The following is a 72,089-nucleotide window of genomic DNA, read 5'->3' as shown; positions in this document are numbered from 1 at the left end:
GGACAATAATGTCCACATTTTAAACAGAGGACAGGTGGTTTGTAAGGATGGAAGTTAGGATGCTACAGTACATAACAGAAGCTCACAGGCAGACACGTTTTTTCCAGCATAGTAACGCCGTGTTACGTGGTCTGCGGTCTCTGCTTTGCTCATTGTGGAGTCACATGTGCTGTATTGTACTGTTTGTGAAAAAAGAAGGATAGTGTTTTATTACAAACACCACTGAAGCCTCCATGAGGTTGTTCTTGTATAGTTCCTGTGATGTTTAGGTTACCATTGTAAGATCCAAACCAGGTGTGCAGTGTAAAAACAATACACTTCAGAGCTTCAGGGCATTTATTGTTCATTAAAAATATCTAAAGTTGGTTATCCATCAACAACAATGGAGAAATGACAGTGATGAATCAGCCTACAACTGAATTTACAGTAAGTTTGAATATTTGTAGGGGCATCGATCTTCAGTAATAACTGCTAATAATAATTATACAGAAGAAATGGTGCACTGGAGGAACAATAATACTTGATAAATACTGTACAGTGTGTGATGCACACACTGTCGCTGAGCTCCGATCATGTATAGCCAGAAACTATGCCAGGGACTTGTGCAGGACTAGTTGATAGCCCATCATTAGAGTTTAAATGGGGGTGAAACCTGCTAGGAAGGGATGAAAGGACAGAGTTGTAAACAGGTGAGAGCTGATGGTTTTTTCACATAGATGACTCTTTCCGCCATCTATGTGAAATTGAAAAAAACTCTTCATTTCAGTTGAGATGATGAAGCCCAGTGCTTGGATGCTGTCCATTGAAGGAGAGGTGGTGGTGGGACCACACAACAGTTTCAGAGGACAGGAGGGGTTCATATATCAGTGAGTTACAGAAGAATCGGAAGGAAAGGAAACAGTGATGACTGCAGGTTTGGAGCAAACAATCAGTCCTGGAGTCTGAGCTGCTCTGATCGTGGTTACTATGTCTGGCACAATAACAGAAAAAACACTCATCTCCTCCTCCTCTGGCTCTGACAGAGCAGCAGTGTATGTGGACTGTCCTGCTGGCACTCTGTCCTTCTACAGAGTCTCCTCACACTGATCCACCTCCACACCTTCAGCACCACATTCACTCAGCCTCTACATGCTGGGTTCAGGTTGGGTTCTGGTTCCTCAGTGAGTCTGTGCTGTGTGTAGAAGCAGAGTGTGTGGAAGTGACAGCAGCTTCAACTTTGTGCTTTAAATGTTGATGATGTTTCACTTTCATTTGAATCACTGACTGTGATTTCAGGTCAGAACATGTTTTTGTCAGGGTTTCAGGTTTGAGCCAGGGCTTTTGTGTTGTATTTGGTTTGTGTTACTTCCTGTTTTATTTTGGTATTTCCTGTTTAGTTCTGTATCACTGACTCTCCTCTCGTTTCAGGTGTCTTGACTCCCCCTCCTTGTGTTCTCCCTCCTCCTCCCGGTGATTACCTGATCCTCCCTCATGTGTCACACCTGTGTCTAGTTGTCTACCCTGCTCCCTGTGTATAAAGTCTACGTCCTCCCTGCACTCGGTGCCAGTTTGTCTCGTCTCCTCGGGGAATGTGTGTCCACATTACCAGCCTTGGCTTAGTGATCCTCTGGTAACCTTGCCTTGTCTTGTTTGCTTCTTAGAACTCTCGTCTTGAGATCCCGTTTTGCCTTTTGTATTTTGTTTGCCACTTTGAGTGTGATTTTGAGTTTTGGATTGTTCGCCCTCCTGGCCTTAAATTAAAGACTCTGCTCTTGTACTGCACTGCATTCTGCGCCTGTGTCCTCTCTCAAGCTGCGCCCTGACAGTACAAACTGGCCACCATGGACGCAGCAGATGCGGAGGCAGTACGCTCGGCGCTGGCCAGCCAGGGCCAAAGACTGGCGCAGCAGGAGGAACAGCTGGACCGCCTCCACCACTCCCTCGTGGAGGTCTCGGGCAGCTCCCAGCGCCAAGCCGCTGACCTGGGGAGCCAGCTCGACCGCCTCAGCCAGCAGTTCCAGCTGCTCCTTTCCACCCTCGCTCCTGCTGCCCCTCCCACTGACCGCGCCGAGGCAGCCCTGCCGGCTCTGGCTTCCTCGCCCGCCTCACCGTTCCAGATCCCGGTGCCCACGCCTGCTCGCTTCTCGGGCGACTCCGGAGACTGCCGACCCTTCCTCACTCAGTGCAACCTCCTGTTTGGGCGTCATCCCTCCGCCTTCGCCACGGATGAGGTCAAGATCTCCTTCCTCATCTCCTGCCTCTCTGGACGAGCCGAGGAGTGGGCCACCTCGGAGTGGAATCGCCGCACCCCTGTCTGTGCCACCTACGCAGATTTCACCGGGGCCCTTTCTCAGGCCTTCCAACGTGCCCGCCCGGGTAGGGAGGCAACCCGGGCTCTGTTTAGGATTCATCAAGGAGGAAGGAGCGCCCTCGATTACGCAATCGAGTTTCGATCCTTGGCCGCTGACAGCGGCTGGAACCAGTCCGCTCTGATCGGAGCCTTTCTGAACGGTTTGAGTGAGAAACTAAACGACAGAATAATTTCCTTAGAATTACCTGAGACTCTTGATGAGCTGATTAGCCTTGTAACCCGCATAGACATTAGACTACGTGACCGTACGAGGTCGGAACCATCACCCTGCTCCCGCTGCTGTAAAGGCACGGGGAAACACTCCCCCACCTCTCTAACCCGTCCTTCTTCTACCCCCACAGGTGACCTGCCAGCTGCTTCACGGGGAGAGGAGCCCATGCAGCTGGGTCGCAGCCGGCTATCCCCGGCTGAGCGGGAGCAACGGAGACGGTCAGGTGAGTGTTTCTACTGCGGTCAGGGGGGTCACGTGGTCGCAGACTGCTCTAAGCGCCCAAACGCCCCCCGCTCATCAGTAACGGTGGGCAGTCTGATGAGCGGGAGCAAGCAGCCCAAGAATCCTAGATCATGTCTCCTAAATTCCACACTTTTGTTTAAGGAGGGATCCACCTCCATTCAAGCCCTTGTTGACTCCGGCTCCGAACAAAATTTAATAGACCTTGAGCTGGCCAGGCAGGTGGGAGCTCACCTGGAGCCTTTAGTTTCCCCCATCTCTGTTACCTCACTTAACGGTCGCCTAGTCTCCACCGTTAAGTTTATTTCGGACCCTGTGCACCTTATTGTTTCTGGAAATCACCACGAGCACATTCGGTTTTATGTTTTCTCTTCCCCCCAAAACCCTGTAGTTCTTGGTTACCCCTGGTTAGTTCTGCACAACCCTGTAATTGATTGGCCCTCCAGCCGCCTCACCGGCTGGAGTGACCACTGCCACGCCACCTGCCTGCGCTCAGCTCAGCACCCGACCACGAACCCCTCGAGCCCGGCGGAAACGCCGCCCTCTTCTGATCTGTCTCTCGTCCCTCCCGAGTATCATGACCTGGCTGCAGTTTTTAATAAGGATCGGGCCCTCTCCCTTCCACCTCATCGGCCCTATGACTGCTCTATCGACCTCCTGCCCGGGGCCCCATTGCCCAAGGCCCGGCTGTATAGCCTGGCCAGGCCGGAGCGGGAGTCGATGGAGCAGTATATTTCTGACTCTCTGGCAGCCGGCATCATCCGTCCTTCCTCTTCACCTGTAGGGGCGGGGTTTTTCTTTGTAGGAAAGAAGGACGGAACCCTCAGACCCTGCATTGACTATAGGGAACTTAACCGTATTACAACACGTAACTCGTACTCTCTGCCTCTCATGAACTCTGCCTTTGAGTCCCTCCAGCAGGCCCGCTTCTTTACGAAGTTGGACCTGCGCAACGCTTACCACCTGGTGCGCATCAAGGAGGGAGATGAGTGGAAGACTGCCTTTAACACTCACCTGGGGCACTTCGAATACCTAGTGATGCCCTTTGGCCTCACTAATGCCCCCGCAGTCTTCCAACATCTCATTAATGATGTACTACGTGATTTTTTGTATCGCTTTGCCTTTGTTTACCTAGATGATATTTTGGTGTTCTCACGGAGCCTGGCCGAACACAGGCGGCACGTTCGGTTAGTGCTCCAGCGGTTGTTGGAGAACCGTCTCTTTGTCAAGGCTGGTAAATGTGAGTTTCACTCTCCTTCTGTCTCTTTTTTAGGTTTTGTTGTGGCGGAAGGAGAGGTGAGACCCGACCCAGGGAAGGTCAAAACCGTGCTAGAGTGGCCGACCCCATCCAGCCGTAAGCAGCTACAGAAGTTCCTTGGCTTTGCTAACTTCCTCCGGAGGTTCATCAGAGGCTACAGCACGGTGGCGGCCCCCCTCACGGGTCTCACGTCTCCTTCCGCCCCCTTTGTTTGGTCAGCCGACGTAGACGCCGCTTTCCGTCGGCTGAGGGTTTTGTTCACCTCCGCGCCTGTCCTGATCCAGCCGGACCCCTCCAACCAGTTCATTGTAGAAGTTGACGCCTCAGATTTTGGGGTGGGGGCGGTCCTTTCGCAACGATCACCACAGGACAACAAGGTGCATCCATGCGCCTTCTTCTCTCGCCGGCTTACTCCGGCAGAGAGGAACTACGATGTAGGCAACAAGGAGCTCCTCGCCATAAAGCTGGCACTGGAGGAGTGGCGTCACTGGTTGGAGGGGGCGGAGCAGCCCTTCGTGGTCTGGACGGACCATAAGAATCTGTCCTACATCCGGACCGCGAAGCGGCTGAATTCCAGGCAGGCGCGGTGGGCCTTGTTTTTTGATAGATTTCAGTTCACCATTTCCTACCGCCCTGGCTCTAAAAACATCAAACCTGATGCTCTCTCCCGTTTATTTGAGCCACCTGAGACCCCCCAGGAACCAGAGACCATCGTGCCCCCCTCCTGTGTCCTGGGTGCACTGTCTTGGAATGTCACCAGAGAAATCCGGGAGGCCCAAGCAAGGGAACCGGATCCAGGTGGGGGCCCCCCTAACAGACTTTTTGTTCCTAGCAGCACCCGCTCAAGACTTCTGCAATGGGCTCACGCCTCCCGCCTGACCTGCCACCCCGGGGCCCGCCGGACCGAGTCCTTCCTCCGCCGCCGCTTCTGGTGGCCCGGCCTGGCTAGGGATGTCCGAGAGTTCGTGGCAGCCTGCTCAACATGTGCTCAAGCTAAGGTGAGCAACCAACCCCCAGCTGGAGAATTACACCCCCTTCCGGTGCCAGGCCGGCCATGGTCCCACATAGCCTTAGACTTTGTCACTGGACTTCCTCCCTCTAAGGGCAAAACAACAATCCTAACCATTGTAGATCGTTTTTCCAAGTCTGCTCATTTCATTGCCTTATCAAAGTTACCCACGGCCTCTGAGACTGCCCAGCTACTGATTAAACATGTGTTCCGCCTCCACGGCATCCCCGGTGACGTTGTTTCTGACCGCGGGCCCCAGTTTGTCTCTCAGGTCTGGCGGGCCTTCTGTGCTGCTTTTGGTCCTTCTGCTAGCCTCTCCTCAGGGTTCCACCCCCAGTCCAACGGCCAGACAGAAAGGACAAACCAGGACCTGGAAGCCGCCCTCCGCTGCATCTGCGCCCGCCATCAGGCCACCTGGAGCTCGGACCTCCCTTGGGTAGAGTACGCTCACAATTCACTCACCTCCTCTGCCTCTGGTCTCTCCCCCTTTGAAAGCTCCCTGGGATACCAGCCCCCCCTCTTCCCAGAGGAGGAAACAGACATCTCCGTCCCCTCCGTTCAACACCACTACCGGCGCTGCAGGCGCATCTGGAGGGAGGCCCGAGCTGCCCTGCTCCGTTCGTCTGCCCAGAACAAGAGGCTGGCTGACCGTCACCGCTCCAAGACCCCCGCCTACACCGTAGGACAGTCAGTCTACCTCTCCACTGCTCACATCAAGCTCCGCACGGAGTCCCGGAAACTTTCCCCCAAGTTCATCGGCCCCTTTGTAATCATCAAGATAATCAACCCTGTGTCCGTAAAACTTCAGTTACCACGCACCATGAGAATCCACCCGGTGTTCCACGTATCTCAGCTCAAGCCCCACATCTCCAGCCCTCTTCAGCCTCCTGCCACACCTCCTCCACCGCCCAGATTGGTCGACGGTCAGCCAGCCTACACCGTCCGGCGCCTACTGGACGTGAGACGACGGGGCAGAGGTCTCCAGTACCTGGTGGACTGGCAGGGCTATGGCCCTGAGGAGAGGTCGTGGGTCCCCACCTCCCGCATCCTGGATCCCTCCCTCGTCCGTGACTTCCACCGTCGCCACCCGGACAAGCCTGGAGGTGCACCTGGAGGCGCACGTTGAGGGGGGGGTACTGTCAGGGTTTCAGGTTTGAGCCAGGGCTTTTGTGTTGTATTTGGTTTGTGTTACTTCCTGTTTTATTTTGGTATTTCCTGTTTAGTTCTGTATCACTGACTCTCCTCTCGTTTCAGGTGTCTTGACTCCCCCTCCTTGTGTTCTCCCTCCTCCTCCCGGTGATTACCTGATCCTCCCTCATGTGTCACACCTGTGTCTAGTTGTCTACCCTGCTCCCTGTGTATAAAGTCTACGTCCTCCCTGCACTCGGTGCCAGTTTGTCTCGTCTCCTCGGGGAATGTGTGTCCACATTACCAGCCTTGGCTTAGTGATCCTCTGGTAACCTTGCCTTGTCTTGTTTGCTTCTTAGAACTCTCGTGTTGAGATCCCGTTTTGCCTTTTGTATTTTGTTTGCCACTTTGAGTGTGATTTTGAGTTTTGGATTGTTCGCCCTCCTGGCCTTAAATTAAAGACTCTGCTCTTGTACTGCACTGCATTCTGCGCCTGTGTCCTCTCTCAAGCTGCGCCCTGACAGTTTTTGTCTTAGAAGCAGTGAAATGAAGAATGTGAAGCTGAATTTATGATCATGAACTTCGACATGTCCTCACAAATGAAACCCTTACATTAAGAAATGCATGATTCCATGTTGTTATGGCTCTGATATTAAAATGTAGTATTATAATGGGAGTTAATGGACCTAAGTGGAAAACACCATTTAAAACTGCTGCAATACAAACACTAATAACTCCAACTCAATATTTTGGATAAACTTTGACATGACAGATATAAAATAATGCCTGAGCCTCCCAACTTGTAAAATAACTTGTTTTGTGCATTTTTACATGAAATATTTGCATCATGCAATCTACCTGGCATTTAAAGCGTTAAACTCCTCCAATGATGTCATGTTTGGTAGTTCTGAGCAGTCCTGAAGTTGTTTCACATATTTGTGCAGAAAAATATGAATCTGTTCAGTTTTTAGAGCAGTTTTTAGAAGCGGACATTTTTGTCCCTGATGACACAAAGGGTAGTAAATGTGTTTCCCAGTGTTCTGGTGATGGATTAGAAACATTTAAGTTTGAATTTTAAAATTTGTGTTGAACTGCCCGATTGCCCTTTTTTCCCTCAACCTGTGACGTCGGCGGAACTGCGATCACTCACCTGCTCCTGCCCGGGACGTTAAAAAGAAGCAAAGACACAAAGAAAGACTCGGAGAGACACTGCAGCGCTACCACGCAGCTGTGGACCTTTCAAAAGCAAAAGCATTGAAGGCATTCAGTGCCACAATGGAGAGATGTGGATCTTGAGGAGCTGCGTGAATTCCTGGGGCTGCTGATCCTGGGCGGCATGTACCGGTCCAGACACGAGTCCATGAAGAGCCTCTGGGATGAAACAACAGGGAGGGTCATTTTTGCAGCCAAGATGTCCCAAAAAAGGTTTTCCTCCATCAACCTCGCTATGTGATTTGATGATCGACTGTCCTGGCCAGAGCGCCACAGGTGAGACAAGCTGGCTCCTGTGCGAGATCTGTGGACCCAATGGACCACCTGCATCCCAAAAATGTATAACCCAGCGAGGGATGTATGTGTTAATGAACAGCTGGTCCCTTTCAGGGGCCGCTGTTCGTTCAAACAATACATTCGCTCCAAACCCGCCAAGTACGGGTTAAAAATCTGGGTGCTGAGTGATGTGCAGACCTCCTATGCATGGAGATTGGAGTTGTACACAGAGGTCTGCCGCATCAGCACCCAGAGAACGGAACCAGGGGATGCGGGTGGTCCTTCAGCTAAGAATTTCCTTCGGGATTAATAAAGTTTTATCTTATCTTATCTTATCTTAACTGAAAAGGGCTACACAGTGACTGCGGGCAATTTTTTACATCTTTCCCCCTGGCTGCAGAGCTCCAAAAGGGCAAGATGGCTCTGGTTGGGACAGTGCGAAAAAATAAGCCAGAGCTCCCCCAGCAGCTGCTCACCGTGAAGCAGAGACAGGTGCTGTCCTCTTGCTTTGCATTCACCCAGGACTGGACAGCAGTGTCGTATGTACCGAAGAATGTGGTCCTCCGCAGTACAAAAAACGGGGAGCCAGTATTCCAGGAGTCTGGTAAGTTAAAGCCCCAGATCATCCTGGACTACAGCAAAGCCAAAGGAGCTGTGGACCACCTGGACCAGGTAAGCAACATATCAATTATTACCCAAGTTATTTACTTATGTACATGTTAAGTAAATACATTTGTATGTAGTATTATTATGTATTATTGTGATTGTCTGATATAGCCATACTATTTATTCAATTGTATTCCATATTTTACATATTATTGGAAGATTTCAGACTCTTTTTCATAATAAGAAGGTTGTGTGTAAATGTATTCAAACCATCTGAGCATTTCTTTTTCAGATGTGTGGTACATACTCGTGCCGGCGCAAGACACCGAGAGGGCCAACGTGCATTTTATATCACATGCTGGACATGTCTTGCTTCAATGCTTTTGTACTCTTTGTGGCTGTCGATCCTGCATGGAACAGCCAGAAAACCTGGTCCTTCAGGAAGAAGGAAGAAGGAAAAGAAGAAGAAGAAGAAGAGGAAGAAAAAGAAGGGCCAGGGCCATCTAAAAGCCGCAAGCAGTGCACTTTGTGCTTCCAGCTGTTGGGACCTAATCTGGTCACCCCGGATTCCCAGACTCCGTCCCCGAAGCACAGAACATTGAATGAAAACCAGTACTGATCAGTTTCAGTTTCGCCTTTATAAAGGGAGAATGCACAGCTCAATACAGACCCCTCGATCTGCTCCTGCAGCTGACCATTTGCATTCTGTCCGTCCCATGCATTAGGCTCGTTTTATTAATCTTACAACAAGGTGTGGTTACATTTACATAGAAAGGCATAAAAGGTAATGTTTTTCAGTGAAACATGCATATTCAATAATCACAAGGTGGAAGGCGTATACGAAACTAAAAGACATTGAAGTTCTCCCACTCACATCTTTGATGTGAGTGTGTGTGTGTATTCTCACAGATCCTCCTGTTACGGCCTTGAGTATATCTTATCTCTTTGGCAAGCTTGTGTGGGTCAACTTAGGGGTTTGCAGTTCGAATTTCTAAACTAACCATTAAACATCAGAATGCTTTATGACCTCAGTCAGAGGTCACTATCTATGAGCAACCATACACTTTTACCATATGTGCAGACAAACATATATTTTGACCAAGTTTGACCATACATTTCCACACAGCGCAGACGTGTGTGGAGCCACTGTGCCATATGTGGGGCCCATGTCTGCAAAATGCGTCATGATGTCATCTGCAGTGATTGCCTTAAAATGTTAAAAAATATTTCAAAAGAAGAAAAAAAAATGTTCAATGTCTAATTACGTCTGAAGTTATTTAAAAAACAATTTGATGCAGTGAAATTAAAAAATATTTATATAAAAGTATTTATATATGACATTGTTTTTTTTTAAGTTTATGGGAGGACAAGGTTCCCATTGATGATCTGATAGTGAGAGAACTTGATGCTCTCCTTCATATCTGCATCCTTGACTCTTGGCAATGGCAGGTATATGGTTTCACACAAAATATGTGATACAAATTAGAGTCATTTTTAAATGTGTTTTGGTTCGGGCCGTGTGTTTTGTTCGGTTCTGTACATGCGCAGCAAGTAATGTCAAGTCCAGTCCAGTCCAACCGCCAGCTAAATACCTAAAAGAAGAAGAAGAAGCAGCAGCAAGTAATGCAGGGGGGCGTGTTTTCCACTGTCACACTGAGAGGCACTCTGGACTCTGACTCCAGCGATCTGAGTTCAAATCTCAGTGGAACATTTTGTTTGGACAGTAATCCTGGTGTCCTATCTACACAGATCAGTCTATGGAGAAGTCCACAGTCTGTTCATTGGTCCAGCTGTAGTCATTAATTACTGAAATAAATCAACCTTTTCATGATATTCTACTTTCAAGTGTTTATTTCTTTTAGTTTTGATGGTTATAACTGACAACCAATGAAAACCCACATTCAGTAGGTCAGGAAATGAGAATATGTGAAAAGGTTCAATATTGAAGACACCTGGAGCCACTCTAACCAGATAATGAACTCAAAACACCTGCAAAGGCCTTTAAATGGTCTCAGTCTAGTTCTGTAGGCTACACAACCACAGGAAGACTGCTGACTTGACAGTTGCCCAAAAGACGACCATTGACACCTTGCACAAGGAGGGCAAGACACAAAGAGGCTGGCTGTTCACAGAGCTCTGTCCAAGCACATTAACAGAGAGGGAAGGGGAGTACAAGCAAGAGGGAGTACAAAGTGTTCTGCCCGAACAGGGACTTGAACCCTGGACCCTCAGATCAAAAGTCTGATGCTTCCAATACTTCACTAGTGCACTTCATGTAGTGCAGTGAGTCCTGATTGACTTGCAATTGACCCTTTGTACAAGGGGGATTAGCTCAAATGGTAGAGCGCTCGCTGCGCAAAAGAAGGGGTCCGATTTTCTCGCTGTCGCACGCAAGGGAAAAAGTTGAGAAAAATGTGGAGCCCCGCTGTGCGCGGACAAACGTCTCGTGTAGCGGTATTGAGGCAATATTCCTGTTCATTATAAAGGAGTTTAAGTGAAATATGAAACAAATCATCTGCTATGGGCTGGACTCGAACCCGTAGTCTGTGCCGTCAGCTGTGCGACAATGTATAGAGTTGTTGGAATGTTTAAAACCCACAACGTTTCAATCAATTAATGATTAACTAAATCAATTAATGATTGATTTAGCTTAGTTTAGATATGTTTAAATATATTACAATATCAACAGATGTTTTTTACTTTATTTAGTGTTTACTTTGGCTTTAACATGATATGCCCCATCCAATGACTTGTGATGTTTACCTGTTTATGGTTTAATAATATGAACAATGAGCATTCAAACGTGTTTTTGTGTGGGAGCTTCTTTGATAAAGATCAGAGTGAATCTTAAATGTTTATATGATTTATCAGAACAAATATAAAACAAATACAAGTGAATACACACACACACACACTGCATACAGGACTATAAAATACTATTCAGCCCATTCACCCATGTGAAAATATATACAACATATACAGGTCAAATATTAGGTCAAATATTACACAATGTACAATTATACAATAACATTCAACAGCACTGCATAAAGACAGACAGGCTTGTTGATTTAAACATAAGAAAATTGCTTATATACAATATATACAGGCCAAACATAGTGTTTACTGTGGATGTTTTTGCTGGCGCAGCCACTCATCCAGAGACATTCCACTGGATGAACGCGAGCAAAATGTGGCATTACCATATCTACTGTGGCCAAACTCTGCTGTTTTAGGATGCCCACATTTGCTGCATGTGTTGAAGGTAACCCTTCTCACATGCTTCCTTTTTTGGACTCCACTCTCCTCCTCCAGAGCCCGCCGCCGCCTGTTCCTCTGAGTGAAACGGGACACAGTAGGAAGAGGAGCAGCAGACGCAGGAAGAAGTGGAGCTGTGCCTGCACCGGATGCTGCAGTACCAGAAGCTGCCATCACCACTGGCACAGTCATGTTTGGGTTCAGAACTAACGTGCCTAACCCAGCTGCTGAAACAGGCTGTGCAGTTTCTGATGCTGTGGGACCAGGTACTGTGGGCGCAGGTGTGATGGGGCGCTCCCTGATGCGCTGGCGACCAGGCCGCAGAGGAGGAGCCTGTCCTTCCTGATTTGGTGGAAGTACAAATGCGTGTCTTGGGCCTGACGTGACTGGTGCTTCATCCAGTGGTTCCCTCGGAGCAGTAAGCCGGGTTTGAGCCACAGGAATTGAGGCAGATGGAGCCGGTCCCTGATTAAGGACACTCAATTCCTGATTCTTCTGCCGCCGTTGAAACCTGAAAATACATCATTTGTATTATATGTGTTTAGAAGTATTTACTTCATTTGAGGCAAATAGTGTACCCTGCCTACCACTGAATGAGTGTCCGCTGGTTTAGCTCAAAGAGCTGGATCGTGGTTTCCTCCATCAGCCTGGTGCTGTTAAGCACCAAATCTCGGATGTGGTGGTAATCGGTGAGGATTTTAGACCACCTGGGGTTGCTCACTCCAGCCTTTTTGGTTGTTGACCTGTGTAAAGCGCACAGCTTTACACATATGGCCTCAACTAAGCGGCTGGTACTAGGCCACTGAGCTGGCCCCCCAGGATGGCCAATCAAACACCGTTTTACACTCTCCACACCCGGGGTGACTCCAGATCGCTTTGGTGCCTTAAAGCGGCCGTGTGTCAGTCGAGGCTGATGTCGAGGCTGGTAGTTAACCCGTTGTTTGTCACCATCAGGAAGCGCTGCCCACAGCCGGAAGGCCTCTGTCACCTGCAGCTCAGTGAGGTAAGAAGCCTCACGAAGACCCACAAGGTAACCAGCCAGTTCCTGGACCTTGTCCCACCCAGTGACACCATCAGGGCCAATAACTGCTCCCTAGTAAATGCAGATTAATGTTAATATATGTGCAATAAAAGCTGACCAAAAGTTAAAAGGCCATTAAAATGTCTTACCTGAGGCTCGTTTGATGGACTGCTTCCAGGATCCAGTGCAGCCTGACAGATGTCAGACGGCTGTGACAGCACTAAGGAGGCAGAGGCAGGATGCTGTCCATCTCCATCACTGGACGTGGATGGGTGGGGTGGAGCAGAGGCCTGAGGACTGGTTGTCAAAGATGGGGGGCTCTTTTGAAGATCATGGCAGGGGTCATCCTCACAGAGCACTGATACTGTGATGTCCTCCATGATCTCCTCCTGAAATCCCTCATCTTGCAGGTCCTCGTCATTTATTTGCTCCACCAACCTGTCCTCCTCTTCAGGGTTCTGGAGCACTGGAGTCAATGTTTTGCCTGTCTGGCTGTACAGATACTCCACCCCCAGCAATTCACCTACAAGAAAAAAACAAAAAAGAAAGTGTTCTTAATATTTTGTCCAGAACATAAAAGGTTATACAGATAATGTTTCAAAATACAAAAATGTGGATTGATGAATAAATGATTTATATTGGTGTTAAATGAGTATTTCTTGCCTGTGTATACTCCAGGAGGGCGGTAGCGCTCATCCCAGGGCTTCCCAAACACAACTCGGCTGAGCTGGTCCACAGCCTCTCGCAGGGCACTGCCATATGATCGGATGGAAGAGGCTCCTTTTACAGCCTCTTCCATCCGATCTTCATTCCATCGCATCAAGCCTTCAAGGAGATAGGCCTGAAAATGTGCATCACTGGCACTGGTTCCTAAAGGTTAAATAAAATAGAAAAAAAGGGTCACACACGCGCAAGATATGTGCTACATTTGAGGTACTATGAGGTTACATGCAATAGAGTTATGTAAATACATGAAAAATCATCATTATAACCAGAATTAATGAGGAAAAGTAATTAAATTAGTTTCTTGTGAGATAAGATCTGTTCTGACATCAGAAAAGGACTGTAATATTACTGTAGAATGTGACATTACTTTAAAGTAATGGAAACAGTTACAGTGCTTATAATACTTAAAGAGACACTGTAATCCATATGGGATACCTGGGATGAAGCGGTTCAAGTGGAGGTGGAAAGACTCCAGGGAGGTAGAGCCACGGGCACACCTGTAGCAGCACAGCTCCAAACCACCTTTCTTCAGTGTCCCCTTCTTAATGTAGAGTGGGAAGTTCTCTGGGTCTTGGATACACAGTACATGTTTCTGCTGTTCTTTCCATATTTGCTGGATCCGATCATGGTCCAGTAGAGGAACTCCCAGAGTGTCCTTCCCATCCACACTGTCAAAGTGATCAATCAGTGATCCAATCAGGCTGGTGGTCTCCTCCATCCCTCTGGTCCTCCTGCGGCAGTGCAGTGCCAACTCCCTCTGGGTAATGCGAGCACTGAGTGCCTTTTCTGAGAGGTGGCCGGTCTTCTTTGCTGCTAGCTCCCCCTCCTTTGCACAACGAAGAGCAGCGACATCCTCTGGATCCCATTCAAAGATGCACGTGGACAGACGTGCCATGAAGACTCCATAGAGTGGATGAGCCTCTGTTGTGACACCTGCAGCAAATCGCCGCATAACATGCCAGATGTCAAGGCGCACTTCGAGGTCATCCCACTCTGAAAACATGGCCTTAACACGAGACTGGCCATGCTGACTGCAGCAGTCTCTGTCCACATACATCACTTTTGGGGGCATCTGTCCTGCCTCCCGATAGCGCTTCATCAGGCCAGCTGCCATGGCATTCAGTCCATGTCCCTCGGCAGCTGTGAGCACAGAGACAAGGACTTGGCCGTGTTCATTTCCCACATTTGTGCACCAAGCAGCTGTCCCTGAAGCAGCCCCAGCGAGTTTCTTTGTGACCTATTTGGAAAAGGTTAGGAGTGTTCATTATGCACGCAAACATATTTATATCTGGCCAACATTCTGTATAGGTAAAATGCTGTGATACCTTTTTAGTGGAGTCAATCTTGAGCACAGACCCAAAGACAGATGTAATTTTGGCCTTGACCTCATGCAGTCGCCCCAGAACATCCCTGGCGTATACAGCTAACAGCCACTTAGGTTTAGGTATGGCAGGTAAGGGAGGAGGCTCAAGGAACACAGGAGGCTGCACAAGGGAGGACTTTGCAAATGGCTCACAGGCAGTGAGGTACTGCAGTACACGCTGCGTCCATGCCTCACCATGTTGCTCCATCAACTTCTTGTGAAGCTGAGTCACACTGTTGCCCAATGTCCTCTCCCTCATCATCCTCACCACCCGGTTGTCACATGAGTATCTAATGAAAGACCAGTGTAATAACACAAATGCAGTTTTTGGTTAAACAATAACACAAATCAAAGCACCTAATAATGTTTGATCTTAATTATGACTTACCTGTATGTCAATAAAGCAGGAAACTGACTGCGGTGGCCCATATCCAGTTGTCCTAAGATGTCTTCGGACCAGGCTGGATACTTTTTTGTGCAGCGTTTGCACTCCAAGTACTCTGTTGCAAGGTCATACCACCCGTCGATGTCTAAGACCTTGCGCACAGTACGATACAGTCCTGCCGCTGTTAGTCTGTGTTTACCACAGTCTGGGCGAACACAGACAAGAGGGAACTGCCACATCTTCAGCGGCATCCATAAAAAAAGGGGCCGACAGAAGAAGAGGTCAGGTGAGGCGGGCAGCTGACTGTGAATGAGAGGGGGCTGAGGAGGATGCCACCAAAGCTTCAGCTGGGGCACTAGCTCTGGCTTGCCAGTGTGTAGGTTGGCCTTGAAGAGGGTCTTACGGATCCACTCCTGCTGGAAAGGTGGAAGCTGATCCTTCCAGTGACGAGGGAGCTCAGTAGGTGGCTGATGATGTGGAGGGTCTGGTATTTTTACCACTAGAGGCGGACCAGCACGGGCCTCTGAATGAGCAATGGCTGGAGCTTTTGAAGGAGAAATGCAGAAAAAAATAATATAAGGATGACTGTTGCATTTGATCGCAGTCCACAATCTGCCTGCACAGCATACATTTGGACAAGCATTAATAGATTATGATTATAATTAATAGTTAGACATAAAAAAATAAGAGACCACTGTGGTTTCTTATTTTTTCCAGAGCTGTATTTGAAAAGGATTAGATGGAATAGAGCAAAGAAAATAAGTTGTGATGAATTTAGTATAAAGTAGTGATGCCCACAGACATGAAGCGTGCACACAGTTGCAGTGATGAAAAACAGTTACTGTGATCATTAAAACAATGAATCTCCTCCGTCCTGTTCAGGGGATTAGACAGATAGTGAGTGAGAAAAGCAAGTGATGTTAGTGAAAATGTTATCCAATGATTGTTTCTCAACGGGAAACACAAATGAAAACACCAACACCTTTGGATATCCTTAAGGTTTTGAAGAGGTGCACTCAAAGAATGCATCCCGCTTGAAGCTTGATGCGACATAATCCTGTACTGTAAACAAAAATATTTGAAAAAACAGTGATTTTTTATTCCTCAAAAATAATACTTCACAGTGTGTTTTCACTAAACATTTTCATAATATTTGCATTTGTGTCGTATGCCACACCTGTATTCTGCTGTGCTTCATATTGTGACACTGCAGATACCAGCTCCTCATCATCGTCTTCAGCAAAGTCACCCGCTCCAGAAGGGGCAACAGAAGTGCCTGCAGCACAAATATAAAATGTTATTAGCATTTATTAATAGGTTAATAAAATTATTACTGTTGACAAGACACAAGGACAAACAATGTACGATGTTACTTACCAGTAGGGAAGAGCTGCCTTTGTGCCAAATGTTTGGCTGGGGTTCTGTTGGCAGAGTGCACTGCGGTACTGGGGCTGGAAACAGCAAGTGGATAAGTCTGTGTAGTCTGTCATAATGATAACTGAATACATATACAGTACATGTTACGCAGTTACACTCACAGGGTTTAACTGGTGACATCAGTTTTTTAGCCAGCTGTGAAGGAGACAAATGTTTGCCACGCGCCAACAGTGCTTTCACAGTGCCAGTCTTCCACACACCAGTTTGGATGGCAGCAGGTGAAGGAGCAGACATGTGGGAGGCTGCAGGGGTAGGTGCAGAGGCACTGGAGGCTGCAGGGGTAGGTGCAGAGGCACTGGAGGCTGCAGAGGCACTGGAGGCTGCAGGTGTAGGTGCAGAGGCACTGGAGGCTGCAGGTGTAGGTGCAGAGGCACTGGAGGCTGCAGGGGTAGGTGCAGAGGCACTGGAGGCTGCAGGTGTAGGTGCAGAGGCACTGGAGGCTGCAGGTGTAGGTGCAGGCTGACATGCTCCAGCAGAAGCCCTTCTTTTCAAGACGTATGTAGCCATGTTGGTTTTGGGCCTGGCATCTGCCTTGATCAGGTACTTGATGAGAGCCTGGGCCTCCTTGCTCTGGTCTTCATAGACGTCCTTCATGGACCGGCCCTTGAAGTCTCCAAACTCTACCATCAAACATCCCTGGTCTCCAGTTTCCCGGGCTTCTGCTTGAGATTGCTGCTTTCTTTTAAACTTCTCCAGTTCCTCTGCCATCTCTCTAATAAGAGATGTGTACTGGATGAACAGCTGCTTATTTTGTGACAGGGGGTTTGCCTGCACCGTCTCTTTAGATATGCTGTCCATCAAATACAATGCATACCCCAGAGAGTTTTCCAGGAGCCATCTAAATCTCTGGCCCTGGTACTTCCCAAACTGGAGCTTGCAGTGAGCAAGCACCAAAAACTGGTCACTGGGGTCTCCACCGTTTACACTCACAAAAGTTCTGGCCTCCGCCAGCACTTCCTCTTCAGGTTTGGCCCTTCCAGATTCCACATTTTGCATTCGCATCGCCTCCTCTGATGGCGCCATGAGGAGATGCTGTGATGTGGCCGACTGCTGCTTAAAAACCGGATAAGCATACATTTTCTGAAATGAAAATCAGAACAACACAATTACCGCTGAAAGATACCTGTACTTTTAGAGTGTGATCATTTAACAAGCTACTTCATTTCCCCACAGGGATTGATAAAGTAATTCACATTACTATGATAATGTGTACTACTGTGTCTCCTACAAAGCAAAACCATGTTATTTTCATTGAGCTATTGTATTGTACCTTTATTTAAATATTTGTAGAGGTAAGTTGTTAAAGGGGAGGGATTGTAATAAAACACCCACCTGAAAACAAACCATTTTAACATCATAACATAACTTAATTTGTAAGAGTAAAAAGTATTCTATTTTGATTTATTCTGATGTATTTTGAAAACCCCAATGTCTGAATTCCTTAACTTTACTATATTAATGTTAAAACTGGAATTTCTTAACTGATCAATATCCTACGTTTATAGTTTATAGAGATAGTGAATGACCTCCTGGATTAGCCTACATGTAGGCTACTTTACATCTACAAAGAGCGGTTTACACCATTACAAGGTATTACATGCATATTAGTACGTTATGTGTACATTACATAAAACGAACAATAGAGCAATATCTACCAGTTTACAGAGAATCAATTGCACGTATAGCCTGTTAGCGGGTGGCCATGATAGCGATAGCGATCAATGGTAGTGACATTTTTTGGTCGGTATTTAGAGGTTGACGGGTACGTCGAAGAAAACGTGTGCTATATAATGTCCAATCGCTATAGCGCTATGTCTGCCTGTTTTGTTTTCTTAAGGTACAGACTGTATCTGAACAGACAATGGCCGATTTATAGTAAATTAAATAAGGTGAAGTAAACTTCATCTTACCGTTTTCACGAGGAAGGGTCAAAAGTAAGCCACAGTGAAGGAACGCGATTGGTTGGTCAAAAGTAAGCCCAGGGAAAGGAACGTGATTGGTCAAAAGTAAGCCCAGGGAAAGGAACGTGATTGGCTAATGTGGGCTTACTTTGGGCTTACTTTGGCTCGACTAGCGCGATGCAGTAAGCGCAAGCGAGAGGTAGCGGGATCGATGCCCGCATCCTCCAGCCTGCATTTTAAGAGGGAGGGTGTAGCTGGATGGATGAGGATGGATGGATAATGTAGTGGACTCTGTATCTGCTGTTGTCTGTTGTCTGTATCTGCTGTTGCAAAAATGCAATTTCCCCATTGTGGGACTAATAAAAGTTTCTTAATTCATAATATCCTGTGCTGACCGCTCCATATAAACCAATGGAAGCGGCTAGGCTAGTCAAGTCAAGTCAAGTCAAGTCAGCTTTATTGTCAACTCTGCTATATGTGCTGAACATACAGAGAATCGAAATTGCGTTACTCTTCACTCCGCAACATATAACATGTAACTAAAAACTAAAGATAAATATAAAGTGTAAAAAAATGTACCTACAATGAGGCACACACAAAAATACAAGGCACATAATGAAGGCACATTGCAGTAAGAGTGCAAAAGATGTATAGTGCAAGTCAGTGCAGTTGGCATAATATAAACAGGAATGGTTTAACTTATAACAGCTTATTGAGACTGGTATGAGAGTGCAAAAGATGCAATGGTGCAAGACAGTTGGCATAATGTAACAGTCCAGGAATAGTTTAAGTTATAGCAGCTTATATGAGACTGGTGTGACATGACAGGGTAAAAAGTGACTGGTGCACAGAGTTCCTTTGGTAAAGTGGCTGGTACAAAGAGTTCCTATCTTGGGTGGTGGTAGGGGTGAGGGGATGGTGGTAGGGGTAGGGGGTGGGGGGTGGTGTCAGGGAAGGGGGAGAAAGTGGGGCACAGCAGGGAGAGAGTTCAGCTTCCTGACAGCCTGGTGGATGAAGCTGTCCCTCAGTCTGCTGGTCCTGGCCCGGAGGCTGCGCAGTCTCTTTCCTGATGGCAGCAGACTGAAGAAGCGGTGTGAAGGGTGGGTGGGGTCTCCTGTGATGCGGAGGGCCTTTCGGGTGAGACGGCTGTCGTAGAGGTCTTGGAGGGAGGGGAGAGGGACGCCGGTGATCCTCTCAGCTGCTCTCACTATGCGATGAAGCGTCTTCCTGCAGGTGGCGGTGCAGGCTCCGTACCACACAGTGATGCAGCTGGACAGGATGCTCTCAACAGCCCCTCTGTAGAAGGTGCACAGGATGGAGGGAGGGGCTCTGGCTCTTTTGAGCTTGCGGAGGAAGTAGAGGCGCTGCTGTGCCTTCTTGGTCAGGGATGCAGTGTTGTTAGTCCAGGAGAGGTCCTCAGTGATGTGCACACCCAGGAACTTGGTGCTGCTCACCTGCTCCACAGCAGCACCATCGATGGTCAGAGGGGTGTGCTGACTCTGTGCTCTCCTGTAGTCCACAACCATCTCCTTTGTCTTCTCCACATTCAGGGAGAGGCTGTGGTCTCTGCACCACCCAGCCAGAAGGTGCACCTCATTCCTGTAGTATGTTTCATCTCCACCGGAGATGAGACCCACCACAGTTGTGTCGTCCGCAAACTTCACAAAGATGTTGGTGTTGTGTGTTGGCGTGCAGTCATGGGTCAGCAGAGTGAAGAGGAGGGGGCTCAGCACACATCCTTGGGGAGCCCCGGTGTTCATTATGATGGTGCTGGATGTGTTTCTGCCGACCCGCACTGTCTGAGGTCTCCCGGTGAGGAAGTCCAGCAGCCAGTTGCACAGCAAGGAGTTCAGCCCCAGCTGGTCCAGTTTGTTGATGAGCTGCTGTGGGATGATGGTGTTGAATGCTGAGCTGAAGTCTATGAACAGCATTCGAACGTATGAGTCTTTATTTTCCAGGTGGGTGAGAGCTGTGTGGAGTGCTGTGGAAACAGCATCACTGGTTGACCGGTTGGGCCGATATGCAAACTGGAAGGGGTCCAGAGAGGGAGGAAGGGCCGTCTTGATGTGTTTCATGACTAACCGTTCAAAGCACTTCATGATGATGGGTGTGAGTGCTACTGGACGGTAGTCATTGAAGCAGGCGGGGGTGGACTTCTTCGGCACAGGGATGATCGTGGTGGCTTTGAAGCAGGTGGGGACAACAGCCTGGCTCAGTGAGATGTTGAAGATGTCTGTAAACACCTCAGCGAGCTCCTCAGCACAGTCTCTGAGCACACGGCCAGGTATGTTGTCAGGACCAGGAGCTTTGCGTGCGTTGATCTGGCTGAGAGATGTCTTCACGCTGGCTCGGGACAGGGAAAATACCTGGTCAGTGGGAGAGGATGTGATCTTTTGTGCAGGAGTGCTGTTGAGTGCTTCAAAGCGTCCGAAGAAGTCATTCAGCTGGTTCAGCAGAGAGGTGTCGCTGTCACAGGTCTGTGGTGGGGGCTTGTAGTCTGTGATGGTCTGTATCCCCCGCCACAGGCTCCGGGTGTCCCTGCTGTCGCTGAAGTGGTGGGCAACCCACGTGGAGTACTGTCTCTTCGCCTTCCTGATGCCACGGGACAGGTCGGCTCTGGCTAACTTTAGGCTGGTGTCGTCGCCTCTTCTGAAGGCAGCGTTCCTGGCCCTCAGCAGCCTGTAGACCTCCCCTGTCAGCCATGGTTTCTGACTGACTGAAACTAGCAAGGCTAGGCTGTGGCATTAGCTCAACATTGAATCATAAAGTCTATTTGTTGCATAACAGGAAGTGGTCTTGTATTAGGGTGTGACCCTCCTGAGAAGCAGAACCTCTCCTTTATAGGGGCTGTCTTGATAACACCTGAATGCTGCAGAGCATCTTCTTCTTTCCTGCTAAATAAATAATGGCCCTGTGGTCTGGTGGTGTCGGTTCACCTTGGACAGCGATGGACAGGAGGACAGGAAGGTCCGGCTGCTCTCAGCTGGGACCTGTGTGTGTCTGGGTGCACACACACCTGCAGTCTGCCCACAGTTACTGACGTAGCCACTCCGTCACACCCCAGCTGACACATGACCGCACCAGGTGGCTGCTGCTATGACAGATGGTGGTCATCAGCATTCCTCGTTAGTATAGTGGCTAGTATCTCCGCCTGTCACGCGGAAGACCGGGGTTCGATTCCCCGATGGGGAGAAAGACTTTTACCAGCAGATAGGATGATACTGACCCTGTACATTGCTGCTGCAATAGAAAACATTTCCCAGTTTGGGATAAATAAAGTATTTGTTCTGTTCTGTTCTGTTCGTCTTGTGTCTTGTGAGCTTTAGATTATATTATTTCTTGGGCTCTGTGCTCTAAGTGTCTTAAAAATATGTGGTTTCCTTTATTTACAGTGGTGCATGTCATGTGACTTTACTTATGCAACATGTATGATAATGTTCTGTCTCCTCTCATTTCCAGACGTGCAGCCAAAAACATGTGCAGTGATGATATGTGACGGTATCATCATGGTCTCAGAGAGAAGAGCAGAGTGTGTCTGTTCTGATCTTTGTTGTGTCTCTTCTCCTCTGTAGTTTCTGCTTGTTGCTCCTTCACACGCCCTCTGCTGGTGAGCTGCGTCATTACACACAACCTCTGCTGCTGTCAGACTGTATAATAACCACTTCTGATAGGTGCAATATTCACACACCACAGTGTACAACACATTATTTATATATTTATATATTATTTATATTTGGATGGGACAATATCTGTTCTGAACTTGTAATCAGAGGTATGTAATGAAAACATTCAGGAACTGTGGCAAGAACCCTTTTTGTCCCTTTTTCCTGCAGCAGGCGGTATAGCCAACAGAAAGCTCCTCTGACTCCACACACTTGACATTGTTCTTAATCACATTGTCCTGTCTGTATGCTGTCCAAACAGATGTGAATGGATCCTCAATCCGGTCCAATACTGCCAACGCTTCCTTTTCAAGTTCCCTGATGTTGAAATACAGTTTGTAGCTGACTCCTCAGACTAGTCACCAACAGAGCTTGATATTGCTGCATTGCTGCCAAGACATCATTCACACCTCTGCAGAACAGACAAGAAATAAGAGCAAATTAAATACAAGCAGTCCATGTTTTTAATTTATTAGCATGCAATCTCTATTACAAAGTGTATTATATTAACATCCACACAATGATGCTATTTAACTCATTATTAAGGCATTCAAAGTACATTCAAATCCTAATTAGATAGCAGAGAGCAAATACAAGGAATTATTAAACATCACATCTCATAGAGAAATATGCTGCAGCTCATTGACTAATAGGGTCACTGTAAATGTATTTTTTATTTTCAATATATATACACAATATTTGAAACACAATGTTTTCAATTGCAGGCATCAGCCCAGATGTGCACCATTCAGTGAGAGTTAGGCTTGTCCTTGACATGCAGATAATCAACAGAGCCACAAATCAAAACAGATGTAATAATGTTGTATGTAGACAGACCTGTGAAAGATGGTGCTTTCTCTTGCAGTCAACATAACAGCAGTAGCTTGTCTGGTCAGACGGTTACACCTGATGTCCTCCTTAAAAAGAAAATCACTGTTCCTCCACACAAAACATGATGCTGTTATTAAACTGGACAGGACTCACCTCTGACTGACTTGATGCAGAGAGTCTACAGGAAGACATGACCCCCTGTTTCCAGCACTGCTTCATCCGTTCGCTCACTGGTTTCCCCCGTCGCTCAGCTGGACTGTATGCCCACACGGTTCTGTTCACCTGATGAAGCTGCTGTTGTCTTCTCTCCCTGTGAATGGTTGCTGCCATGTTCAAGGTGTTCGCGGTGGTTTCTTCCAATGTGACCATAGTGAGTTGTAGACTCCATATTCTTTGGTGCATCCATCAATTCCACAAACAAAGTCCGGACTACGACTATGAGCAGTATTTATATGACTCAGTAAAGACTTGAGAGTGAGAGCTACAAACACAAAGCAGATAACACAGCGCCAAATCATTCCCTGTTTTTAGCCTTAGCTAGCAGCTAGCTGCCTGCTCTGCATGAAGCCGACCTGCTGACACGTCATGATGAAGGTACGTACCACAATTCCATGTCTTATAACAACAGAAACCACGTACTATTTATCAATTATCCAGATATGCCGATATATTATGAAGCAATATGACCTTATTTACGTGAATATAGTTTGTAAAAATGCAAATTAATCGTATTTAGGCTTAGTGTCCCTCCCCGCTCCCTCTTGGAATATGGTACATTCCACCCTGTCGCGCGTTTTTTTCCACTTGGAGTCCGTGAAGCTAAACTTTAAGCTAGAGGTTACCTGCTGCTGCTGTGAAATCATAATTCTCAACAAACTGTGGATGTCAGACTCATAAAATGGACAAACTGGACGAGGTTACACCTGCCACAGTCAGAGGTATGCTACAAGGGTTACTTTGATGTTGTGCTGGTGTTAATGGTGAGTTAATGTAGTTAGCCTAGCTTAACAAGTTGTGGATTCGCGGCTAAAGTTTAGCAGCTAAAACACATAAAACGGGCTAATCTAGTAATAGCTTATGTCTCATTGAGCTGTGGGGCCATTCTCTCAATGTCAAGGACTGTAAACACTGAAAATACAGCAACAACTGGTCATTTGTAAGACATGAATACATGATGTTAAGTTCACATACTACTCTTGAAGTAGAAGTAGCAAGAAATAAAAAATGTGGAAACAGGTGCTGACAAAATATCCTCACCTACTATGTAAAAATCTGAAGGAATTTAATGATAACCTCTGTTTCTTGGCCCTGACTAACTTTTCTGTTTTACAGCTGCTAATATTGGAGAAGACTTGATCCCATCGCTTTCCCGAGATGACGTTAAAGACCTCTTTCCTGGTCCTGAACATTTCTGGAGGCGCCGGGCTATATGGCTTGTAGTGAATCAAAATGAAAAGGTCAGATCTGTCTGTCACAGTATAACAGGACTGATAAACAGCACATGGTTCAATATCACTATCTGTTTCCAGATACCCTGCCAAACATGAGGTGCATGCCATCAGTATAAGTTTTTTTTCATTTACTATGTATGCCTTGCAGGAGCATGTTGCCAAAAAGCTCATGAAGAGACTCTCAAATGTGAAAAGTCCAAGGAAGACCAAAGTTCCACCTTCCAAGAAACCACGGCAAGAAGTCAGTTCTGGAGATTCCAGTGCATCCACCATTATTCTGGAACATTCACCTGTTAGTTCCATGGGCATCCCAGTGTCACCTAGAGCCAGCACCCCAGTGCAAAACGGGACAGCAGTGATGAAGAATGTATGTATTGTATTAAATATAATTTTGGCTGAGTTCATTCATATGGCACATTCTGGACATTCAGCAGCTTTGGAATGTTTCACTATGTGTCCAAGAGTGTCTGTACTCTGGTCCAATATTTTACTTTTATATCAAGTAACACAAACATTAATGAATTAATGCTACCACTTACTCAGTTTATTATACTGACAACTTGCTTGTTTGGATATCTCATGTCCTCTTTCCATCATAATGTCCCTGTAATGTCTTCAGCTTGTTCAGTTGATGTCTGGACAGCCAGAAAATCCAAGCAAGACACTACAAGACCCTCCAAGAAATGTACAAGTCCAAAAAGCCAAACAAAGCTGCAGTAACTCAATTGCTGAACCTTGAATCCGAGTCTTGAAGACGCTTCATCACCTCTGACGTCTTAAAGGATTCTAGAGGCTTACCCTTGTTTCAGGGAACTGGATCACGTAAGTAATGTTGGTCCCACTTAGTTCACATGGCTCAGTTTGTAGCCTGACATAAATAGCATAATGTTCATATGTCTCACACATTATAGATTTGTTTGGCCTGATGGTGAATCATTTTAGATAGAATGTTAGACTTTTTTTAATTCTTCACTGAATCTGTTTTTCAGGTGCTTGACGAGCTGCTGCCAATTATCCAACCAACCAACTTCCAGCACATATCAGAGATGCAGAACAGATGGAAAAGCTTCTACTCAAAGGTCCAGTTTTATGGTGTGATGAAGAAGGCCATGAAGCCTCCAAAAACTTTGAATGGAGGTGAAGTCATGATGCATTTAGTTCTTTTTACATAATAATGTCTCAGTTATTTATGTTACAGTTACTTATAGTACCACGTTGTATTGTGCCTTTTCCATTCAACCAGTGGAGCATATCACAGCTGTCTTCAGAGCCCTGCCACTGCTCTGTCCGTCCAGCACTATGCCACCAAAGAAACTGGGCTCAAGCAGCGAGGCTCTTTTCCATGTCCTTTCGGTGAGATTGTTCATAATATATTCCTGTTTTTCATACATTTTATATTTAGTTTAGTTACTTTGAGATAAACTTTGATCATTTCCAAAGTTCCAGGGGAAGGGGAAGTGTTTTCTACAGTGTACTTAATGTAGTACTGACTTCATTGGCTCTAGCTGTGCTGCAGTCAGCATTTGCAGTGCTGAATGCTAAGGGGATTTATTGTGACCATAGAATTTCTCTAATGTCCTCATCCAGGTCAAAGTTCTGTTTTTCTAATCTTCTTCATTTATTTGTGTCATCCAGACTTCTGAGGATCCTGATGGGTTCATGCAGCAGCGGGGCCTGTCTTCTCCTGTTCTGCTTGTTTCTGAGGACAACTGCATGATCGCCGTTGGAAACACTCCAGTGAGCAGCTTCACCATGGACAGACTTAATGAGGGACTTCTCTACCTCATGGCATATTACTATGCCCTGCACATACCCAAAGTGCATTTCTACACTCCTGTCAGTACTGCAAACAGAGGTACACAACCATTCAGTCCACGAGCAGGATTTGACCCCCCACTACAAAGAAGCGATTGGTGAGTGGAAGTCCTTCCCTGAGTGAGTGAGCCCCTTTGTTTGTAGAAGCTTGTGTTTGATTTTCAAAGAAAAGTTCATCACATTCGTCACATTTATTGTTGATGTTTTTTGGAATGTGGAAGTGGTCCTGTTTTGAATTAAATACAATATATTGAATGAAAAACTTTTGGTGTCTTGATTTAAGACAACTTCACTTATATTTGTTATACTGTTTTAAGGAATGATGTCTTATTTTAACTACATTTGTGCAGATTAAGGTGTCATTTCCTAAAGGTAATTTAGTAGATAGACTTAAATTCTAATTTTACGTTACTTAATCTTAAATTAGTGGTTTTTCATTTCTAATTATTAATTGAAGGTTTTCTGTCATGTTTTAAGTTGCATTTTCGTCTTACAGAGCCAAGAATTTTGTGCCTATTTTAAGAATTCTTGTCAATGTCTGGAGTACATCTTCCAAATCACAACGGTGTTACAGCACCTCTGATTGACCCCACACCCCTGTGAATCACCCAGGAAGGGGAAGACCTTAACACACATGGAGGAGGCACATGTTAGCCCCAGTGGCCTAATGGATAAGGCACTGGCCTCCTAAGTGCAGAGGACAGTGAATCAAACCAACCTGTGTGAAAATGCATCTCAATGTTTTCCCTAAAGAAGCAAAGTCCACATGTCGGTGTGTCTCAGCAGCTCACTGTTCATGAGCACTATGCTGCACGGTGAACTGATATATACTCTAAAAACTGTAAGCAGGCTCTACTCAATGCGGTGAAACATTTTTACACTTAAAATATTAAGTAAACATGAAACTAATTATTTAAATATACTAACAGAACTGAGTAAATGTAAGTAGAAAAGTATATCTGTGGATGCTCTCATTCATCAGGTCAGAGTCATTTCCAAGAGTTTAAATCGAGGCAGCTGGACTCCAGGACTGTTTTTGAAGATGTTTCCCACTCCCCCAAGTGGCTTCTTCAGTTCTGCTACTGTTCTGGTTGGAATCTGAGTTTTATGTGTTCAGGACCTCTGTGGGTGGATCTTGCAGGAGCTACCATGACTAAGATCCCTATAGTTGGTTAATGGTCAGTTAACAACCAGAAAGTGTGTCTGGGCCATGTGCAGGACTAGTTGACGGCCCATCGTTAGAGATTGAATGTGAGTGAAGTCTGCTAGGAAGGGATGAAGGGACAGAGCTGTAAACAGGTGAGAGCTGATGCAGCATCACTTATTACCTGAGTTTCCCCTCAGGGAAGCTGCTGTTTACAAGCTGTTTAAAGAGAGAAGCAAGAAACCAACAGCCAACAGAGTGAAGGAGCTCCATCCGTCTGATGCATGTGCAAGGTAACCTCACCTTCTTGTTCTGGTGTCTCAAGGTGTTGGTTCAGGTATGTCAGCGCTGAAGTTACAACATAATAACTAAAGTCAATGCAATTATCTTTACTTGAAACAACATAAAAAATGGGATTATGTGACTTAAAAGCGGACTATTATACTACAAGCCAAATGTGTTTTATTTACTTCCTTTTTAAATAAATAATTAATAATGGGTAGCAGGGTAGTAGGCTGCGTCATCCAGAGGATTCCAATTCCCTGATTGGGAAACAGCTGGTTTGGGACTTCCACATGCTTTCCTAATGGAACACATGATGTGTTTGTGTAACACTGGAGATGTTAGCTGTACATGTGCAGAACAAAGACATGACCCACAGCAGACCATCATGTTTAAGGAGCAGCAGGAAGTCCTCTTCTTAGTAACATTTAGGTGAATGGGACGGCACATTTGATGTTTGACTTCATCTATGAACACATGTCTGCAGCATGTTTACTGCATTTGAACTGTTACTAATGTCATGATGCCAGCTGTGTCAGCTTTGTTTCCCTTTAAGTCCTCCATCTTCCTGCTTCATGTCCTTTGTTGTTTTGTTGGATATCCTGTTTTATTGTGAAAGGACTCTTTCCTTCCTCTTGTGTTTCCCTCCTTGTTGCTCAGCTGCTCCGCCATGATTGTTGTCACCTGTGTCTTGTGAACTCTTGAACACTGTGCTCAGGGCTCTTGGTAGTTGCTGCTTCTTCTCCTGTGCTCCTCCAGACACTCCCAGTCCTCCTCTGACTGAGCTCACCTGCTTCCACTCCATGTTGATCGGCTGTTCTCACCTGTGTCCTTGTGTATATAATCCCCGAGCTTCTCCTGGTCCTTGGTCAGTGTGTCTGTTCCACTCTGTGTGTCCTCTTTGTTCCTGTCTCACTCTGTGTGTCCTCTTTGTTCCTGTCTCACTCTGTGTGTCCTCTTTGTTCCTGTCTCACTCTGTGTCTGCAGTTGTTCTCCTGGATTCACAGTTTTTTTCCATGTTATTTCTTTTGTTATTTGAGTTTCTCTTTTTTGGGTGTAAGTTTATGAACTCACCTTTAAGTCTCCAATAAAACCAGTTTATTTCACAGACATTTTTTTAAAGTAACAATTGTTTTATTTGAAACCTCGGCTCTGAAGGTGTTCATATAGATGCATAAAGGCCTGTTCAACAGCAGCCACTTTTCTCCACTTGGCGACACACTGGCTGAGAAACCATTGGCTCCATCTAGTGGGCCAAGTTGAAACTGCTATGTATTCAGATGGTTCAGCTCGATCTTGTGCGAGTGCATGTGCTTCATTTTTAACATGTGCTCAGTTATCTTGTTTTATTGGTTATATCTTGGAGCTGGAAGGTCAGGTCTTTTTTGTCATTATTATTTATAATAATTCAGCTCTCAAGCAGGACACATCATTCCCTTCCGAAATGAGTTTCCTTCGAAGGGTGGCTGGGCGCTCCCTTAGAGATAGGGTGAGAAGCTCAGTCACCCGAGAGGAGCTCGGAGTAGAGCCGCTGCTCCTCCACATCGAGAGGAGCCAGCTGAGGTGGCTCGGGCATCTGGTTCGGATGCCTCCTGGACGCCTCCCTGGGGAGGTGTTCCGGGCATGTCCCACTGGGAGGAGGCCCCGGGGAAGACCCAGGACGCGGTGGAGAGACTATGTCTCTCGGCTGGCCTGGGAACGACTCGGGATTCCCCCAGAGGAGCTGGAGGAAGTGTCTGGTGAGAGGGAAGTCTGGGTGTCCCTGCTTAGACTGCTGCCCCCGCGACCCGGCCCCAGATAAGCGGTAGAAGAGGGATGGATGGATGGATGGATGAATATAATATCTGTAATGCAATGAGAGCATTTCCAAGAAAACATGCAAAACTTAGTATGTACTTGATGCGCTGCTGTCACTGACAATACTGAAGACTTTGGGTTTGATATGTTGGTTTTGGGGTCGTATATCTTTTATTGGTAGCCTATTTTATATTGTATATATCTTTTTCCTAACTTATCCCTTGCTGTCTGTATGCCGTTGCAAAAATGCAATTTCCCCATTGTGGGACTAATAAAGGTTTCTTAATCTTAATCTTAATCGTATCCTGCTGCCTTCTTCACTGCAGGTATAACATGTGGGAAGGTTTCAGGAATGAAGAACTCCTCTCTCCTACTCTCCTCTTCAGTGGTGTAACATGTTGAGCTACAACTTGTCATCTTCTGTCATAAACTGTGGTCATTATTGTTCCCAGTTCATTGATTGACATATATTGTCCAAGCTGCTGATTGCAGCTTTAGTGTGACTGGTTTTCCAGAAAAGGTGAGCTTGATGCCTTAATAAACTTGACCCCTCCATCTCCTGAGGGTTCATTAAATGATGACATTGCACCACCAATAAACAGCTCCACACCTCCAGAGCCTTCGGTCTCTTCACATGCCTCCAGCACTCCCCCTGCCATAAGCAATTTCCCTTCTGGGATTGTTAAAGTATTTCTTATTCTTATTCTGATTCTGAAGCCCCCTGAAAAGGTACATCTGTCTATCCCAAGCAGGTGGATAGTTCAGGATGAAAATCTGAAGAGGAATGTCAGGGTCCCAGTGTGAGCCAGGGCGGTTGCTTTGTATTTTGTTTTATTATGTTTACCCTTAGTTCTGGCCGTATTTTGAATTCACTGACTCTCCTCTCATTTCAGGTGTCTTGACTGCCCCCTCCTCGTGTTCTCCCTCCCTCTCCTGGTGATCACCTGCTCCTCCCTAATGTGCCTCACCTGTGTCCCTTTGTCTGCCCTGATCCCTGTGTATATAGTCTACGTCTTCCCCTCACTTGGTGCCAGTTCGTCTCGTCTACTACCTGACTTCCAGCCGTCCTGTTCTTCAGTAGCCTGAGTAACTTTCCGAGCCTTAGTATTTTTGTATTTTGTTTGCTTGGTGTTTTTGAGACCATTTGGGTTAGTCTTTTGAGAACCGTGGTGACTCAACCCTGTGTGTTTTTTCCTCCTGCCGGCTAGTGCCGCGCTTGTGTTTTGCCGTGAGATCTTGTGTTTTTGAACCGTGTTCCCTTAGTTTTCGGGCACAATAAATTGCTTTAATTTAACCCTCTGCCTGTCTCCCGTCTTGCACTTGAGTCCGTCTGCGACCTCCCTGACAAGGAAAGTTTAAAGGCAGAATCAGGAATCTGTCATTAAACTGAAAGAACAACTGAATACAGTTACTGAAAAATCTGTTAACACTTTTCGACCCAGAGCACCCAAAAAACAAAAAACAAGCACTCTTCAAGACCTTCACAGAGCATATAATGGCAACAGTGATGAAATGCACAGGATGTCTGACCGGCAGCTCATCAGATACAAACCATTCTACATCACTGATCACAACACCTGTGCATGCCATCAACATGGAAACATGAGGCTTTAGACTACAACTGTTTCAAAGAGAGGATTATTCACAACAGCAAGTCTTCCAACACTACTATCATCAACATGCTGCAGCACAGAAAATTACTAGTGCATGAGACGACAATGCACAAAATGCTGTTTTGAAGAGGTTAGGATCAGCGCACATGATCCAGCATGGGATGGTTAAAGAAAAAACATAAGAACTGGTGGACCAGTGGGGGAGCTGATAGAAGTGTTCCAGAAAGATCTGGAGGAGCTGGCTGCACCATTATAATAGGATTCACCTGATTAAGCAGTTTAGAAATCTCAAAGAGAACTTGCAGAACAACAAGACGGTGCTTCATATTGATTTCAGTGAAAATCATGCTTGCAAGCTAAACACCGAAATCCTAGCCTATCATACTGGTGGGTCCCCGTGCTATGCAACAGCACCACAGTCTCTGAGACATGACATGTGGACATGCCGATCATGGACGGAGCGACCAGGAGATTGACACACTCCACATCCTCAGTGATGGTCCTGCAGGCATACGAACTGCTTCCTTCTCAGCACTGTTCCACACACCTTGGGTTTCAAAAAGATAACCTGGAATGTTTTCAAGAGGTCACATGGCTTATATGTCAACCACTCATATATGTCCTCCACTGACTGGACAATATAATGTAATATAAAGCTGACCACTGACCACTGTTCTGTCTGTAGCTCCCTGTACTGTAAGGCCCTCTGGAACAGGTCCAACATAATGCTGCAGTTTTAATGCTTTACAGCAGTGGTCCCCAACCACCGGGCCGGGGACCGGTACCGGTCCGTGGGTCATTTGGTACCGGGCCGCACAGAAAGACTGAGCAAAAAATATATTATTCATTATCTGAGTCTGAAAGCTGTTCCATTTATAAATTGATCAGATTCATCCGCCTGTGCCTTTAAGCACCTGCCCAGACGCTTGTCTCGGTCACGGGATACGGCACCCCAAAATTAAGCCCACAAGCAGCAAAAATGAATAAAAAACAAACGTCTTTGGAGAGCTTCTTCGGAAAGGGGAAAAGGCCTAACGAGGAGACAGAAGAAGAGGAGCCTACCCCTTCAAAGAAAAAGAAACCTGCATTTAAAAGACTATATCAGGAGTCCTATTTAAAATACGGATTTATTGCAACAGGTGATTCTCACACACCAAGTCCGCTCTGAGTGATATGTGGCGACAGACTCGCAAATGAGGCAACGAAGCCTTCTAAACTGCTTTGGCACTTAAGACCAAGCGATTTTTGAAAGAAGAAAACGTGAACAAGAAGGACAGAAGCAATTAATGACGGCCAAAACAAAATTACGGAGTGGACTAGACATAAGAAACACGCTTCGGGTGTCATTATCTCCCCAGATGGGACCGCCTCATTTCTGAGAAAGCTCAAAGGCTCCCACTAATTAAGCATAAGTTGTCTTTGTATGCACTTTGTTTTTATTTTATATATTTTTTTCTGTGCCGGTCCGTAAAAATATTGTTTTACATGATACCGGTCCGTGGTGCAAAAAAGGTTGGGGACCGCTGCTTTACAGGGCATTTGAATGGAACTGTGTTTTTCAACTTCTGATAACAGTCTTATCTGTGCGAGAGGAAGATCTGGCGATCTCACAAAACTCTGGCTGCCAACACTTGTCACATCCATGATATCCATTGTGAGTCTTTGTGTTTTATATGAATGCTCTAGCAGGAGTATCACATAACACAGGAAGCGCAGCATGCACATGGTCCTGAGCATATCAGCACATGCTCCTAGTGTGGACATGACACCAAACCCTCTGGCATATTCACAATCCCATCTGCAGAGGATCGCAAATGGGAGTCCCCCACAAGAAGAACAAACTGCAACACAGGGAGAAACACCATTTCTGACTGAAAACAACTGCAACCGTTTCTAATCATTAGCATGTTTTTAGTATAAATTACCGTCTTGTCTGGACAAGGAGAAAAACAAAAAAGGTGAAAATGATCAGGGCGGCCAACAATTACACAGGAGGGAAAACCAGAGCAAGTAACACACATGGAGACACACAAGGACAATCCATTTCCAAATAAAAGAGCAAACTAAAGCAAGTCAACAAGTGCAGCAAAAGCCTGAATAAACCAGAAGCAGGAAACACAAACAGCAAAAGTTGAATACTTCAAAGCTTCCTAGAGAGTGTAAAGGTTGCCTCATAATCACCTTTTTACATGGCTGTTTGAGAAATGAGAGAAAAGAGGATATTATTTCACATCATCAATGTCATGTATGTATATTTGTCACCTGCCAATCTACGCTGCGGAGGGGTGGGATTCCTGTGCGGAACATTTCAATGTGTCTACGGAGGACACACGGGAGGACACAGGAGACACACGTGTTACGTTCCCCAGTTAGTCCAGGGGATGAGGGGAAGCAACAATAATGTTACCCAGGCCTGAGGAAGAGACAGCAGTCGGAAACAGTGACTATTAATTAAATTTATTAACTTAAACGAATAACAAAATAATAAATCAAACACAAAAGCAAAACTAAAAGAGATCAGCGCTGAATATCATGCTCTGCTCTGGACGGAGCAAAGACGCATGGTGTGTGCGTCCACAAGTTGGCCCACACTGGCCCCGGCCATGTGCACACTTCCAGCTGATATACTTCCGCTGATGAGGACCAAATGGACTCAGGTGTGGATGATCCACTTGGTTCACCAGAAGTGCACAGGGGACCCTGCAGAGAGAGCAAAAGACACATAACAGAAATATACCGGTACGTAACACACGGAAGACACAGGTGGACGAGTGGACCTTTTCCTGAAAGACGCCGGCATGTGGAGCAGCGTTTGGGCCTTTTCCCTGGCTGGATTTACCGCGATTTAAGTGGAATCTACGGACATTGTGGATTTACCAAAGACAGTGGATTACCCCAGGACTAAAAAGGATTTTACCCGAACGACTGGAGTTTTATTCTTTTTTAATGGAGCGACGTCTCACCGAGGAACTGCGGATCTAGTCCTCACGGAGGGACACGGGTTCATTTGGACCGTTCTCTCGAACTCTGAACTATAAATATTCTGTATTATTTGGGGACTGACCAGGTTGCACTAAACTCTGGGGGTTACAGGGGACAAACTTTGTGGAAAAAGACCGGTTGTGTCGCGCTGCTTGTGCGCGAGCTGATCACCTGAGCTCTGCCTGCAATACAGCGTGGACTCTAAACAATCGATTTCTGACTCCTCTGTGGTTTTTGTAAATATTATTAGGATTTTGGTGTGGTGTGTGTGGCCTAGCCTGGCGGTTTTTATTAACAGATAAACCAGCAGCAGCAGAATAAGACCCGCCCATGAGAATAGTGCGTTGTGGCGTTTTCCTGATTTTAAAAAACAGGTGAATTGTTACAAGAGTAGTTGCTGCTTCTTCTCCTGTGCTCCTCCAGACACTCCCAGAACCTATACAAGCCAGAAACTACACGAGCCACTAGTCCAAGTCAATACTTCCAGATTTGTAGAGATCATATACATGCTACACAACTCAATGTGTGAGTAATCCAAGTATTCAGAATACGTTACTTAGACTGAGTAATGTTACATTTTTAGGGCCTGTAATCTCTTTTTTAAAAGTATTCAATACTTTTTTAAAAGTATTCAGTAACTGAATACTTTTTTAAAAGTATTCTTCCCAACACTGTTAGTAACATACAACACCAGGAGATGGACAAAACAGGCATTCACCTGGCAGTCCCCAAACACAGTGGAAATGAAATAAGAAGGAGACAGACACAAAATAATACACTGCAATGGAACTGAGAGGAGGAACTACAGCTGAGTGAGCATACGATATAGAAGCTAGGGTACCGTTTCACCACAAACCAATGTATATGTTCTGGGCAACAGCATTTATAAAATATGCCTATTGTATTATAACATACAGACGGATTCTTGGAAATGTGTGTGTGTGAAAGATGCATGTCACATTTTTGCGTCATTCCTTTTATTACAGCAGTAGCCCCTACAGGTGCATTATGAGGCACTTGTCTGTTGATGTTGGGAGGACTGTGAACATGACAAATCAATCCATCTCTCATACTATCCAGGATAATTTATGATGTTGAGTGACTGAACAAAGCAGCATCTGCAGGGATTAATGAGGTTTTTCTGATTCTGCACAATATGCGATTATATGTGAATTCTGAATACAAGTTTGATAGTAGCCACTCCGTCACACCCCAGCTGACACATGACGCACCAGGGGGCTGCTGCTATGACAGATGGTGGTTGTCAGCATTCCTGGCTTTGAACTGGCTTTCCATACAACACTGTCATGAGGTCCACATTGTCCTGTAGTGGAATCCAGAGTCTGAGAGTGTATGACTTTATAACAAATAACAATTTCACTTTGTAGATTAAAGCAACATGTGCTGACACCAGAATCAGTCATGTCAGGTGATAGGCCACCTCCTCAGGACAAGACTCACCTCCACCTCAAAGACAAAGGACACTCCTTTGAGGACAACAATGTCCACATCTTAGACAGAGAGGAAAGGTGGTATGAAAGAGGAGTCAAGGAAGCATCTATGTTAAGCTGGAAAAACCTTCCCTTAACAGAGGTGGTGGCCTCAGACATCATCTTTCTACCACATACAATGCAGTGATTCCATCCATTCCCAGGAAGTTTGCACATACTCACAGTAAGAACAAAGGGCTGTCCACCAGTCCCCCTCCCCCTTGTAAGACACAAGAACCAGATGCTGAATTAACTATACAATGATCGGATTGTGGGTTTTTAATGATTGTTTATTGTTAATGTGTGATGGTGTGTGAGCTCTTACCTTTTGTTGTTGCCAGGGGTGACAGTCAAAAGAGTCCCTCTTGGAACAAGCAGGCATTTATGGTTCCGGACCAGTCCACTCAGGAAATAGGTGCAGGGGGAAGGACAATTTTAGTTATGAGTTTTAAACCAGCTTTTAGCTTTTAATAAAAAGGAATTCCATGTATTTATTGTACATATGTATTGTATTTGGTGTGAGGTGTATGGTGGGGTAAGTGTAATGGAGGGAGAAGGAGATCACCTATCTGGGGATGGGAGAGGACTCCAGGTGTGGCAGCAGCTATTTAAAGCGGCCATTTTGTACGTATGGTGGTTTTTCTGTTGTGTGCTGCCAGGACCACATGCTGCCTGTGGTTCCCAGCATGTGGGTACATTTATTGATGTTTGTTATGTGCTTGCTAAAAAACATCTACATAGATGGTACATTCAACTCTGTCTCCTTCTTGTGAAGTTGAGCTGCTACATGGCCATCCTAGAACTGTGTCACAGGAGAACAAAGCTTTCCACCTGAACAGGGACTTGAACCCTGGACCCTCAGATTAAAAGTCTGATGCTCTACCGACTGAGCTATCCAGGCTCTACATGTTGTGTCAGAGACTAATTCTGTGCGGACAGGTTAACTGAAACAGAGAGCATTGATTAAGGGTGAACTTCCTGTGTGTGCAGACAGTGGAGGGGGTGGAGGAGGAAGTCCTGTTCATATCAGCTGACAGGACCAATTCTGGTGTAAACACATGTTGCTTTAATCTACAAAGTGAAATTGTTATTTGTTACATGTCAGTTTTCTCTTCCAAGGACTCAGTTTAGCATGACATGATCACCTTGATGTTCATATATGTGTTACACATTATTACTAGATGAGCTGCAGTGAAACATCCAAGCGACCACGTCCCAGCACATGTCAGAGATGCAGAACAGATGGAACAGTCTTATGGAGTGATGGAGGCCATGAAGCCTCCTAAAGCTTTGAATGGAGCTGAAGTCATGATGCACTGGTCTTTCTTATATAATGTCTCATAAGTATTTGTTATAATATTGTGTCATTGAGCACTTTGCATATCACTGTCCTCCATGAGGAGACTGTCCTCCATGTCTAGATAAGGCTTGCTGTCTAGCAACTATTGCCCTGCACACTGGCTCCCAACAATGCCCAGCTTCAGCCTTGCTTCAGTGGTCTCTATGAATATGACCTGGATGACATGTAAATATACAGTGTGCTCTTTGTAATCTGTATTCTGGCTCTAAAACAAGTGCCCCTTGTGAGGGTTGAAGTCACAATCTTCAGATTATGAGGCTGACTTGCTGCCTACTGCACTAACAGAAGGTTGCAGCCTCCTCATACCAAAATCAATCCCTCCTCCACATGAAGTCAAAAGTTATAAATTCGCCTCATTACATGAGCGGTTGTGTGTAATGACGCGGCTCACCAGCAGAGGGCGTGTGACGGAGCAACAAGCAGGAAACTACAGGGGAGAAGAGACACAAGCATCCACAGATCAGAACAGACACTCAGCTCTTCTCTCTGAGACCATGATGATACCGTCACATATCATCACTGCACATGTTTTTGGCTGCACGTCTGGAAATGAGAGGAGACAGAACATTATCATACATGTTGCATAAGTAAAGTCACATGACATGCACCACTGTAAATAAAGGAAACCACATATTCTCAGACTCTTAGAACACAGAGCTGAAGGATGGATGTAAGACAGCAGTTTGTTGCTCTCTGACTTTTCTTCCATGTTCAGTTCGTAGCTGCAACACAAGCACAGTCAGAGTGTAGTTATGATCAGCTGAGAGCGGGAGGCGGTCCTTGAACACACCATGAGAACCGCGGAGACTCAATCCAAGGCAGCTCCTCTGCAGGCTGAATGTTCCGCTCGTGTTTTCTGTGTGGATGAAAGAGTCCAGATGAGTGTGGGAGCAGCGCTGCAGGCCGACAGTGAAGGAGCTGCTAGCGGACTGTGTCTCTTCATGTTCAGCTCATGTGGAGCTCTGATGATCTCTGCACTTTGCTGCTGGAGAGAGTCCGCGCGCTGCGCAGCGGCTTCTCCCTCTTCTTCCTCTCAGAGATGAAGTCAGACTATCAGAGCTCCATCAGAAGCTGTTTTCCAGCTGAGCCGCATGTTGCTTCAGAGACTCAGAGGACAAAGCGACATCTGCTGACGTCACTTTGTCCCAGAGTCCGGCTGTTGCAGCAGCATCAGACCCTGATGATGGTGCAGACAGACTTCTATCAGAGCTGCTCGCTGCTTCTCTCGCTGAGCAGGTTGAATAAAGTCCATCACTGTTCTGTTTGTGTCACAGCTGTTATCATGTAAACAGACACAGACAGAGCAACAACAGGGAGGCTGCTGTAAAAATCAGCTTCATGTTTCCATTGTGAGGGCGCCCCCTGCTGGAGACGTGTCCTGGTTTAAAGGCGTGGCTTCTGTGGACTTACTTTCGTTTTTGAGCTCCTGTCAGACAGACTGCAGCAGAACCAGCAGCTCCACACACGAAGGTGGAAACTTCTGGAAGTCAGGACTGATTCAGCAGGTGAGTCTGTCGATATCTGATCAATCATCAGTGTGATCAGCTCATTGATCTTTGCTGCCTGTAACTGATGGATCTTTATTGTAGTAAGTCCCTGAAACGCGGAACCAACAACAAGCGTCTCTGTTGATCGTTCTCTCTGTAAAGTTCAGCAGCTTCATTTGCTCTGAAACTCAGATCGACTCGTTCAAAGCTTCAAGCGGAGAAAAGGTCGCTTTATTCTGACTTTATCAGATCAGTCTGTTTCCGGTTTGACGCGCCTGTGCTGCGCAACAGCCGCGCGCCACGTTACGTAATTTTGGTTGGTTTAAAGTTCATGGTGCGTTCAGGTGCATCTGGTTGAATTGAGTTCAGATGATTCTTATTACTAAAACTAAAACATTGATAAATGCATCAATTTGTCATGTTTTATTTTTCATGAATTCATATCGATGATTGAAACTCATCAGAAGAAACATTTTCTCTTCAAGGGTTCATAAATATGTGAATCTAATATTTGCCATGAGGAGAAGTGTGTCAGTCCTCAGAGCTCAGACAGTAGCTGCTCATGTGTTTGTCCTTTCTATAGAAAACAGTCCACAGACTGTTACAGAGGAAGGTCTCAGTGCTTCACTCAGTCTGTTCACACTGTGACAGAAACACACATGAACACATGTTCATTTATTCACATGTTCACACATGGAGAGAAGTGACAGAATTCTGAAGCAAACACTGAATGTGTGTGTGCACTGTTCCACTTACAGCATGTGACATCAATAATAACAGCATCAGAGATGTTGGTGTGTTTACAGACTCACCAAAATAAAAGCCTGAGAACCAAACCTGGTCTGAGGCTCTGATGCTAAGCTAACAGCATGATTAGCCTGTTAGCATCTACATGAAGGATCAATAACAACATGCTGACTGTGTGTTTCTGTGTCATGTTGCTGTGTTTGTGTGAAGGTGTGAGCTCTGCTATGAGTCAGTGTGAGGACAGAGAGGAGGGAGTCCCTCCCTCTAAAAGCCCTCTGTGTGGGGACCATGAGAGCCGGACCAAAGCTCAGAGGTAAGAGGACCGTCTCTGACTGTCCATGACTCTTCTCCATGTCAGAGCTCACACTCACATTATTCACACATCTGTGTGTTCAAGAACAAAGCAGCAGCACACTGCACACTCTGCTGGACCTGGACCTGGACCTGGACCTGCCAGCTGTGTGTCCATGAAGAGTGATCGGTCAAAGGATCATCCCATTGAGTTCAACGATGTTGATCCATCTGAGGGTCAAAGGTCAGAGTTAATGTCACAGCTGCAGTTTGTTTCCATCATTATTAAACATTTAAAGTGTAACATGATGTTCAGCATCATTTTTCCAGAAGAAGCTCAGAGTCAGTGTTTGTGATTCTATCAGGATCCAGGATGTGAGAGCAGACTCTGCTGGACCTGGACCCAGCTGTGTGTCCATGAAAAGTGATTGGTCGATGGGTAGGCCCATTTATTTCAAAGCTGATCAGCCATCTGATGATCAAAGGTAAGAATCACTCTGGAAGTGTCTCCATGTTGTGATGAGCTCTGCTGGACTCTTGGGGTTGTATGTGTCTGTTTGCTCTGCAGGTGGTTGATGGTTTGGAGCATCTGTAGCACAGAGTAATGCATATTTACAGTGCTGCTTCAAAGTGTATGAATCATTTAAAATCTTCTATATGTCTGCATAAACATGACTTAAACATCTGCCTCACTGTACTAGAAAGGCAGCCCACTGAAACAAAGTATGGAAAGACATTTCAGTAATAAAACATTTAACCCTTGTGCGTCATTGGGGACTTTTTTGTCCATTTGGGTAATTTTTGCCTCTTTACCTGGCCACCATTTTATCTGTGTTGGTGCATATGGCACAATTTTTTGTAACAAAGACTCTCTCTAGACACATTTTAGAATTCCAATTTAAATTTTTCAAATACATCACCAGAACATGGTGAAACAAATTTACTACCCTTTTGTGTCATTAGGGGACAAAAAAGTCCCCTTCCAAAAAACTGCTATAAAAACTTAACAGATTAATGTTTTTTTCTGCTTTTTTCTGCATAAATATGTTAAACAACTTCAGCCCTGCTCAAAACTACCAAACATTAAATCATTTTGAGGAATTTAACCCTTTAAATGCCAGTTTGATTACTTGATGTCACAGTAATTTTTTTATGAAGAAAACACAAAAAATGAGTTATTTTCCACAAAACAAAAGTTAGGTGGCTGAGGCATTATTTTTATATCTGTCATGGATAGGTCAAAGATTAGCCAAAATATTGAGTTTGATGCATTATTAGTTTTTGTGTAGCAGCAGTTTAAAATGGTATTTTCCACTTAGGGCCCATTAACTCCTATTATAATACTACATTTTTTAATATCATAGCTATAACAACATATAACCATGCATTTCTTGATGTAAGGGTTTCATTTTTGAAAAAAATAGTTAAATTTGACATTTTCTACTGTTCACCACTAAAATCAGCCATTAACCCATTATATTCCTATGCATAAAATCCTTGTGTTTTGTGGATGTGTTTTGGATTGTGTTCAGTAGGCTGTTTTAAGTGTGTGTGCATGTGTTTGTACACGTGTGTATGTGTCCATGTGTGTGCATAAGTGTGTGTGTGTGTGGTGTGTGTGTGTGTGTGTGTGTGTGTGTGTGTGTGTGTATATGCATGCATCTGTGTGCTGTTTCATGTGTCTTTGCAGTAGTCATTGTTGGTGTTAAAACTTATGTATGTAATGTCTGATGAAGTTACTTCAGTATACCATCCACAGACACTCTTTCAAGTAAACAAAAACATGCCCCCTTCCATTTTTGAAAAAAATAGTTAAATTTGACATTTTCTACTGTTCAGCACTAAAATCAGCCATGAACCCATTATATTCCTATGCATGAAATCCTTGTGATTTCATCATTTTTTGTGGTTGTGTTATTGCGCTTAGTAGGCTGTTTTAAGTGTGTGTGCGTGCATGTGTGCATGCATGTGCATGTGTGTGTGGGTGTTTGCCGTTTCATGTGTTTTTGTAGTATGTATGTTGACCTTGTAAAGCTTGTAATGTCTGATGAAGTTTCTGCAGTACACTGTCACAAACAGCCACAAACGCACTCTTTGAAGTACACAAAAACATGCCCCCCCACCTCTTCCTACTGCACTTCAAGGAGGTCAATGTGGAGAAAACACAAACAGCAGTTAGCCAGCAGCACCTGGCTGCAGTCCTGGCGTCCAGACTCCTCTTTTTCTGGATGTTTCACTTCCCTGAATCTCTCTAGCAGTTACAGGCAGCATCATTTCATATTTCGATAAGGTTCATTTGGTCTTCACCTATTTATGAACTATGATAGAATTCATGTGACTTCTGAGGAAGACTGCAGGAAGTAGTCGAAACATGTCAAGGTAAAACACAAGAAACACTGGTCTGACTAAAAAGAATTCTATCATAGCATCATTTCATCCTGAGTACCATCTACAGCAGTAGCAGTATTATTTGTCTGACATGTTGTTGCCTTTTCTGCTCCCTCCCCACACAGTGGACCTGAGGAGATTCCCAACAAAGACACGGAGAGTTAGAGTTGTTTTCAGCATTAACCCATATTGTAATGAGGCCAGGTTAGCCCCTGTTAGCCTGCTAGCTTCAGCCTCGCCTAGCCAGTGCACAGCCACCTACTCCTATTCTTATTAGGGATGCATGATAACTGTTTTTTACAACCGATAACAATAACCGATAACTTCCTGCTTCTTGTAGCCGATACCGATAACAAACAACAATAGTTCCAATTCTTCAAATGAACCTTTATTGTTATTTCAAGTTAGTAAAACTCTGTTAACAATAAAATAAAGGGTTCTATAGAACCAAAAGCCTATGGCTGCTTTAATTCACAATAGACCAAGGATTTCCAGTTACTTTTCAGTTACTTCTCTGAAATCAAAATGAAATGTGTCAAATCAGTGTCAACGTTAACCCAGTCATATTAACAAGTGCATGATATAATACAAAAATAAAGCTTTCAGACATAAATGTAATGCACTAAAATCAAACATGTAATTGATAAATTTCGGTTTCTTTTATCATCAATCACATGTGCAGCAGCAGAAAACAAGCGCTCGTTGTCAACGCCAGTGCAAGGGGCAGAGAGGTATTTACGTGCAAGATGGGCAGGGGTTGGAAAACGGGACTTGTTGCTTCTCCAGTCTGGGCCCAGCGTTCTTGTCTCTAGTCAGCTGTTCACACGGATCGACTAGTGTCCATTGGTTTGCGCTCAGAGTTGCAGGTAGCTGATAATCTACTCCATAGACTGAGAGCGCTCGCTTTTGGTGCTCCTCAGCATGTAAAATGTGCTGTTCCATCGCGTGGATATGTCTGGCTGCAGCCGTGCTGTTTTCACTCCTAGTCGTGTCTGCAACTCCGCCAGACGGGAGGTAGCGACTTGGGAGAGGTTTTTTCGCCCAATTGACACACACTCAGATATAATCCTTTGGCTCAGCAAAGCCTCGTTTACAGCCAGCTGTAAACTTCCGCAGAACAACAATTTGCGCAAATTGCAAATGCATCGTCTCTGTCTGAAACAGTGAAAAAGTCAGTTTGTTACCAAACCGCTATAAAAACAAAGAAGAAGAAGAGGGCCGAGGTTAGGAGGGCAACAGCCAATGGCAACAGCCCTTTTCTTCTTCTTCTTTGTTTTTATGGTGGTTGGCCATGCAACAGCAGCATGTATCGTGTACTGTAATATGCGAAATCCAAACCCTTTAGTATTACTATTTTTCGTTCTATTTTATCTGTGAAAATTTTAATTATCAGAGTTATCTGAATGACGTCATTTTTTTCAATATCGGACCGATAATTATAGGTGGCGATAGTTATTGTGCATCCCTAATTCTTATCAGCAAGAATAAAACACATGTGATGGACCATCAGGACACAGTGGAGCATTATATGAACAGGGAAACACTGATGTAGCAGATGAGGCAGCGCATAATTATAAACACATCCACAAGGTTTGTTGTGAATTCAGCAGTTTTATAAGCAAATAAAAATAAAGACATGCATTTTTGTAAGTTAGTATTTTTAGTGTTTCAGTATTATCTGCATTAAGCAGTTTGGTTCATTTTTCTATGGGATTTGCCAGTTTTTTGTCCCTGTAAATGAGAGAAGGCCTCAGATATGGAGGCTGTTAGTGTAGTAGCACCAGTATGTTTGACAAAACTGTTTCACTTGGAATTAGTTTCTGTTTGTCACCGAGTTTTTGTTGAATCTGTCTCTGAAACAGTCATTAAGTGGCCTATGCCACTGGATTCAACTGAACTCTTAAAGCTGTGCTGGCAGCCATTAAAGCAGAATATGTGAAGAAGAACAAATTACACATTTCAGTCAGTCAGGTTTCAGTTTCTTTCATCTGAAATAAAGGCCTTCAATGTATTTGCCTGGGACTACTTTTATTCATGGTAACAGAGCTAGCTGTGCCCCAGGTAAACATTTCCTGCATTGAAAACTGACAATAGATATTACTGAAACATATGAACATGTGGACATAGGGGAAGCTAATAAGACACAAGCTAGACATCAGCTCAGACCTTTGACTTGGAGCAAATGTGAACAGCTGGACCTCAGGGACTTTAATTGAACCCCCTGGTCTAAATCAATGTGAACATATGATGACAGTGGAAGTGGAATGGAACTCTTAAAGCTGTGCTTCAGTCATTAAAGCAGCAGCAACAGGTTCAACATGAGCTGGATGTGTGGAGTTGGGATAGTTTTCAGTTTTAATACAACAATGCTTGTTTGTCACCAGTCTGTTGGCTGTTGTGTATCTGTTTAAAGTGAAAACACATCAAAACACTTAGTGAAGTGATTGTGTTGTTAAATGCTGATGTTTCTGTCACAGACTGCAGCAACCCAGTGTTCAGACTCCTGCTCAGGACGCCATATTTATGGTGAGTACAAACAGCTTCTAACTACAACACAACAGTCCTGGTGCTCTACAGAGACCCAGAGCCTGACCCCTGAGCAAGCATTCACAGAGACAGAACTGTGGTAGTAATACTTATAACTACAGCAGCTGTGCATACACAACACTTCATATCTAATGTTGTAGATTCAAGTAATACATGTATGAACATCAGCTGTAATATCATGAAACACTAAACTGTTATTCTGCTCCTCAAAGTCTGAGAGTTTATACTCTGTTGTTCTGTTCCAGCTGCTGGAGGAGAACATTGTCAGATTTGTGAAGGACGAGCTGAAGAAGATCCAGAAGCTCCTGAGTCCAGATTACCCAGAATGCTCAGAGAGTCAGAGGGAGGATGAGGAGGATGAAGAGCAGAGGAGCAGCAGAGAGTCATTAGTGCAGATCACAGTGCACTTCCTGAGGAGGATGAAGCAGGAGGAGCTGGCTGAGCGTCTGCAGAGCAGTAAGAGGATTTGAAGAGCTTTAACATGATGGAAAGAGGAAATGAAGTTTACATTTACACACTCTGCTGTTAATATGATGCAGACATCTGTGAATTCTTCTGACTGAAAACACAAACTGTTTGTCTACAACTGATGAACAGATTTCATGGAGACAGAAAATATTTATTTGACACATTTATTGTAGCGTTCACTTATTAATGACATTTATTGTTTGTTCAGGAACTCCTGCTGCAGAGTGTGGACGTAAACTCAAGTCTAACCTGAGGAAGAAGTTCCAGTGTGTGTTTGAGGGGATCGCTAAAGCAGGAGAGCCGACCCTTCTGAACCAGATCTACACAGAGCTCTACATCACAGAGGGAGGGACTGCAGGGGTCAATGAGGAACATGAGGTCAGACAGATTGAAGCAGCATCCAGGAAAGCACACAGACCAGAAACAAGCATCAGACCAGAAGGCATCTTTAAAGGCTCACCTGGAAGACAGGAACCAATCAGAACAGTGATGACAAAGGGAGTGGCTGGCATCGGGAAAACAGTCCTAACACAGAAGTTCACTCTGGACTGGGCTGAAGACAAAGCCAACCAGGACATCCAGTTCACATTTCCATTCACTTTCAGAGAGCTGAATGTGCTGAGAGAGAGAAAGTTCAGCTTGGTGGAACTTGTTCATCACTTCTTCACTGAAAGCAAAGAAGCAGGAATCTGCAGCTTTCAGCACCTCCAGGTGGTCTTCATCTTTGACGGTCTGGATGAGTGTCGACTTCCTCTGGACTTCCACAACAATGAGATCCTGACTGATGTCACAGAGTCCACCTCAGTGGATGTGCTGCTGACAAACCTCATCAGGGGGAAGCTGCTTCCCTCTGCTCGCCTCTGGATCACCACACGACCTGCAGCAGCCAATCAGATCCCTCCTGACTGTGTGGACGTGGTGACAGAGGTCAGAGGGTTCACCGACCCACAGAAGGAGGAGTACTTCAGGAAGAGGTTCAGAGAGGAGGAGCAGGCCAGCAGGATCATCTCCCACATCAAGACATCACGAAGCCTCCACATCATGTGCCACATCCCAGTCTTCTGCTGGATCACTGCTACAGTTCTGGAGGACATGTTGGAAACCAGAGAGGGAGGAGAGCTGCCCAAGACCCTGACTGAGATGTACATCCACTTCCTGGTGGTTCAGACCAAATTGAAGGGGGTCAAATATGATGGAGGAGCTGAAACAGATCCACAGTGGAACAAAAACAACAGGGAGATGATCCAGTCTCTGGGAAAACTGGCTTTTGACCAGCTGCAGAAAAGAAACCTGATCTTCTATGAGTCAGACCTGACAGAGTGTGGCATCGATATCAGAGCAGCCTCAGTGTACTCAGGAGTGTTCACACAGGTCTTTAAAGAGGAGAGAGGCCTGTACCAGGACAAGGTGTTCTGCTTCATCCATCTGAGCGTTCAGGAGTTTCTGGCTGCTTTCCACCTCATACGCTGTTTCATTGATGGGGACGATGAAGAGCTGGTGAACTTCCTGGGAGAGAAAAGTTGGTCATCTCTGGATGACATCCTGGACAGAGTCATGGAGAAATCTCTGAACAGTGAAACTGGCCACCTGGACCTGATGGTTCGCTTCCTTCATGGTCTCTCCCTGCAGTCAAACCAGAGACTTTTAAAAGACCTGCTGGGTCAGACAGAGATCAGTTCAGAGGCCATCCAGAGAGCCATCAACAACCTGAAACAGAGACGCACTCATACAGTGTCCCCTGACAGAAGCATCAACATCTTCCACTGTCTGATGGAGATGAACGACCTCTCAGTGCATCAGGAGATCCAAGAGTTCCTGCAGTCAGAGAACAGATCAGAGCAGAAACTCTCTGAGATCCACTGCTCAGCTCTGGCCTACATGCTGCAGATGTCAGAGGAGGTTCTTGATGAGCTAGACCTGATGAAGTACAACACAACAACAGAAGGACGATTGAGACTGCTTCCAGCTGTGAGGAACTGCAGAAAGTTCAGGTGAGTCCAGATGTGACCAATCAGTGTAGATTACTGGTTTAGTTCTTAGACACATTCACACTGTGTGTTTCTCTCTAACAGAGCTCCTTGTGTTCATTGACACATCACATCAGCTGTGTTTTTGTCTCAGATGTTCTTCTACTGTGAAAACATTGTTTTTTATGTTTCTGTTTGAAGCTGTTAAATGAATGGACAATAAATGTGTCTTTATTTGTAGTTAAAACAGCTGCATGTGGCCAAAGAGCTGCACAAACTACATAGATGCAAAAACTGCAGCACAACATCATGGTATGCAAACATGCAGACACATACCATTACACAAACAGTTCAATCAGGATGTCATACAACAGAATAACTCTTTAAAGGTCTCTGCATGAAAGAGAAGAATTTATCTTTCAGCAATATCAGCTGGAAGAACCTACAACAGAGGAATAAAGTGAAATACACTGTCAAAATGAGACGATGAGAATGATCAGAACTATTGTTACATGTCAAACAGTCAGATCAAATGAGATCACTGCTACTACTTAACGTGTCCCTTTCATAATGTTCTGATATTTCTGTCATCACAGACTTTCTGACTGTGACCTCTCAGAGACTCACTGTGAAGTTGTGGCCTCAGCTCTGAAGTCCGACCCCTCCCATCTGACAGAGCTCGATATGAACCAGAACGACCTGGAGGATTCAGGACTGAAGCAGCTATGTGCTGGACTGGACAGTCCTCACTGCATACTGCAGGTTCTTAGGTCAGTTAATGTTATTATTAGGCTGAGGTCCAGTTTTTAAATCATCTGTCAGGACTGACAGACAGAAAAGGACCACAGACATGTGTATCTTCAGTCACTGTTGCTCTGATGACAAATCAGATCTACTCATATGTTCAAATGTTGCTCAGTAATTCAGTGAATAATTATTATTTTCTTCCCTCCCAGTAACAGTAAGCTGTATGTTTTAATGTTATCCCATATTATTAGATGATCAGTGGTATCAATGGCTCTATCAATGTCTTGTATTGTTTTATTAGGTTGTGTGGCTGTGGTTTGTCAGAGATCAGCTCTCTGGGATCAGCTCTGAAGGCTAACCCCTCCCAGCTGAGATATCTGGACCTCAGTGGGAACCACCTGCAGGATGTGGAGCAGCTACGTGGTTTTCTGGAGAGTTGTGGACTGCAGACTCTGAGGTCAGTCTCAATAGTTTTATGTGTTGTGATGTAAAGTTTGTGGTGGGGTGAGCTCTGAAGTCCCAAGACTGCAGATCCTCGGGTCAGGGTAAATCTGGGTGTTGATCCAGTCTTCACATTTCATTGGTTGATCGGTTGGATTTTGTTGCTTATGTTTTGAACTTATGATGCATTACTAACCCCACCCAACCCCAGATGTTGAATGTCTGTAGGGGTTTAGTTCTTGCTTTTTGAGTTTATGATTTTGTAACTCTACTCTTGTCAAGTTGTCTGATCAATGAGGGAGGTTTGGGTTTACTAAAGCTCTTTGAGATGCAGCATGGTTTTGTTTTCAGTTGTATATCAGCATGAGTTGCAGATATAACTAGTACAAATGAGTTCCAAAATAAAATTGTTGGAACTTTCTGGTGTAAAATATTTCCGACAAACATGTGTGAATATAGAAAACACTTCAACAACATGTAGCGCTCCCCTCTGTAGTCATATTGATGATGTTATGTGCGATCACAGACGGAGATCCAGAAGCAGGTACATTTACTCACTTTAATAGAGAAAACAAAAAACTACCACTGAGGAGAAAACTGAGATGAGTCCAAAATATAACCAAAAACAACCACAAGGGCGAACTACGAGGTAACTTGAAGGAGGAACGAAAAACAACCACGAGGGTGAAGCACAACTCAGGTCCAGGGCGAGAAACAACCGGGTGGCGTGGCTGGAGGCCTAGGCAAAAAACAAGGTAAGTCACTGGTCACTTAGAACGGACAGAAAGGTGGCTGGTTGCTTAGTACGAAAATAGCAGTGAAGAACTGGCGCCGAGGAGAAGGGAGGCGGTGCTTAAGTAGCCGGCGGAATGACGGGAAACGGAACCCAGGTCCACCCAGCTGGACCATCGCGCCTGGAAAGAACAAAAACAAGGAAACGAGCAAGAAATGAAAAACACAGGAAGTGCCAGAGGAGCAACTCTCACCACATTACAGATGAGGGCAGGCTTTTAGGTTCTTTTAAAGTATTTATCCAATGTTTCTTAACCCTGATTAACTCAGTTTTAATTATTATCTTGGATGTCCCTTTAATACACACAAGTGCAGTGTTTAACCCATCAATCAAATGGCCATCTTTAAATTATATTTTTAATGAAGATCTTAACTACGTCTGCATATGTCTCTGCAATTGAATCACTGCCCTTTCTCAGGTGAGTAATAAGTAACACAACACAAGGTTTTAGAAAAATAATTCTCAGTTATTTAAGAAAAGGTTAATGCTGGTGAACTAAGACATGAAAATAAAATTAGAATATTGTTTTGGAGCCTTAAACATAAAATGTCACTTTTTTAAAGAAAAACACTCCAGCTGTTTGGAGGCAAAAACACAATATAACCTTTTTTCTTAACCCTCTAATGAATTCAGAAACTCAGTTTACCAACCTCAAGGTCACTTAAACAAAAGTTGTGGCCCCCACACCTTAATACACTCTATAAAGCAGCAACTTAAATGATTACAGACTGACATATACCGCAGCAGGCCTGATGCGGTGCTTGTGTTCTTGGACGCTGAGCTCCTCAAACAGTCGACTGAGTGAGTCCAACTAGAGCTAGAAAAAGTCCCTTCACTTGTCATCAACTGACTTGAATCTATTCTTCCAGGTGGCTAACAGCTAGCTTTAGCATTAGCACCAAACATAAACCGTCTGAACTTCGTGCTGAAAGTCTTCCCGCCTCTCAGTATGCTGCTAGACTTCTTCTCACAGATTGTCCTGTCAACAACCTTAAGACACAAGTTACACACCGTTTTGTGCACTGCTAACTTAGAAATGAAGACAGAAAATCTCTGTGTTACACATGTTTCTCCGACACACCTCTCCTAGTCTGTGTCACACTGTGCTCACGGTCCTGTCACTTGTTATTAACCCCATCTATGCTGGTGGGACATCTTTCAGCAACATTCTTTAACATAACACAACAAACATGTAACACTTTTTACCCTTTTAAATCACATTTTAAATGCTTACACATTTAAACTTGAACTGAAATGATCAACACTCATTAAAACATGTGGGGATTTTAAACTGGGTTACAAACAAAACACATTTAGGAATGAAACCTTCTAGATGTAGGCTTCACTCAAGAGATTAAATAATGATGGATTGTGCAAGTACATCTATAACATTAAACTGCAGCTCATTAAACAAGACGAAAATATGAATTGACACATTATGAACACAAAGTTAACTAGAAAGCATTTCCTGCAGAAAATGTGAGTTTGGTTGCTGCAGCTGAAGCATTGCTCTGAATGATGTGAAGGATTGCTCTGAATTGCTGGAGAATCTGCAGTCTGAATTTAAGTTGCTGAAACACTTTGAATAGATGAAGCTGTTTTATTGTGAAAAGTAGAAAACCTTTGAACATTAGGAAGTTATGAAACAGAAACTGCTGAAGATGAACAATATGAAGTCACTGACCTTAAAGAATAGCCTGGAAATACACCATAAAGGTCTGAGGCTGGAATCATATCTAAAGCTAATAAGGACAGGCTGTATGGTTTTAATGTGGAAAAGTATCAGAGTTACCTCCCCCAGAACATTTTGGATGAAGTAGAAGCCATTTCCTGCATTCTGGTGGATTTCAACAGCTATTATACTGACAGAAGTAAAGGGTTAACTCAACAACTATTACTGAGAGATTCAATAACTCCTTATTATTTTAAGCCATGATGACAAATATAAAACCAACTGAAAATGAAACAGTTCTGTCAGCCTCATGGTGGCACTACACTAACAGGTTATTAGAACAAAATGTTTACATCTGTTACTGTCTACCTCTGTGCCACCATGACTTTAACCACAAAAACCACATTTCTGTTTCACTGTATTCCCAATGAGGCCATCAGCTGCACTGTCAGGTTTTAGAGACTTCACAGAACAGATCAGATTAAACAGATTAGAAACAGATTACCCAAAGCCTCCAAAAAAAGCTGCACAACAGGTACTTAGTTCAGATGAATCTGTGCTGATGTGTCTGCTTGTGTTGATCAGCACACAATCAGTTCACATGAAGTGACTGAAACACAGAGGGAGGATCAATATAGAAGGAAACCCGCTCCCTGTCTCTCACTCCTGGCCTGCCCTATATGCCATAACGTCTGCTGCACGGTGTGCTTGCAGCTGAATCTCAGACCTCACCTGGCAACAATACATTTTTTTCTGATTGGCTGATTCCTGTTCTCTGCCATAGAAATGACAGATGATTAATAATAAAAAATGTACAAACATAATTCACAAATTATAACCACTGACATTACTAAGCTTAGACAATAGTGTCCTTTCATGTTGTAGAATTGTTTTTTTCATTGCACTGCTCTACTTCTTACAATTATTCAGTATTGTTAAATGTACACATTTCATTTCTTTCAGGCTGAGCAGCTGTAACCTCTCAGAGAGAAGCTGTGAAGCTCTGTCCTCAGTCCTCAGCTCCCAGTCCTCTAGTCTGAGAGAGCTGGATCTGGATAATAACGACCTGCAGGATTCAGGAGTGAAGCTTCTTTGTGCTGGACTGGAGAGTGCTGACTGTGGTCTGGAATCACTGAGGTCAGGATCTGGTTGTTGATCATTTAAATGCATACCTTAACATTATGTTTGAAGCTTTTCTACATGCAGTTCATGTGTTGACATGTGGAGGCTTTCAGATTGACACTAATGTGCACTGAATTCTACACAAGTAAAAAGATCTTTAGTGTCATTATTCACAACAAATTTCCATTCATTCATCAATAACAACTAATTTGCATTTCTTTCAGTCTGAGCAGCTGTCTCATGGATAGGGGGTCCAGACTGCAGACTGGAGACTCTCAGGTCAGGATCCAGCTTTTGATCATCAGTTAAATTCTGCTTCATGTTCATGTTGAAGATCTGTTGGTTTTCCTTCTTTCTTCTTGAGTTCATGACATGTTTTGTTCCTCCAGTCTGTCAGGTTGTCTGATCCACGGGAGGGCTGTGCTTTCTCGGGGCCTCGGCTCTGACCTCCACCCCTCCTATCAGAGAGAGCTGGACCTGAGCTACAATCATCCAGGAGACTCAGGGAGTGAAGCTGCTGTCTGCTTTACTCAACAGTCCAGATTGTAGTCTGAAGACTCTCAGGTACACAGAGACCACAGAGCATGAGTCTCCTCCTCAGTCTGTCAGTTTAGCTCATATATCCACAGCTGTTGATGGATGGACTGAAACTGCAGAGAATAATCACTGATCCCTGATGTTCATCTTCCTCCATCATTAAGTGTCCATCATGTTAACTTCACTTTTCTTTATACACGTTCTTCATGTCAAAATACAAACAGACTGATTTTCAGTCACACTTAGTGCAGATCAAATACAAAATGATGCCCTACTTATTAATGTCCTCAGCTGTAAGAACCACTGAATTATTTCCACAAACAAATGTTCCTGAAACAATCCATATGTGAAGCTTCAGAGGAGACAACAACACAATGGTAGAAGGAGGAGTTCCTTCAGTCAGAGACAGAGAGCAGGGAGACACTACAATATTATCACTGTAAAAACTACACACAGACATGAGTGAATGTATTTATTTGAAGTGTGTCAGAAACTCTTCCATCCATGACACATGTGAACCAGGCTTGTGTTTGCATATAGAGTGAAGGGAACAAACAGTCAGAGACAGTGTGGCTTGTTTGCTGCTTTGGATAAATGCACAATGCTGAGATCAAACCTACACTGTTGCTGCATGAAGAGGATTTACAGTAAGCACTGACAGAGAGCAATATTTCACAGAATGGAGGACATGAATAAACACAGAGCAGATCAGGAGAGACTCTTCTGGAGTCGACACAGATGAGTTTCAGTCTGTTTGTGTGTCTCTGACAAACTGAGGAACTCTGCTTCATGTTGATCAGCAGTTTGGACTCATGTTGGTTAGAAAATCATTCTGACTGTGTTTCTTCCTGCAGGGTGGAGCATGGTGGAGAGCAGTGGTTAAAAACCTGGGCTGAGGAAGTGTAAGTTTGACTCAGTCTTTCCTCATGTTGTTGTGCATGAGTCAGTGTTCTATCAGTCCATCAGAGCTGTTGTAGTGCAGCCTCGGCGGTTGGATTTCTTTGGTGTTTACTGGAGTTTATTACTCCCCAGCAGGAGTTTTAGGTTCCAGCTTTGTCATTGGTTTTCCTTTTTTCTCTTGTTAGGGAGCTTTAGTGTGTTGTAGTGTCTCTGTGTTTGTTTGGGCACTGCTCAGCTCTGAGTTCATGAACTGCAGCCTAACACTGAAACCAGCCTGTGTAGCTGCCGATCTGAGAGTGGGGACGAGTGGGGAGGTGCAGACATGCTGTGTGTGGGTTTCCCCTCAGCCTGGGACATAACAGAGACAACCAAAGCAGACAAAAGACAAAATCCAATAAGAGACCACAAAGGGTTGAAAAGGTCCAAACACAGGAAGAAACAGCTCCACAGTCCAAAAGCAGGCAGGACTCAGACACAAAGAATCTCATCCAAAGGGTCAGACTGGACTGATGGACTGAAGAGTGAAGACACTGAGACACTGAGCTGTGAGCAGCATTATTAGGGTTAGGGTTAGGGCGAGAAACGCCACTGTTTAAGAAAACGAGTTACCACCAAAATAAGTTTCACACGGGGTCTCTGTTTAAAGTTTGTAATCAATTAGTAACAAAACACGTTATCCGCCATGTTTCCCTGCACCGTTTCTTCCCTTTTTCCCCAATCTGCTACAAACACCCTGATTTTCAGCACAATGCAGCATTTCCATTCAACCAATCACGGGGCAGCTTTCCAACTGTCATGGCGGCGCCCTGTCAGTAGATAGAAAGTATGTCCAGTCGTCTTTTAAATGAGTGTTTTAGCTATGTGACATGAATAACTTTGACAGTATCCATGAGGCAGTCCTCGTTTCTTCCATGGGAAAAAAGCGGAAGCCTTCCATACAGAATCCCGAACTCAGCTGGAGGGAAATACCGGCCACTTCCTGTTCACATACTAAGAGAAAAACTTTGTCATGCGGATCAACTGACAGTCGGCGAAATAATATTATTAGAAATACATATAATACATAAATGAGTTTTGTGATGAAATGGATTTATAGCTTTTGGGTGGAAAAATATTTGATTGTTTAATAAATGTTTAAAATCAAAATATAGAATCACAGTGTTTGAACAGAGAGAAGGAGTATAAAGTGTGTAGTGAGGGGTTCACAGCCTTAAAGCATCTAGAATAACTGTAAAAAATAAAGCCATCACTTCACGGATTTCACCTTTTGCGGGTTATTTTGGAACGTACCCGCGATTAACGAGGGACCTCTGATGAGAAGGAAGAGACTGGCTCTCAGCTGCAGTAAAGGGGGCAGGTCTGGCTCCAACACAGGTTTCAATGTGCAAGATGTCTTGCCCTCACATTCTTCTTCCATTTCCACTTGTCCTGAACTTCGGCCTTCGCTGTCAACCTTCCTTTTCTTACTCACACTTGCCATTTTAGAAATGGGCAATAAAAAAACACAGATCACTGGCAAAACTGGGTGGTGAGAGTTTGACCATGTTTGCTGCCATCTTGTGGTGAAATGTTAAATATATATAAATAATAATCATTTTTAAACGTGTGATTTCATCCTGTGGACAACAGTACTGGTGGCATATTATGACATTATTGATTTTAGGACAGAGGCTTCGGCCCAGTGAACATATGAACTGGACTTTTGGTCTGTTCTACAGGAAGAAACCCTCAATGATAATGCACCAACAATCCCAACCAAAGAAAGGAACATAAGGACAGAAGAACCAAACAGGAAAGAAAATAGAAATAACTATTGTATATATAACCTAGAAAATTTCACAAGAAATTTTGAGTGGGCCAATGCGCGCTCACCCACACTCTGCTGCCGGTCCGCCCCATTATATACCACCAAACCTCATTCCTGATCACCGGCAGATGTGAAAGATGCCACTGATGACATTTCATGCTTTTACAGTGTTTCTGATTGGTTTTATATAAGTTTAATAGGCCCCAAGCTTCTCCATTCATTCTGAATGGAGGAATCCTAAAGATGTGGATGTGACTTTGGCTGCTATTTTATGAAGTTTGGTAAAAAGACATGAACATGAGGACTCAGTATGATAAAGTCCAACTCCTTATGAGCAGTTTGCAGTTGAAATGAATATTCTGTGTAGAGGCATGCCAGACTGATAGGCTTCCAAGTTAGCTGGGTTTTGTCATGGATCTCACCAGTTTCCCATTATTTCCTATGAGGGGGGTTAGGTCAGCTTAAAGTGGCTTGCCTGTCAAAACAAAAAGTGGCACAGACATGGGGACTCAATATGTCAGAGGTCTAATGTTTATCTACATTTTACATTTTGAATGAAGGTTCTGTGTGAAAGCATGCCCAAACGCCATGCCTTCAAAGTTTGACAGTGATTGATGCCTGTGGGGAGGGTCGATCGCAGTTTTTCTGGATTTTTTCAAACACTCGATTTATCCGATCGCTACCAAACCTCAGAGGGTAGTAGTCCTGACCGAGCCGGTCGATTTGATGTATAATTGTAGGGGTGGCTAGCGCTAGTTAGCTGTGTAATGAATTAGAGGCTTTTATTTTGAAAATCAGTGTGTGTCTGTGTAGTGTGTGTGTGTGTGGGTGGGGGGGTGGTTGGGGACACTCCCTAATGCATGTTAAAACATGTTTAAAGTGTTTTATTTTGAAAATCTACACGTCAGAATATCCTGTCATTGTGCAGGGTCTTTTATTTTGAAAATCCATGTTTGTGTGTCTGTGTGTTGGCAGGTGTGTATAGTGTGTGTCTGCATATTTCTGGGTGGCTTGTGTGTAGTTTACCAGGCCTAGTAAGGTGTGTAATGATTTGGAGGCTTTTATTTTGAAAATCAGTGTGTGTGTGTGTGTGTGTGAGTGTGTGTGTGTGTGTGTGTGTGTCTGTGAGTGTGTGTGTGTGTCTGAGTGTAGTTGTGTATGTTCCTGTATGGAGCTTTTGGATGATGCTCTTTATCCAATGATACAGTTGATGCTGCTGTTACGGTCACCATGGAAACGGCTCCCTCAGTTTTCGGCTTCCTGGTTTGTGACTTTTGCCTTTTTTTTCTCTCTCTCTCCCCATTCACCGTCTATGTTGTTCGCCCACTGGTTTTTTTGCGATTTACGTGAAAACCGTACGTCGGAACGGAAAGAAAAGTCACAGCACAGGTGTCCCGGTACAGCCGGACGTCCTGTAAAGTTTCAGGTCGCTCACATTAAAGCTGTGGGACTAGTTCTGCTGAAAATGTGTCCAGAAGAAGGAGAATAATACAGAAGCGGAATAAGTATTTACAATAGTAACAGTGGAACAATATCAGGATAGATCAGGAGGTCTGAGTCTGGTCTTTCAGTCCAGATCCTCCTCCAGACTCTGATGAAGGAGCTTTTGGATGATGCTCTTTATCCATGATACAGTTGATGCTGCTGTTCTTCTCATGTTCTAAATGTGTCGTCTGTCTTTACTCACATTGCTAGCAAATATCCGTTTGTGTTTGAACACAAAGCTGATAGTTGTGTGTTTGTTCATTCAAACATTAGTGACAAAAAGTCTGATGATAACTTTGTATGAATGAACAACACATCAGTCAGTAAAGACAGAATGAAGCCATCAGATGTGTCAGATGATAAACTGCAGCTGTGTCTTTTTCCCTCTCCATCAGATTTCTGTCAACTTGAAGTCGACACAAAACTCAGTGGCACCAAAGCTCAAACTGTCTGACAACAACAGAAGGTGAACATATGTGAGAGAGGAGCAGCCATATCCTGATCAATCCAGACAGATTTGACTGCTGGACTCAGCTGCTGGTGTAAAATGTTCTGACACTGGTCGCTGTTACTGGGAGGATCGAGTGGAGAGGATGGGTTTACTATATCAGTGAGTTACAGAGAAATCAGAAGGAAAGGAGCACATGATGACTGCGGTTTGGAGGAAACAATCAGTCCTGGAGTCTGATCTGCTCTGATGATGGTTACTCTGTCTGTCACAATAGACAGAGGAACATCCATCTCCTCCTCCTCTGTCTCTGACAGAGCAGCAGTGTATGTGGGACTGTCCTGCTGGCACTCTGTCCTTCTACAGAGTCTCCTCTGACACACTGGATCCACCTCCACACCTTAAGCACCACATTCACTCAGCCCTCACTATGCGGTTGGGTTCTGTTGGGGTCTGGTTCCTCATGAGTCTGTGCTGTGTGTAGAAGCAGAGTGTGTGGAAGTGACAGCAGCTTCAACTTGTGCTTTTAAATGTTGATGATGTTTTCACTTTCATTTGAATCACTGACTGTGATTTCGAGGTCAGAACATTGTTTTGTCTTAGAAGCAGTGAAATGAAGAATGTGAAGCTGAATTTATGATCATGAACTTGACATGTCCTCCAATGAAACCCTTACATTAGAAATGCCATGAGGTTCCATGTTGTTATGCTCTGATATTAAAATGATGTATATAATAGGAGTTAATGGACCTAAGTGGAAAACACCATTTAAACACTGCTGCAATACAAACACTAATAACTCCAACTCAATATTTTGGGATCAACTTTGACATGACAGATATAAAATAATGCCTGAGCCTCCCAAACTTGTACAATAACTTGTCTCTCTCTCTCTCTCCTCTCTCTCTCCCCTCCATCTCCCCCCCCTCCCCACCTCTCTCTCTCTCCCTCTCTCTCCCCATCCCTCCCTCCCTCTCTTTTCTCTCTCTCTCCCTCCCTCTCTCTCTCCCTCTCTCTCTCTCCTGTCTCTCCTCCCTCTCTCTCTCTCCCTCTTGCTCTCCTCTCTCTCTCTCCCTCCCTCTCTCTCTCTCCCTCCCTCTCTCTCTCCTGTCTCTCCCTCCCTCTCTCTCTCTCTCTCCCTCTCCCTCCCTCTCCCTCTCTCCTGTCTCTCCCTCCCTCCCTCTCTCTCTCTCCTGTCTCTTCCCTCCCTCCCTCTCTCTCTCTCCCTCCCTCTCTCTCTCTCTCTCCTCTCTCCTCTCTCCTCTCCCTCCCTCTCCAGCCTCATCTCCTCCGTTATCAATTGTCAGGTTTCTTCTGTTTCTCTCTGCTCCTCCTTCAACAAAATGACAACAGGCAGAATGACCGTTTGATATAATAACGATAATATTGCTCCTCACGTGAACTATACTTTATACTATACTACAGTAAACAGTCCAGAAACAACATTCAATCAAAACGTTTAGTTTACAGTGCCTCGTATCAACAGGACGTCATGTTTGTAAATATAAAACTCATTTTCTTAATGCTACTAGCATTTTAAAACTCTCCAACTACTGCTCTTTACATTTAAATGTGAATTTGGCACTCCTGCCGGTGCCGCTCGCTTGGTATATATATATATATATATATATATACACACCACACACACACACACACACACACACTCGCGCTGGCTCCCTCTGGTGGACCATTTGTATATTACTACAGGTTTCATAGTTTTTTTTATGTTATTTATTAGGGCCCGAGCACCGAATGGTGCAAGAGCCCTATTGAAATCCTTAGGATTATTATTTTTTTTTTTTTTTTTTTTTTTTTTTTTTTTTTTTCCCCCTCCGAGATCGCATTTTTGGAGGCCTTAACATGCCCAAAACTCACCAAAACTTGGTAGAAAAATTCATTCGCCCGAAAAAATTTTGAAATTTGCTGACTTTTGAAATGCACATATAAAAATGGCTCTATAGCGCCCCCAACGCGTAGCCCCTCTGGCCGGTTTTGACACAGGATTATGAAAATTGGCACACATATGTATCACCTCAAGACGCACAAAAAAGTCTCTTGGACCCCCCCTCCAAACCCAACAGGAAGTCCGCCATTTGAAGGTTTGTGGCCATTTTTGGCGATGTGTGACCCTGCTGCCAAACTTTTCACGCCTCGCATACTTCAACGGATTGAGCTGAAATTCGCCGTGTCCACTCAGGACACCATAGGGAATAGACGCATTCCAAAACTCTTACAAAAGTCTGACGGTGTGGCCGGGGCGTGGCCTCAAAGTTTGACCATTTCTGAGGACACAGAAAGTCTCTATAACTTCTTCGTTTTCTGTCCGATCTGTACGAAATGTCACATGTATGATCAGAGTCTGACCCTAAACACATCTACACAACAATATTGAGGCTTTGACAGAGCACCACCTACTGGCTACACAAAATGTTGTGTTTTCATAGGTTTTTCTGCCTGCCCCTGTGGCCTGTTTTGAGTAGGGTCACGAAAATTAGCACACATGTTTATCAACTCAAGACGCACAAAAAAGTCTCTTGGACCCCCCCTCCAAACCCAACAGGAAGTCCGCCATTTTGAAATGTCTGTTAATTTTTGGCGATTTGTGACCCTGCTACAAAACTTTTCACGCCTCGCATACTTCATCCAATCAAGCTGAAAATCACTGTGTCCACTCAGGACACGATACAGAATAGACGCATTCCAAAAGTCTTACAAAAGTATTACGGTGTGGTGGGGGTGTGGCCTCAAAGTTGACCATTCGCCATTACAAAGGAACTCGCTGTATTTTTTGCCCTAACACGTAGCCCCGCTGGCCAGTTTGACACAGGATCATGAAAATTAGCACACATGTGTATCACCCCAAGACGCACAAAAAAGTCTCTTGGACCCCCGCTCCAAACCCAACAGGAAGTCCGCCATTTTGACTTTTGTGGCCATTTTTTGCCTATTTTGACCCTGCTTCAAAACTTTTCACGCCTCACATACTTCATGCAATTGAGCTGAAATTCACTGGTCCACTCAGGACACACATGGAATAGAAGCATTCCAAAACTCTTCCAAAAGTCTTACGGTTGTGGTGGGGGCGTGGCCTCAAAGTTGACCATTCGCCATTACAAAGGAACTCCCTGTATTTTTTGCCCTAAGGTGTAGACCCCGCTGGCCAGTTTGACACAGGTCATGAAAATTAGCACACATGTGTATCACCCAAGATGCACAAAAAAGTCTCTGGACCCCGCCTCCAAAACCCAACAGGAAGTCCGCCATTTTTGACTTTTGTGGCCATTTTTTGCCTTATTTTTGACCCTGCTTCAAAACTTTTCACGCCTCACATACTTCTTTGCAATTGAGCTGAAATTCACTGTGTCCACTCAGGACACCATAGGGAATAGACGCATTCCAAAACTCTTTCAAAAGTATTACCGTGTGGCAGGGGAGTGGCCTCAAAGTTGAACCAGTCGCCATTACAAAGGAACTCGCTGTGTTTTATGCAGTACTACCCATGTACTTTATGCAATGTGGACAAAATCTTACAGTACTGCTATGGACCCGAGTCTGAACAAATACATATGCTACTAGGATGACACGGTCATAGCGCCACCTACTGGTAGCAGGAAAGTTTGGTTGTAAACGTGTTTGTTGTATATCTGTGGAAATGAGAGGAGGAGAGCATAGGACAGGAGAGCATAGGAGACGAGAGCATAGGAGAGAAGACTGCGCTGACCCCGCGGATCGCAAGGTGCGCGAGGGCCCGCAATGCTGCTTGCAGCTTTAATTAGGGCCCGAGCAACCGAATGGTGCAAGAGCCCTATTGAAACCCTTAGGATTATTAGGGCCCGAGCACCGAATGGTGCAAGAGCCCTATTGAAACCCTTAGGATTATTATTAGGGCCCGAGCACCGAATGGTGCAAGAGCCCTATTGAAACCCTTAGGATTATTAGGGCCCGAGCACCGAATGGTGCAAGAGCCCTATTGAAACCCTTAGGATTATTAGGGCCCGAGCACCGAATGGTGCAAGAGCCCTATTGAAACACTTAGGATTATTATTTTTTTTTTTTTTTTTTTCTTTCCCCCCCTTAGATCGCATTTTTTGGGGGCCTTAACATGCCCAAAAACTCACCAAACTTGGTAGAAAATTCATCGCCCCAAAAATTTGAAAATTTGCTGACATTTGAAACGCACATAGGAAAATGACTCTATAGCGCCCCACAACGCGTAGCCCTTCTGGCCAGTTTGACACAGGATTATGAAAATTGGCACACAATGTATCACCTCAAGACGCACAAAAAGTCTCTTGGACCCCCCCTCCAAACCCAACAGGAAGTCCGCCATTTGAAGTTTGTGGCCATTTTTGGCGATGTGTGACCATGCTGCCAAACTTTTCACGCCTCGCATACGTCATCGGATTGAGCTGAAATTCGCCGTGTCCACTCAGGACACCATAGGGAATAGACGCATTCCAAAACTCTTACAAAAGTCTGACGGTGTGGCCGGGGCGTGGCCTCAAAGTTTGACCATTCTGAGGACACAGAAAGTCTCTATAACTTCTTCGTTTTCTGTCCGATCTGTACAAATGTCACATGTATGATCAGAGTCTGACCCTAAACACATCTATACAACAATATTGAGGCTTTGACAGAGCGCCACCTACTGGCTACACAAAATGTTGTGTTTTCATAGGTTTTTCTGCCTGCCCCTGTGGCCTGTTTTGAGTAGGGTCACGAAAATTGGCACACATGTGTATCACCCCAAGATGCACAAAAAAGTCTCTTGGACCCCCCCCTCCAAACCCAACAGGAAGTCCGCCATTTTGAAATTTCTGTTAATTTTTGGCGATTTGTGACCCTGCTGCAAAACTTTTCACGCCTTCGCATACTTCATCCAATCAAGCTGAAAATCACTGTGTGCCACTCAGGACACCATAGGGAATAGACGCATTCCAAAACTCTTACAAAAGTATTACGGTGTGGTGGGGGCGTGGCCTCAAAGTTGACCATTCGCCATTACAAAGGAACTCCCTGTATTTGTTGCCCTAACGCGTAGCCCCTCTGGCCACGTTTGACACAGGATCATGAAAAGTAGCACAGATGTGTATCACCCCAAGACGCACAAAAAAGTCTCTTGGACCCCCCCTCCAAACCCAACAGGAAGTCCGCCATTTTGACTTTTGTGGCCATTTTGTGCCTATTTGTGACCCTGCTTCAAAACTTTTCACGCCTCACATACTTCATGCAATTGAGCTGAATTCACCTGTGTCCACTCAGGACACCATAGGGAATAGACGCATTCCAAAACTCTTTTCAAAAGTATTACGTGTGGTGGGGGAGTGGCCTCAAAGTTGACCATTCGCCATTACAAAGGAACTCGCTGTGTTTATGCAGTACTACCCATATACTTCATGCCATGTGGACAAAATCTTACAGTACTGCTATGGACCTGAGTCTGAACAAACATATATGCTAATAGGATGATACGGTCATAGCGCCACCTACTGGTAGTAGGAAAGTTTGGTTGTAAACATGTGTTTGTTGTAGCAGCTCTTACAATGAGACGAAAGAGAGCATAGGAACAGGAGAGTATAGGAGACTAGAGCATAAGGAGAGAAGACTGCGCTGACCCCGCGGATCGCAAGGTGCGCGAGGGCCCGCAATGCTGCTTGCAGCTTTAATTATTTTTTTTTTTTTTTTTTTTTTTCCCCCTCCGAGATCGCATTTTTGGAGGCCTTACATGCCCAAAAAACTCACCAAACTTGGTAGAAAAATTCATTCGCCCGAAAAATTTTGAAATTTGCTGACTTTTGAAATGCACATATAAAAATGGCTCTATAGCGCCCCCACGCGTAGCCCCTCTGGCCGGTTTGACACAGGATTATGAAAAATTGGCACACATATGTATCACCTCCAAGACGCACAAAAAAGTCTCTTGGACCCCCCTCCAAACCCAACAGGAAGTCCGCCATTTTGAAGGTTTGTGGCCATTTTGGCGATGTGTGACCCTGCTGCCAAACTTTTCACGCCTCGCATACTTCAACGGATTGAGCTGAAATTCGCCGTGTCCACTCAGGACACCATAGGGAATAGACGCATTCCAAAACTCTTACAAAAGTCTGACGGTGTGGCCGGGGCGTGGCCTCAAAGTTTGACCATTTCTGAGGACACAGAAAGTCTCTATAACTTCTTCGTTTTCTGTCCGATCTGTACGAAATGTCACATGTATGATCAGAGTCTGACCCTAAACACATCTATACAACAATATTGAGGCTTTGACAGAGCGCCACCTACTGGCTACACAAAATGTTGTGTTTTCATAGGTTTTTCTGCCTGCCCCCCTGGCCTGTTTTGAGTAGGGTCATGAAAATTGGTACACATGTGTATCACCCCAAGATGCACAAAAAAGTCTCTTGGACCCCCCCTCCAAACCCAACAGGAAGTCCGCAATTTTGAAATTTCTGTTAATTTTTGGCGATTGTGACCCTCCTACAAAACTTTTCACGCCTCGCATACTTCATCCAAATGAGCTAAAACTCACTGTGTCCACTCAGGACACCATAGGGAATAGACGCATTCAAAAACTCTTACAAAGTCTGACGGTGTGGCGGGGGCGTGGCCTCAAAGTTGACCATTCGCCATTACAAAGGAACTCACTGTATTTATTGCCCTAATGCGTAGCCCCGCTGGCCAGTTTTGACACAGGATCATGAGAATTAGCACACATGTGTATCACCCCAAGACGCACAAAAAAGTCTCTTGGACCCCCCCTCCAAACCCAACAGGAAGTCCACCATTTTGACTTTTGTGGCCATTTTTTGCCTATTTGTGACCCTGCTTCAAAACTTTTCACGCCTCACATACTTCATGCAATTGAGCTGAAATTCACTGTGTCCACTCAGGACACCACAGGGAATAGACGCATTCCAAAACTCTTACAAAAGTCTTACGGTGTGGTGGGGGGCGTGGCCTCAAAGTTGACCATTCGCCATTACAAAGGAACTCCCTGTATTTTTTGCCCTAATGCGTAGCCCCGCTGGCCAGTTTGACACAGGTTCATGAAAATTAGCACACATGTGTATCACCCCAAGACGCACAAAAAGTTCTCTTGGACCCGCCTCCAAACCCAACAGGAAGTCCGCAATTTGACTTTTGTGGCAATTTTTGCCTATTTTGACCCTGCTTCAAAACTTTTCACGCCTCACATACTTCATGCAATTGAGCTGAAATTCACGTGTCTACTCAGGGACACCATAGGGAATAGATGCATTCCAAAACTCTTTCAAAAGTATTACCGTGTGGCGGGGGAGTTGGCCTCAAAGTTGACCGTTGCCCATTACAAAGGAACTCGCTGTGTTTTATGCAGTACTACCCATCTACTTATGCAATGTGGACAAAATCTTACAGTACTGCTATGGACCGAGTCTGAACAGATATATATGCTAAGGATGATACGGTCATAGCGCCACCTACTGTAGCAGGAAAGTTTGGTTGTAAACATGTGTTTGTTGTATATCTGTGGAAATGAGAGGAGAGCATAGGACAGGAGAGTATAGGAGCAAGAGCATAGGAGAGAAGACTGCGATGACCCCGCGGATCGCAAGGTGCGCGAGGGCCCGCAATGCTGCTTGCAGCTTAATTTTTTTTTTTTTTTTTTTTTTTCCCCCCCTAGATCGCATTTTTGGAGGCCTTAAAATGCCCAAAAACTCACCAAACTTTGCTAGAAAATTCATTCGCCCGAAAAATTTTGAAATTTGCTGACGTTTGAAATGCACATATAAAAATGAGCTCTATAGCGCCCCCAACGCTGTAGCCCCTCTGGCCGGTTTGACACAGGATTATGAAAATTGGCACACATATGTATCACCTCAAGACGCACAAAAAAGTCTCTTGGACCCCCCCTCCAAACCCAACAGGAAGTCCGCCATTTGAAGGTTTGTGGCCATTTTTGGCGATGTGTGACCCTGCTGCCAAACTTTTCACGCCTCGCATACTTCAACGGATTGAGCTGAAATTCGCCGTGTCCACTCAGGACACCATAGGGAATAGACGCATTCCAAAACTCTTACAAAAGTCTGACGGTGTGGCCGGGGCGTGGCCTCAAAGTTTGACCATTTCTGAGGACACAGAAAGTCTCTATAACCTTCTTCGTTTTTCTGTCCGATCTGTACGAAATGTCACATGTATGATCAGAGTCTGACCCTAAACACATCTATACAACAATATTGAGGCTTTGACAGAGCGCCACCTACTGGCTACACAAAATGTTGTGTTTTCATAGTGTTTTCTGCCTGCCCCCTGGCCCTGTTTGAGTAGGGTCATGAAAATTGGTACACATGTGTATCACCCCAAGATGCACAAAAAAGTCTCTTGGACCCCCCCTCCAAACCCAACAGGAAGTCCGCCATTTTGAAATTTCTGTTAATTTTTGGCGATTTGTGACCCTGCCTGCAAAACTTTTCACCGCCTCGCATACTTCATCCAAATGAGCTAAAACTCACTGTGTCCACTCAGGACACCATAGGGAATAGACGCATTCCAAAACTCTTACAAAAGTCTGACGGTGTGGCGGGGGCGTGGCCTCAAAGTTGACCATTCGCCATTACAAAGGAAGTCACTGTATTTATTGCCCTAATGCAGTAGCCCCGCTGGCCAGTTTGACACAGGATACATGAATTAGCACACATGTGTATCACCCCAAGACGCACAAAAAAGTCTCTTGGACCCCCCTCCAAACCCAACAGGAAGTCTCACCATTTTGACTTTTTGTGTAATTTTTACCGTTTCTGACCCTGCTATAAAACTTTTCCTGCCTCGCATACTTCATGCAATTGCAGCTGAAATTCACTGTGTCCACTCAGGACACCATAGGAATAGACGCATTCCAAAACTCTTTCAAAAGTATTACCGTGTGGCGGGGAGTGGCCTCAAAGTTGACCATTCGCCATTACAAAGGAACTCGCTGTGTTTTATGCAGTACTACCCATATACTTTATGCAATGTGGACAAATCTTACAGTACTGCCATGGAGCCGAGTCTAAACAGATATATATGCTAATAGGATGATACGGTCATAGCGCCACCTACTGGTAGCAGGAAAGTTTGGTTGTAAACATGTGTTTTGTGTATATCTGTGGAAATGAGAGGAGGAGGAGCATAGCACAGGAGAGTATAGGAGACGAGAGCATAGGAGAGAAGACTGCGATGACCCGCGGATCGCAAGGTGCGCGAGGGCCCGCAATGCTGCTTGCAGCTTTAATTTTTTTTTATTTTTTTTTTTCCCCTCCGAGATCGATTTTTGGAGGCCTTAACATGCCCAAAAACTCACCAACTTGGTAGAAAAATTCATTCGCCTGAAAAATTTTGAAATTTGCTGACTTTTGAAATGCACATATAAAAATGGCTCTATAGCGCCCCCAACGCGTAGCCCCTCTGGCCTTTGACACAGGATATGAAAATTGGCACACATATGTATCACCTCAAGACGCACAAAAAAAGTCTCTTGGACCCCCCCTCCAAACCAACAGGAAGTCCAACCATTTGAAGGTTTGTGGCCATTGTTGGCGATGTGTGACCCTGCTGCCAAACTTTTCACGCCTCGCAGACTTCATCGGATTAGCTGAAATTTCGCCGTGTCCACTCATGACACCATAGGAGAATAGACGCATTCCAAACTCTTACAAAGTCTGACGGTGTGGCCGGGCGTGGCCTCAAAGTTTGACCATTTCTGAGGACACAGAAAGTCTCTATAACTTCTTCGTTTTCTGTCCGATCTGTACGAAATGTCACATGTATGATCAGAGTCTGATGACGGTCGATTAAATATTTATCATCTATATTTTATGAGCATTTGTATGTTTGTAAATTCACTTTTTAATTAATATTTGTTTACCATATTATAAAATAGGCTCATTCATCTAGTATCTCTCATGTGTTTTCATACGGAGCACCTTGAAGGCGCTGCCTGACAGCCTGAGAGCAGGGCCTGATTGTCCGTGTTCCTTAGCAACGGTTGCTAACAACACTTCAGACAGCTGCCGCTGCGGTGTACTGGTGTCCTGCAAAGGTTCGGTGGGTTCCCAAGCGTACAGCTGGTCAGATAAACTTTTATTTATTCTTACACAGCACAACACACACATTTCACACACCTGATATAGTTTAGCTAAGTACGCAGCAAGCTAAATATTTGATGTCTTCTGTAACAGCTAGCCAGACATGCTACGTTAGCATTTTGGTTATTTTGATGACCTGTATTTAAAATTAGATTTCAATCTTAAATAGACTAAATAGGAATCGTGACAGAGGACAATGATATTTCCATTAAGACATTCGTTCATGTTTTCTTGTTAAAGATTTGGCTGCATTTGGTGTAAACATGTCTCGAAGAAGGTCGTCCTCGAGCCACAGGTGGCACAGGTGATGTGTGTTTTTTTGTTTTTAAATCTTGTAATTATTATCAGTTGTATTGTTGTTTTTTGAAATATCTGTAATGTTAAATAACGTTTTAAACAGAGTTAGGAAAGCCAAACTTGAGGACCTGCAGAGACGAGTGAGGACCATGGAGAGAGAGAATGAGGCCTACAACCGCAAGACCCAGAGACAAATCTACAACAAGAGTGAGCGCACTTACCATACTGTAACTCACACACTGTATTTGTGTGTGGTGTCTATTGTATATCTGATCACATGTTGACTTGGATGAAGGCAGAGATTGAGAATCTGCTGAAGGAGCAGGAGGAGCTCCGTGAAAATCGCAGCGCGTGTAAGAGGCGCAAAGAGATGAAGACTGAGACACCAGCGTCTTCAGAAGCTGCTCCAGCATAACCATGCTTTGGATGAAGAGCTAGAGAGAGAGAGGCAAAACAAAAAGGACTTGCAGAGAAAGGTTCTGACTGTATATCGTGTATGTATTTCATCATTTCATGTTGATTCATATTTTTACTTTTGACTTTAATGCGGGCAGATTTCAAACCTGGAGTCCGAGATGATGGAAGCGAGAAGAGGAGCTGTCAGTCTCTGTGTTAGGTCAGAGGTCAGAGCACTCAGAAATCTGTGGAAGGAGAGCTGCACAGAGAGTCATCAAACTCATTGCTACAGCATAAACAACAAAACAAAGCCATTCTGTTGTTTACTTTATGTTCATCTCTGTCCAGGCCACCACTAAACTCAATGAGCAGTTAGCAAAAAACAGCCATCTGAAGGAGAAGCTGCAGAGTCTTCTTAATGAGCGTCACCATTCCAGCAGCACAACAAGTGAACAAGGTTACAACTCTTATCATATCATCACCATGGGCACATTGTTGATTTCTCCTTCAACACTTTATTAGCAGATATATTTGTATCGCAGGAACTGCAGGAACTCCACAAGAAGAACGCAGAAGTTTACCACCAGATCCGCGGCTAACGAAGAAAGGTGAGCTCCTGAGACAGCCAGTTGTGTTAAATGGAAGGAACCTCTGAGATGTTGCAGCTCATATCTGGAACTGGTATACATAAGGGGGAGGCTCAGTCCAAGCTGACCGTGCTGAGGGAGACAGCGGAGAAGGAACACGCTCACTTTAACGCTGAGATGAAGGAACTGGAGCGGGTTATTGCACAGCAGAGCAGCCTGAAGAACTTCATGAGCGTCAAGGGCAGCGAGAGGAGCGACCACAAAATGGGAACCAGGCAATGTAAGAGGCAGGCGGCCCGCATGAGTTGTAGCTAATGTGTCTAAAGTTTTAGCAGTGCTAACAGTTCCAATAATTGTATCATTCATTTTCATCAATGCAAAAAGCCACAGCGGAAAAGGACAAAAGTACAAACAACATGTGTTTCTCAGTAGAATTCATGTAGCAGGCAATAATGTTGCACAACAATACAGTTACACATTTGTGTGTCCTTGTGTCATTGTGAATACAGGCACTAAGACTAAAGTAATGAATGATAAACATGAATGATAACATAACATTGTGATGCTAATGCTAACCTGCTGATGAAGATGAGACTGCGCCTCACTGATGTGAATCTGATGGTTTTGTGTTTCTCAGTGTCAGAGCTGAAGGAGCAGAGGAGGGGGGACTCACAGGACGTGTCTGGACGTTCTGGAGGACATGTTTAGGAAACTTCAGACTGTGACAGGAGAGGACCACCTGGACCTGCTGGTGACCAGGTTCATCCAGGGTGAGTCTCATATTCTGCACCACAGTTAGTCAGGATTATAATCCTCTTGCATTTGTACATGAGTAATTCAGACCCCGTTCAGTCTTGTGTAATCAATCAGAACAGCACAAAATCCAGTTAAAGCTGGATTAGATCGATCCACCTCACAGAGGTGGATTGAGCTGGGTTTGCTAAAATCTGGCTAAGGTCTGAACACGAATGGCTAGCGACATCATACTTCTGGGTTCATGGGACAGTTCTGGGTCACGCATGTGTAAAACATCCACTGAACTACCAAAGATGAACTACCAGATTTGATCCCGCTCTAGCTAACCACTTTCTCCAGTCAGAAGGGGGTCTCATTAAATGGAAACACACTGTATCTCCCTGCTGTATTATGTATTGTATTGTTTCCCCCTGTAGGTGAGGAGGAGAACTTGCTCTCTTCAATTTGGTGAACGAGCAAAACAAAGAGATTGATGTATTAAAGAATGAAATTAGCCAGTGAGTTTGATTTGAAGTCTCACATTACAATGAACCTGTTGATGAAGATTCTCAGTCATCCGGGTCATTTTTATTCAGTTGGTTAAGCAAAGCTACTGGACCTAGAAATTCTACAAGTCCAGTGCCTTGCTGCAACCTTCTGAATTACATTGAAGACAGTGGTTTGCTGGGTCATTTATTATGTATTTGTGCTGTGAATGAGTTTAGATCCAAACAAACATGGAGCAGGCTGAAGCCAAAGGTCGGCAGCAGGAGCAGGATTATGACTCTGGCTAAGAGACGTCCAGGAGAGATTAAAGGAGGCCGAGTCTCAGGCAGAGGATTATGAAGACCAAGCCACCATCATCAGCAAAGTCCTGGAACAGATTAAAACAGGTTTTTTTCACAACCTTGGACTTCCAGCTGTTAATCGAGTCATCAGTTTGAACATTGATACTCGAATACTTGATTTCCTCCCTCCACAGGAGTAACAGCACCTTCTCCAGCCTAGAGTGTGACCGCTCACTGATTGATGACATGGTGGGCTCCTCCACAAGCGCACCGACAACAACATCATGTCCTACTGGGTTTAGTGGAAAGAAGACAGATGAGCTGCTCACCATCCAAGCGTCCTCAGATCTAAATCTGCTACCGCTGCTTGTGTTTTCTCACTAATATTTGTACATGTTTTCATTTCTGAACCTGAAATACAGTTGTTTCTAAATATTTATCATTCTACAGGATGCAGAAAAGGACTTCGATCCAGACGAATTCACTTTGGTTCAAGATCCAGAAGGTGCTGTCAACAGTCAGACTTTAGATCACTTCATTCTGACAGCTTCATGTTTGTCATAAATGATGTAAAAGTTGATGGCTGTGTCTGTGTTGACTCATCAGTGAGTGTGATGCAGAGGCTTCCGATGAGGAATATTGAAGGGGGTGAGTTCAAACAAAGTTCCTCTCCGAAGTTAGTGTGAGATCATGTTCCTCATTTGTTTGTGTTATCTGGAAGTAATTTGTATTTTTTTTTGGTTCCTCCCAACAGACAGCACAAAGCCAGTCTGCAGAACAGGGAAGTCAGAGGACACGTCCACCCTGAGGAAGGCTGGATGGAGTTTCTTATCCATGTCACATAAGTTTGAGTTCAAATAAACAAAGTAGCCTATGCATGTAACAGTTCGAGTTATTACGTACATTAGATCCCAAAAATCTGAGGGTGCACTCTAAACTACACTCTAAAATTCCGATGTATCAGAACTCACTTACTAAAGGATCTGAAAAGTTTTGAATGCTGTGATTTTGTCCATTCTTCAATTGTTCTCATGCTGCTCACAAGCCACCAGTACATCCGTGGAACCTCTGGAAACCTCTGGGTGACGAGCCATCGAACTCCTGGATAGGAAGACACAGCATTCCACCACTGTCAAATACTTGCTAAACATAAGATCCTAATTGAAAACATGATTACAGTGGTATGCAAAAGTTGGGCACCCCTATCATTCATGATAATTTGCTCTACCTTCCTAAGAGAAGATCACAGCGACGAGGTTTGTTTCCTCCAGAGATGCAGACATCTGAGTGTTTTCCAGATTGACATCCTTAGAGTAGAGATTTATTATAATAAAATTAATGTAAAAATGTATGTGCAAAATGTTGGCACCCTTTTTATCACATTCATTTCAAGACCTGTAGGGGTTTATAAAGCAGGTTGAAGCACAAAACTGCTTTGATTAGCTGTTAGATCTTCAGTTACAAAGACAGCTGGAATCAATCATGAAAAAGCTGTTTAACATAGGTACTGCTGCTGGTACTTGTCCTAGGTTCTTTCTTAGAGAGTAGACCATGGGGGCCTCTAAACAGCTCTCCTCTGACCTAAAACAAAGATAATTCATTATCATGAATTAGGAGAAGGGTACCAGAAATGATGTGAAAGGTCTGGACTGTCTGTCTCCACTCCCAGAAATGTAGTGCAGGAATGGAGAGCACAGGAGTAGCCATGAAAGATAATATGTGGTAGGCACACTAAATAAGACTGAACTCCATGAGAAAACTTATTGCCTACATTTTGGTGGGCCTGAACCCCCTTAAGAGCAACAGAGGCAAAAAATTCCCTTTTAACAGGAAGAAACCTGAACAGGACCGTCTCATAAGAAGACCTTCCTGCTGACAGTCGCCGGGGTGGAGGAGAAGAAGAGGGACAGGAACGAGAGGATGAAGGAGAGAGAGAGAAGCAAACATGCACAGACATCATACACAGAGAACACACATGACAGGTTGTTGATGTGATCAAGCAAGATGAATCAGTGATTATATTACAGTAGATATATCATCAGTTAATAAATAGTAACAGTAGTTTAATGCTACACCAGACACCGGTGTGGTCAATAAGCACTGGAATATTCAGGCCGGACTGCAGGTCTGAAGTTGCTACCATCCTTCGTGTCACATATCCCAATGCTTGCGCGCTTATTAGGGCCCGAGCACCGAATGCAAGAGCCCTATTGAAACCCTTAGGATTATATTAGGGCCCGAGCACCGAAATGGTGCAAGAGCCCTATTGAAACCCTTAGAATTAGGGCCCGAGCACCGAATGGTGCAAGAGCCTATTGAAACCCTTAGATTATTATTAGGGCCCGAGCACCGAATGGTGCAGAGCCCTATTGAAACCCTTAGGATTATTATTTTTAGGGCCGAGCACCGAATGGCAAGAGCCCTATTGAAACCCTTAGGATTATTAGGGCCCGAGCACCGAATGGTGCAAGAGCCCTATTGAAACCCTTAGGATTATTATTTTTTTATTTTTAGGCCCGAGCACCGAATGGTGCAAG

The 72,089-nt window shown here is 44.7% G+C and overlaps 3 long non-coding RNA genes and 1 other non-coding gene across 4 annotated transcripts; 3 read left to right on the top strand and 1 right to left on the bottom strand.

Moving 5' to 3' along the window:
* Positions 1 to 36,273: 36,273 nt before the first annotated feature.
* On the bottom strand, positions 36,274 to 36,346 carry trnak-uuu (transfer RNA lysine (anticodon UUU)). Its single transcript has one exon. It is a non-coding gene; the product is annotated as a tRNA-Lys (tRNA).
* Positions 36,347 to 39,314: 2,968 nt separating this feature from the next.
* LOC114429842 (uncharacterized) lies at positions 39,315 to 39,756 on the top strand. Its single transcript, XR_003669960.1, has 3 exons — positions 39,315 to 39,352; positions 39,437 to 39,574; positions 39,696 to 39,756. It is a non-coding gene; the product is annotated as an uncharacterized LOC114429842 (long non-coding RNA).
* A 26,908-nt stretch (positions 39,757 to 66,664) lies between these two features.
* LOC114429728 (uncharacterized) lies at positions 66,665 to 67,242 on the top strand. Its single transcript, XR_003669898.1, has 3 exons — positions 66,665 to 66,708; positions 66,990 to 67,053; positions 67,150 to 67,242. It is a non-coding gene; the product is annotated as an uncharacterized LOC114429728 (long non-coding RNA).
* Positions 67,243 to 68,142: 900 nt separating this feature from the next.
* LOC114429726 (uncharacterized) lies at positions 68,143 to 69,264 on the top strand. Its single transcript, XR_003669896.1, has 3 exons — positions 68,143 to 68,309; positions 68,667 to 68,799; positions 69,202 to 69,264. It is a non-coding gene; the product is annotated as an uncharacterized LOC114429726 (long non-coding RNA).
* Positions 69,265 to 72,089: the final 2,825 nt, after the last annotated feature.

This window comes from Parambassis ranga, unplaced genomic scaffold (genome assembly GCF_900634625.1).
Source record: "Parambassis ranga unplaced genomic scaffold, fParRan2.1 scaffold_21_arrow_ctg1, whole genome shotgun sequence".
Classification (NCBI taxonomy): Eukaryota; Metazoa; Chordata; class Actinopteri; family Ambassidae; genus Parambassis; species Parambassis ranga.
The sequence above is the reverse complement of the archived record's forward strand: the minus strand, read 5'-3'. Positions and strand labels throughout refer to the sequence as shown.